Genomic DNA, 71,430 nt, shown 5'->3' on the forward strand with positions numbered 1-71,430 from the left:
ATGGAAGGAGAGCATGTTGCAGCTGGATGGCCCTCATGGCTGGCTGCAGTGGCTGGAGAGGCTATCAAAGGATGGTTGCCTCGGCGTGCAGATTCTTTTGAGAAGTTGGATAAAGTATTGCTTCTTTCCTTTATCTGGCTACCTAGCTTATTGCATATTGACCAATCTTTCTTTATATGTGGATAATGTGTTTTTACCTTGTAGACTATTGATTTGAATTTTAATGTTTTCAAATATATTTCTGAGTATTTTTCCCCTGATCTTTGTGCCCCCTATTTTGTTATTTTTGAAAATGAGAAACCAGCTTCCCCATTTCCTTATTTTTTTGAGTATGTAAAGTTGCCATGATGCTAGGTTGACTTCTCTAACATAATTGTCTAGTTTCTACTAACTTTAGATAGTGAATTGACATATTTCTGTTATTTTCATGCTCAATTTAGGTAATGTATAACTATTGGTAGAGAAACTATCTCTAGTAGGATTTAACCCTGTCTTCCAAGTTCCAACCCTCCTTGCTGTTTTCTTATGTTTTTCAAGGTTTCTTGTTAACATGATATTTGATCTCCATGATCTCATTGTACAATATTTTGCACAAAATTCTGGAATTTTATTGATGATTGACTGTGAAGCGCTAATGAAGGTATGATTGGTGTTTTACTGCTTCATGTTGGTAATGACAAGGCCAGCAATCTCGGCAGCAGATTTTGTTTCCTTTATATGCATTATTGAATTCATGTTATGGTCCATTTCAGCTGAAATTGGAGTTGGAACAAGAAAAATTTTAAGATATCAATATTACCTTCTTGATACTTTTCTGCCATGACTAACTTTTCACCCTTTTCTGTGTAGATTGGCCAAGGAACTTATAGTAATGTTTATAGAGCTCGTGATCTTGAACAAAGAAAGATTGTTGCTCTGAAAAAAGTGAGGTTTGATAATCTTGAGCCTGAGAGTGTTCGCTTCATGGCAAGGGAAATTCACATTCTGCGTAGGCTTGATCATCCAAATGTCATAAAATTGGAAGGCTTGGTTACATCTAGGATGTCATGCAGCTTATACCTTGTTTTTGAGTACATGGAACATGACTTGGCTGGGCTCGCATCACATCCAGGACTGAAGTTTACAGAAGCACAGGTAATTTTGGAAGCTTCTCTCTCTCTCTCTCTCTCTCTCTAGATTAAGATTTAGTGATTTAATAAACAACTAAAAAATATCACCAAGTTTTAACTATGTCTTTGGGTTTGGAAAAAGAACCTATTAAGACTTGGAAGAGAATTCATTGATGGTATTAGATTTCCACAAAGATAATCAAGGAGATTTAATTTTGAGTTTGAAATTGGCAGGTTAAATGTTACATGCAGCAACTTCTACGTGGACTTGATCACTGCCACAACTGTGGAGTTCTCCACCGCGACATTAAGGGTTCCAATCTTTTGATTGACAATAATGGAATCTTGAAGATTGCAGACTTTGGTTTAGCAAGCTTTTTTGATCCCAATCAAATTCAACCATTGACAAGCCGAGTTGTCACGCTTTGGTATCGGCCGCCAGAGCTTTTACTTGGAGCCACTTACTATGGCACCGCTGTAGACTTATGGAGCACGGGTTGCATACTTGCCGAGCTGTATGCCGGCAAGCCAATAATGCCTGGAAGAACTGAGGTCTGCATGCTTAAATGTTTCGGTTCAAAATTTAAATGCAGTATCTCTGTATTTTTCTGCTTTTCATCTTGTGTTTCATGTGATGTGTTTTCGAAACTTATTAAACACCAATTATAAATTTAAAGCAATGATATATTGGTAGCAAGCAGATGAAAAATACTCTCTAAGCTCAAGAAGCTTGATGGTGAAACAAGATTATTAGAAACCTCAATTTTCTGTCTTGTAGGTGGAGCAATTACATAAAATTTTTAAGCTTTGCGGTTCACCATCTGAGGATTATTGGAGAAAGTCAAAGTTACCTCATGCGACAATATTTAAGCCTCAACAGCCCTATAGGCGTTGTGTTTCTGAAACATTCAAGGACTTTCCTGCACCTGCAATACAACTGATAGAGACCCTTTTATCCATAGATCCTGCTGATCGTGGAACTGCAGCATCTGCTTTAAGGAGTGAGGTGTGAAGTTCTTGTCTCCTTTTACGTTTTCAACAATTAAATGCACTGCTGCTCTGTTAGTGCATACAAGTAGATATTGGTGTTTATTTTTCAAACTTTGGTTGAAGGTTCCCCTAAGAGTTGCAACCTTGGAGATTTTCTTCTTTCTTTTTATTACTTTTTTTTTCCAGTGTGGATACCTTATCTTCCATAAGTTTCTTTTTCTTGTCCAAAAAGTTCTAATAAAGAAATCCATGCTCATGCATTAGTTATATATTCATGCATATTATTCTAAGTACACATTAATATTTCGTCAACGACATTTATATGGCAGAATTAATTTATACACTGCAAATTAATCTACTTTATGCAGTAAACTACTGTTTTCAAACTTAAATGTTGTAGCTTATGACGCTCTCCTTTTGGTATACTTTCAATTCAGTTCTTCTCAACGAAACCTCTTCCTTGCGATCCTTCAATCTTACCAAAGTATCCGCCTAGCAAAGAGTTTGATGCTAAAGTAAGGGATGAAGAGGCTAGAAGGTATGCTTCCATTTCAGTAAATGTATGTTTTGCAGGGTGTGTTTGTGTTTGGGTGTAGATTTCAAAGATATTTTAAATCAATTAGTTAAACAAAACTATAGTTATTGTTGCATCTTTGTCACTATGTCGGTTCTTTCTTTCCAACATACCTGTCTTATGTTTTGTTCATCATAAGTGTGCTGTATATCTAATTATTAATTTAGTGTTAGAATTTCATTCATGGTTTCAATTACGGTGTTTCCAGGCAAGGAGCAGCAGGAAACAAGGGACAGAAACATGACCATGAGAGAAGAGGTGCAAGAGAATCACGAGCCGTACCTGCACCAGATGCCAATGCTGAACTTGTCTCTTCAATGCAGGTATGCTCATAACTAATGATAATTCTTAACCCAACTAAGTAATAGGGACTAGTCGATGCTGTGTGCTTAATGATATTCCATTCGCCGACATCCGTTATACTTTGCTGTAAAGGAATGTATTTTGCTGTTGTGCCATCAATTGAATGTCATCTTAGGAGTAAAACTAGGGGGAAAAACGAAAAAAGATAGATTAAGATTTTCTTGGGCGTTTATAATTTAACTCATAATGAAAGCATCTTTGAAGCAACTTGGAATACCTTAAACTTGGTAAATCCATGCAATAGTCAACAATGAACAAGGTGATACACTACTAGATGCTCTTCTACCTGTACTACCACATCTTTTGAAATTGTTATTTTTTACTCTTATGCTGAATCTTTAATCTCCGTAAATTATGTTCGATAGTCTCCTTCGTTTTGTTGACCTCTGTATTTGTTCTATCGAAATGTAAATAACTGTTTACAGAAGAGACAAAGTTATGCCAATTCTCAAAGCAGGAGTGAGAAGTTTAACCCTCACCCAGAAGAAGTTGCTTCTGGATTTCCCATTGATCCTCCTAGGCCATCACAAGCTGCAGAAGTCAGTGCGGATCCCCAGGTTCATCAGCATAAAAGAGCCTCCCATTCAGGTCCGCTGACTCACCGTGCTGCGTGGGCTAAAGCCGGGAAGAACCAGGATGATGCTCCGAAGATTTCAATGGGGGGTGGTGGCGACTTATCAACAATATCTGGCTTAGTTGCGGCTAGAAGAAGTATGTTGTCTGATGATCGGAGAGAAAGGTCTGGATCGTCGCAAGTGGAAGCTCCAAAAATAATAAGCAGGTTCCCAGGATCCTTCAAAGAGCCCTCTGAATCATTGATGCAGCAGGATCAGAAGCATCATGCACATGCTCCTCAAAAGGAAGAAGGGAGAGTCAACAACAAAGACCCAGTTCTTGTAAGTTGTTCAGAATGTTTTTTGTTTTTGTTTTAATTTCTTGTTTTTAAGTATTAATAATAAAAATGTCACCTTGTTTTCAACCACTTTGTTTCTAGGATTTGGTGAAGGAATCAGTAAAAACAAGAAAAATATTTTTTTTAATTAGTTCCTTCCAAAATCCAAAAAAAAAAGGAATAGATTGTAAACAAAGGTAACATTTGTCAAACTAAAACTGAGAACAAGAAACGGAAACAGAAAACAAACAGATCCTAGAGTGTGTTTGGTTTGCGTTTTCATTTTCAGCGTTTTCTGTTTTTAGAATTTTGTGAAGAAAAAAGAAAAAAAAAGGTGAAAATAGAAAACAAGATTTTATTATTTTCACTGTGTACTTTTTTTCTTTCACAAAATCCAGAAAGGAGAAAATACTGAAAATTAAAAGAAAAAGTAAAAATGCAAACCAAACGCACCTTGAGTTTCTCATCTTTCTGTATTTCGATGTTCTATGGACTTCGACCTAAAATGCAATTTTGGTCTATCTCCTCTTCTCTCCCCTCCTCTCCCCTTTTCGACCGCAGGTTGGTTATGGCTCCAAGGGTCCTAAAATTCATTATTCTGGTCCATTGCTAGTTCCATCAAGCAACATGGACCAGATGTTGAAAGACCACGACCGCCAAATTCAAGAGGCGGTTAGACGAGCTCGCCTAGACAAGGCGAAGATGAGGAGACTCCAAGCTGAAGGCAACCAGATAACCAATTCATTATTCGTTTCTGGGCGTTGAGAGTTGTAGAGCTTGATGCCGCAACAGCATCATTTAAGAATATTTGATTCTTTTTTTTTCTTTTTTACCCTCTCTATTTTGCCTGTACAGCGACCCCTCGCAAAATGCCACCTGTCGGCTGTCGCCGTGTTAGGTAACTGAATAGCTTAGGAATCTTATCTCCCCCCTCAACTTTATGAGATCATCATCACATGTATTTTGTTGCCACTTACAACTGTAATTTCTAATATATGTCATTCTTATGATGAAGCTTATATTATCAGCCTTAAGCTGTTAGAATACTGGGGAGAACATTTTCCTTCCTCTTCTTGTTAACTTTATGATGATACAGTAATTATCACTGGGAAGATGATGATGATGATGATGATCTCTATGTGCATTCTCTTGTCACACTATTAAGACGCTTCACTATTTCATCACTTGTGGAAATGGTTGAATTTTAGTCTTTAGGTGCATCAGCATGAAATTGTGATTTGAGTGGTATTGTTGCCAAAAATGGAGTCACATAATAAAATTCTATTTTTCTTTTTAGTCAGATGAATTAAACAGTTCTTAATTCTAGGTAATTACATCACAAATTCGCTTATCACTTGGTCTTATCGAAGTTCGAATTCGGGTGCAGCATTTTAAGAGACATGTTAATGTGCCATTTCAATTAGACTTCAGTTGCATAATAAAATTCTTTGTATGGAGTAACCATAAATTCTTTGTATGTAGTAAGCATTGCCTTAGGGCCCTAAAGGTGTATCAGTTTGTGCCTTAGGGTGTATCTGCTGGTGAAGATTTAGAGAAAGAGAGACGAAAGGAAAGGGATTCTAGAGTAAAGGTGACTCTATTTACATACTAGTTTGTTTTTTCTTTCATTTTTCTACTTTTTCTGTTTGTTTGTTTGTGTCGATTGAACTCATGATATTCGGGTTTTGTTAGTAGAAACACGACAAATCGAATTGGATTTGATTCAACTCTCAGAGAGAATAGTATTTTTCAGTATTGAACTCGTGGTTACTTGGTTTAATTGGATTAATTAAAAATCAGTCTCTTGGCTGGTCTGATATATGACCAAAAAAAAAAAAATTCTGTTATTATGAATTGGTAAAAAATTGGTGAGCCAGTTGAACTGGTAGTCTGATACGGTTTGGCAATCAAATGCCCCATTTCAAAAGGCACAAATTAATAAATTTTATATAATTTAAGCACAACCTATATCTCATGTGTGACTCTAGATTCATGTTTGTTAAGGGAAAAACTGCACCAAGAAAATAGTAAAAGTAAAAGATGTTACGTCTTGCAAATATAGAAGGATTTCATGTTGACGTAAAAGGAAATTAGTGAAATTACTGACATAAAAGGAGATTAGTCAAATTATTAACAGACACGTCAAATTAGACTAGTTTTTCTGTATTTCTTCTTGTTAAGTGTTACCAAATATGTCCCGTGATTCACATCGATCTTGATTGGTGAAAAATCTTGTCCAACTAAAGAAGAATTATTGGCATAGAGCATAGAGACCCACATAGATAGGACGACACATAAATATATTAATTTTAAATTTTTGTTAAATATACGACACAATATATATGGTTTAGATAAAATATTTTTTATATTTTAATTCTATAAATTATTTTAGATGATTTTTGTTAATAATCAATACTCAAATTATTTCTAAATTCATTTAAAATTATAAATAATAAATAAAATTTTGCACACTAATACTAATTGTATTTAGACATTAAAAAAATCTTATAATTTTTTTTTATCAAGACATAACGGTATAGAAAGAGTATCATCGCTTCTTTTCGGCTCAAGGACTTTCAGCGTGGATGAATCTGGACAAGAGTTTGACAAACATACATATAGGGTTACGTTTTTTTATTTTTGGACAGTAGCTAATAAGAAAACAAAAAGAAAAGGAAAGAAAAGAATACAAGGATGAAAAGAAATCCTCTGATCTAAATCATCCTAAAGAAGACGAAGCAGAGGAGCGTGCGACTGTAATTAATTTACTGCTTCATAATCTCCACGAACACCTTTTTTGGCCAACCAATCTGCCATTTCATTTGTACTTTTCTGGATTAGAACAAAATGCAGTTGTTAACTTTCAAGATGTTCTTAAAAATTTTTTTTCCAACAAAACTCTCTTTTCGTGACCCTTCTGGGTAGGGGTGGCAAACGGAAAAGTACGTTCCGTTCCATCAAAAGCCTGACATTTGGTAGGCGGGTTCGCTCTACTTTGCCTAGTGAGACGGTCGTGAATTCTTTTTTGGTTTTGCTTAACTGCAAGCTGGCGGGTCAAATTTGCCAAATTTTTCTTTTTTTTTATAAACTATTAAATATTAAACAATATATATAATTTCACAACTATTTCAATAAATTTATATATTAAAGATATAAAAAAGATTATAATTTTTAAATTCACAAACATTAAAGTCTTGATAATTATAAATATGTAATAAATATAATCATAAACTAAGTTTTTTGAAACAAAATAATAAAACCAATATCGTTCAAAGCAAAACAAACATTGTGCAAAACATATAATTAAACATCTTCAAGTTTATAATCAATAAAACATAATCCAAAATATAATTTAGAACATATTCAATTATCATTTTTCATTCTTTTGTAGATCAATAACATCATAAAAATTGTAAAAAAATGACCTTGACAAAAAAAAAATTCCTAGCTTGCAGGGGAAGTCCGCCCTGCCTTGCTGAAACCCGCCAAAACCCACGAATTAGATAGTGCAGGTTAGGCGGACTTTTTAAGTTTGACAGTCTCAAATTTTCAACCCAACCTACTTTTTTTAATGAGTTATGTGGGTTGGCCCGACAGATTTTGACCATTTGCCGCCCCTATTTCTGAATAATACCAATGATTAATTAGGAAAAAAATATTTGGTGGTAGTAATCTTTAATGTATTAAAGGCAAAAGAAGGGCAAAATATATAACCGTAAGAGAAAATATTTTAGAGTAATTACTCAAATTAATTTCTAAAGTTTTTAAAATCAAACACTTTAGTCCTTCAGGTTTTAAAATACACATAACGGTCTCCAACGTTTATTTTTGTTAAACAATATAGTCCCTTTCTGATAGTCAGTAATGGTGATAGCGGACATGGAACGTTAACTCGTACACATAGCCGTTAAGTGTCTACACATTCGAGTTGGACAAATATTTCCCAAGATGAAGTACGAAACAATTTTTGGAAAGTTTAAAAAATCTCAAAATAATCCTCGAAAATTTTTTAAAGATTCCAAAACAATCTATTCAAATATATTTAATATTTTTTAAAATAAACTTAGAAAATTATTCCTAAGTTAAAAAAATCTATTTTTTTTGGCAAAATTGTTAACTGTAGTAGCACAAATAATTTTAACTGCAAGCATATTTTGTGTAACATTATAATTAATGAATCTCAAAATTTTCTAAGAAACATAAACATAATACTTGCATGTGGTAGGATATTTTTTCTTCAAGTATTACAAAGTATCAGGAGTTTCACATTAAAATTTTGTAAATGATCTACATTAACCTTGCCGTTCACCAAAACTTGCAAATTTGAATTCGGAGATGTCTTGGTTTGCATTGCACCACAAGTTCCAAATTGTTATCTTCATAAACATTTGCATAAATATTCTCAATTGTTTTTGTAAAAACTTTATGTTAAAGGGAAATTTTTTCATCTCTTTGAATAATACTAACTCATTCTCTTCTTCTTCGTTAAAGAATGATCATGGAATATGATAATTATAAATTAAATTAAATTAAATTAATATTTTGTATAGTCAAAAATAAATATGAATTTATTTATTTAAATTATTTAATATTTTTTTAAAATAGTGTCTTTTAAAATTAATTTATAATTATTTTTTTGAAATACATAGAAAACTTATATATATAATTAAATTTGAGATAATTTGATCGAAAATTTTAGAAATTAAATTTATTAATTTAAAAATAATTATATATAAATAATTAGAAGGGATAGTTTTAGAATTGTTAAAAATTTTTTGAAATTATTTTGAGATTTTTAAAATTCATCAGAGACTATTTAGTAGTTTTCACACGTAAAATTTGATGACCACGTGTGCAAATTAATATTTCACGTCAGCAGTTATCGTTAGTGATTAGCAGAAAGAAACTGTTTCGTCTAATGAAAATAAATATCAAAAAATATTTTATAAATTTTAAATCTTAAAAAGACTAAAGTATTCCATTTTAAAAAATTTAGGTATCGATTTGGATAATTGTTCAATATTTTACTAGATAACAAAAATAATTTAGTGAAAATAAAATAGAGAAAGAAATACTAAAAAAAAAGTAAAAACAAACGAACCAATCTAAAAAGGAGAGTTCCAGATTATTTCATATGATATCTCAGGATAGTGTTGTAAACCATAATAAATCTGATATACAAATTATAAATACCATCTTTTTCTTGTGAAAAATACTACTATGTATACAATTTATTTTGAAAACAATACGTGAAAATTGTATAAAAATAAAAAAATATTTATTTTAACCTTGTTATACAAAAATTCATAATACATATATTTCTTTCTTTAATTTATTTGTCACGTATATTTTTAAAAAAATTATTTTTTTCTTAACATTATTTTTAGAATAAAATAATAACAATTAAATTCTCAAGATTATTTTTAGTTCGGACTAATTAGTCTTAAAAAAAAGTATCAATTAAATTTTTTACGATAGCAAATAGTAGACATGTCAATGGATGGTGTAAAATGAAATAAAATTGTCTATGTATTTTGTTATATATAGTGAGGTGTGTCTTGTTACTACCATATGAGCATGAAAATAATGTAGTTTTAAATAGTGAAAGATTTATTATCTTTTGAATTTCTATATAATCTTTATCAATTACTATCTATTTATCACAAATTCTACCAAGACAGGTGAAATTTCGTTCCAAAAGTTGTTATCTACATGACAATATTTCTTAATATACATGTCACAGTATATAAGCACCACCGTTAAGTTTTATGTAATAAATTAATAAAAGAATATCACGTGTCTATTATTTGCTATAATGGAGGACTAAATTAGTACCTTTTTTTTTCTTCAAGAGCTAATTAGTCTAAGATCAAAATCTTAAAGGACTTAATTGTTATTTTACTCTTATTTTTATTTCGTCGTTGTTGCTAAATATTTTTACTTTCGTCTCTACGTGGACCTCTAGGTGTCTAATTTCTTTAGATATTGAAAAAATTTTAGTGTATACCTAGTTATTGAGTTATATAGTGTTTCACAGAATTTTAGAACAAAACAATTTGCAGGATTTGAATTGCTGCAATAGATTTTTTTTTAATTTTTCTTGAACAATATATGGGAGACATATTGCATTTTTTAAGTATTAAAAAAGTAATACGCAAGGATGTATTCTGAATACATAGGGGGCATATTCACAATACATGAGAGTCGAATTCATAATACACAGGAGATGTATTGTACTTTTCTGATTAAAAAAATATAACTGAAGTATTATAAAAGGAAGAACAAATTATTAGGTTGAGTGTGAGCAATAGAGTATTTTTCTTTAGAGAAAAAAATATTTGAATGAGTTTAACAAGAGTATAAAAATGGATAGGGTGTTAGTTTGAAAATATAGAGTATATACCCAAATAGGTCTCTGAAAAATTTTGCATTGGACATTTTCGTCCCCAAAAAAAATTTATTACGTTGAGGTTCCTGAACTTTACAAAAATAAGACATATAAGTCCTTGCGTCACACTTTTGATGACCTATTTGTGCAAATGAAAGCAACATACCTAACTAAAGTAGGGGCCTATATGTCTTACTTTTGTACAGTTCAGGAACCTCAATGTGATAAAATTTTCTTGGGGACGAAAATATCTGATGCAAAATTTTTCAGGAACCTATTTGGCTATATACTCGAAAATATATTATAAAAGTATATATCCAAATAGGTTCCTAAAGAATTTCGGATTGGACGTTTTCGTCCCAAGAAAATTTTATTACATTGAGATTCCTGAATTTTACAAAAGTAAAACAAAAGGGTCTGCTTAAGGTAGGGACTTATATATCTTATTTTTGTAAAGTTCAAGGATCTCAACGTAATAATTTTTTTTGGGGACAAAAAAGTTTGATGTGAAATTCTTAAGGACCCTATTTGGGTACATTATAATGTCAGATTTTACTTCAAACATCTGAAGGTGTGAATTTTATATGTGAAAATTCAGGTGATGTTGTTGTTCTTTTGCAATAACATATGAGAAATTTAAGAGTGTACTTTGTCAATATATTGATAATCAAGTATTAAAGAAACTCACAAATATTCTCTATAGATAGCCTGTGTTAGTATTCGATGATTTCATTTAGTTTCAAATAATGTATGTGGCTAACAAAGTAAGCATGCAAGGGATACTTTTGATCTACCAACAAACACCGACGTAGATGTCAGTTATCGAATTATATGTTGAGTTTGAAGAATTGGTTGAGGTTGATTTACTGAAACCTAACATTGACTGGACGAGTTATAATACTAAAAGTGAAGAGAAATTTGAGGGCACTTATCATATTGTTGTTCAAACTGAAGATGGGGATAAAGATGATATAATAGTTGAGCTTAATATAGCAAATGTGGCAAATATAATAGCAAGCCAACATTCATCTAAAGAGCCTTCTTTCATGCATACTTTGGATCTAGACACTACGAATAGAATAGAATTTTCTAAGTATGTCAATGCAGGTACGTAGTCCTTTTTTTTATTATTATTGTTGTTGTTGTATAGCAATAATCAGATTTATTTTTTGTTGTTATTGGTGTAGACCCTGTTGTTGTAACAGACAGTGAGTTTGTCGTTGGTATGAAATTCAATTCTAGAGAGATTGTGATTACAGGAATTAAAGATTATACCATTCATAGGGATGTAGATTACTAGGTGTGTGAATTTGAGCCAACCACATTCTAGCCAAGTTGTACAATACGAAGTAAGTTGCGATTGACTTATTAGAGCTAGTCTTATTAAGAGAAAATTTTGTTAAGTGATAAGGTGGCACAATGGTAGTCACACATACACTAGAACTACCATTTCTCAAGATCATGTTAAGCTGAAATCAAATATGATTGTGAAAGTGATAAAGTCATTGGTTGAAGTTGATCCATCTCTTGGAAGCCTGGTTTATTAGGGAAGTCGAATAACTGCTTTGGTTGTCTAATATAGTACTGGTTAAGAAACAAAACGAGAAGTTGAGGATGTGCGTCGATTACACCAACTTGAATAAAGCATGGCTCAAAGATCCCTATCCCTTTCCAACAATGACACCCTGGTGGATGTGGCTTCGGGATGCTGATTTTTATCATTCATGGATACTTACTTAGAGTATAATCAAATACCCATGCATGTCCCAGACCAAGAAATTACCTAATTCATCACTCTAAAGGCAAATTATTACTATGTAGTAATGCCATTCAAATTAAAAATTACATGGACTATTTATCAAAGGCTAACGAACAAGGTCTTCCACAAACACCTCGGGTCTTTGATGAAAGTGTATATAGATGACATGCTTGTCAAGAGTAAGGAGGAAGTAGATTTAGTTCCCAACCTTCAGAAGGTATTCTATACGATTAGAAAGCATAACGTGAGAGTTAACCCAACCAAATGTGCATTTGCAATAGGAGGTGGGAAGTTCCTCGGGTTCATCCTCACTCAAAGAGGGATAGAGGCTAACCCAAATAAATGTTCTACTATATTAAACATATCATGTCTGACCTGCCTTAAAGAAGTATAGCAGATGAATGGAAGATTGGCGGCTCTTTCTTGATTTCTAGCAGGATCAACCCTTAGGTTGTTACCATTGTTCTCCCTTTTGACGAAAATCACCGATTTAAAATGGACTGAAGAATGCAAGAAGACAATTCAAGAATTCAAAGAATACTTCACGTAGCTTCCAATCTTAACAAAATCAAAAGACCGAGATGAGCTGAAGTATGAGCCTAAGTTGGCATAAAATTGCAATATCTTGCGGGCTTTGTCGCAGAATATGTTGGGAAAGAACCCAAAGAGGCGCCGGAAACTTAAAAAATTTACGTTGATGGATCTTCCAACAACTTCAGCAACAGGACATGAGTAAATCTAGAAAATGAAGAAGGCACCTCAATAGAGCTACCTTTGAAATTCAACATCACAACATCCAATAACTGAGCCGAATTCCAAGCAATATTAGTAGGATTACGATTTGCATGAGAAGTAGGAGCAACTAAGGTACTTGTCTTCAGTGACTCGCAGGTTGTCACTTCACAAATAAATAAAGGTTATCAAGCAAAAGATCTTAACATGAAGCAGTACTTGTAGAAGACTTTGAATTTGCTTTTTGAATTCCATGTAGCTGAAGTCTAACACGTAGCAAGGGAGAAAAATAGTCGAGCTAAGACTCTATCAAAGCTTGCAAGAATAAAGCTAGGAGGGAATAGCAAAAGCTTAATACAAGAAAACCTCCAAGTTTCCTCTACTGTCAACAAGTCGGATACAATAGTACTTACAATAAAAAAATTAGACATGGGTTGGATGGATCCTGTTTTGGAATAGCTCAAGTTTGACATCTTCCCATCTGATAAGAAAGAAGCCAAAAAACTTGTCTGAGAAGCCCAATACTACACATTGGCACGAGAAGCCTTATACAAAAGGGGAATTTCTATATCATTACTCAAGTATGTCCCAACATCCAAAACTGAGAAAGTACTAGAAAAAATTCATGTTGGAATCTGTGACAATAATCTCGGAGCTCGATCATTAGCCAAAAATAACTCCGAGCTGGGTTTTACTAGTCTACTTTGCAAAAAAGAAGCCATTAATTAAGTGTAGAAATGTCTGACTTGTCAGTTCTATGACAATTTTTTATGTAGCACAATCTGAAGAGCTTATCAACATCACCTCACCTTTGCCCTTCGTAAAATGGGGAATGGATTTACTCGAACCATTTTTCGAAGCCCCTGGGCAGGTAAAATATGTAATCGTGGTTGTGGACTACTTCACAAATTGAATAGAAGCAGAACCCTTAGCTTTTATCACCGCTCAACAGAGTAAAAGGTTCTTTGTCAAAAACATTATCACCACGTTTGGTATTCTAACCTCCATTACAATAAACAACAAAACCCAATTCATAGATGTGACTTTTAGAAAATTGGTGTTCGATCTCAAAATCAAACATCAATTCCATAGTGTGGAACATCCTTAAGCCAATGAACAAATGGAGGCAGCAAATAAAGTCATAATTGTAGGATTAACAAGAAGGTTAGATACAATAAAAGAATTTTGGGTCGAACAGCTACCACATGTTCTATGGGTATATCGCACAGCACCTCAATTAACTATTAAAGAATCATTTTTTTGACTGGCATACAGTATAGAGGTCATGCTTCCAGTAGAGGTAAATGAAGAAAGTCCATGTGTTCGATTTTATGATGAGGTCAGAAACATTAAGGCCTGTAAAGAAGAGTTCGAGTTATTACCCGAGGTGCGGGAAGGAGCTCGGATTAAAAAGGAAGCCATGAAGCAAAGAATGGCAATCAGGTAGAACAAAAAGGTTATTAAAAGAAGCTTTAATGAGAATGACTTCATCCTAATCCAAAACGATATCTGAGCACCAACTCCAAGAGAAGGGAAGCTTGCAGCTAATTGGAGAGGTCCCTACAAAGTCGTATAGGTCCTTGGGAAAGGATACTACAAATCTTCGATCTACAAGAAAACGAGTTTCTAAGATCATGGCATGATTTAAATCTTAGAAGATACTATAGCTAGATAGCAAACCTTACTCTTTGGTGTACTCTTTTTCCTGACTTTATGATTTTTTCTCATGGGTTTTACTAAAGGGTGTTTTAACGGGGCATAAAAAAAGGGCTATGAATGAAAACTTGTAAAACTCTTAGTAGCAACTACTGCATACCTTGTAAATTGCTTCATCAATAAATAAAACAAAGTTATTTAACTATTCATTCTCTTTCATTTTCCAATCACATCCACTCATACTAAAAAAACTACAAATGATGTGACCGACTTCATGTGGTCGACACAATAATGCAACGAAGCCTGAGACAGGAATGTACAAGTTGTATAAGTAATACGAGCTATAATCAAAATTACAAAAATAAATTGCGATCTACATTATATAAGCAATAAGAGAAAGTAACTTAGAATAATGAAGTAATAGAAAATAAACATGCAATTAAACAAGCTCCCAAAAAAGAGAACTAAAATTGTACTTAAAACTATTACAAATAAAAGTGTTTAAAAGTCCACAACCTAGGCATAGCTAAAAGTGCATCATTCATGAACAAATTGCCAAACAAAATATAGTTTAATGCATATGGTAGCTATAATATATGAACCAAACTCAAAGCATCACACATGCATTTAATCAAACAAGTGGTGCACAATGCACAAAATTCAGCACAATTAACCAAGTTTCAACACTAAATCAATCCAACACAGTCATTATCCAACACTTGCATCCTAACAAAATCTAAGAAACTAATCATAGCCTATCTTAACCACTTAAATCCACTAGCAACATATAAATGATATTCACTAACTAATTAACTAATTATCAAAGCAATAATAATTAAAGAAAACAGAGGAATAAACTTGAGGTGTAGAACAAAGATTGTTGAAGTAGAGAAAGAAGGGAAGGATGCAATGGCACTATGTTGTTGCCACTGCCAGAGGTGCGGCAACAATGTAAGTCACCGGAAGTTGAGAGCTGGTTGAGCTCTAATGCCCGACGCAGAAGATGAAGGAGTACTCACAGATGGTGGTTGGAGAAGAGAGAAAGAAAGAAGAGAGGAACAAATTTTAACATATATACCCTAAATCGACACTAAAAATCTACCAAACTAAGCTAACCAAGAATAACAACAATCTTAATAATTGTTAAAGAGAAGAGAAAGTTAGAAAGATGTTACCATGGTGGGGTGTCTCCCACTTAACACTTTTTTTAATGTCCTTAAGTTGGACGGACATGAATTCACTGATTATCTTTTGGGGCATCCTTATGGAGGAATACTTCCACCTCTTTGTTGAATGGTTGTGTGTGGTAAGGCTTCACCCTGTGCCCATTGACTTTGAATATTGTTTTATTAAAAGGGTGAGCCACTTCAACTACACCATACAGCCTCACATCTACCACCTTGAAGGGTCCATCCCATCTAGACTGTAGCTTTCCTAGCATCAATTGGAGTCTTGAATTGTACGCAAGCACATCATCACCAATCTTAAAGTTCTTTCTCTGAATATTCTAGTCATGGAATGCCTTAACTTTTTTCTTGTAAAACCTCACATTTTCATAGGCTTCTAGCCTAAAACATTTCAATTCCTCTAACTAAAGTTTGGGCTCAACACCCGCTCCTTTCAAATCCAAGTTGTTGTTTCACTGCCTAATACGCCTTATGCTCAATCTCCACTGGCATAATTGGAGCCATCACACATGATTTCAAACAGACGATTCTAATATGGGCCTCGCACAATAGGCGCCGTGGTCAATGCAAATTTTAGTTTATTGAAAGCTTCCTTGCAATTCTCATTAAAATTAAAATTCACATCTTTCTAGTGTAAACGGAAGAGAAGTAGAGTGATCTTGCTGAAATCCCTAATGAACCTTCGATAGAAACCTGCATGGCCAAGGAAAGAACAAATCTTCCTCACTGAGAAGGGGTAAGGCAAGCTAGAAGTAACCTCAATCTTAGTCGGATTGACGGAGATTCCGTCTCTAGAGATAATATGTCCCAATATTATGCCTTGTTTCACCATGAAATGACACTTTTCAAAATTCAACACAAGATTAATATTGACACATCTCTCTAACACCCTAGCTAAATTTTATAAGCACACATCAGAGGAATTGTCATACATGCTAAAATCATCCATAAAGACCTCCATGCAATTCTTTATAAGATCGGAGAAGATACTCGTCATGCATCTTTGAAAAGTTGTCAGTGCATTGCACAAGGCAAAAGGTATTCTCTTATAAGCATAAGTTCCAAAGGGACATGTGAATGTGGCCTTCTCTTGATCCTTGGGAGCAATGTGAATCTAAAAATATCTAGTATATCCATCAAGAAAATAGTAGTGGAATTTACCTAACAACCGATCCAGCATCTGATCAATAAAGGATAAACGGTCCTTTCTTGTGGCCAGATTGAGTCTTCGGTAATCAATACAGACCCTCCATGCATTCTAGACTCTAATTGCTACTAGCTCTCCACTATCCACCTTCACCATGGCTACCTCAAACTTCTTAGGCACTACTTGAACCGGACTTACTCATCTGCTATCAGAAATATGATAGATAATGTCTATCATCAAAAGTCTAGTAATCTCCTTTTTAACCACGTCAAGGATTGTTGAGTTCAAGCACCTCTGAGGTTGTCGGATTGGTTTGGTGCCATATTCCAAGAAAATGCGATGAAGGCATATTTGTGGGCTTATCCCCACAATGTCATTCAAGCTCCACCCTATCGATTTCTTGTACTTCCGTAATATCTCAAGAAGTCTTTGTTCCTCTTGGTTGGAGAGCTCCGTTGCAATAATTACCAGGATTTTATGATCATCATCAAGGAAGGCATACTTTAAATGAGGTGGAAGGGGTTTTAATTCCTCCTTGTTCCTCTAGTGGATGCCTGATAGCTTCCTCTAAATTGAATTCCACCATTCTATTATCCAATTCAAATGAATAGGTGTGGAAAAAATATCAAACTTGAATCGGGAAGTTTTCAAGAAAGATCTCTCAAGTAAGATATAAGTGGGTCTTCCTTAATCATTGAGGGATATTTCCAAAATATAAAAGTCATCTGAAAGACTAAGTCATTAATGCTCACTAGCACATCTTCCGCAATGCCTACCATCGATGCTTTTATCCACTAAGACAAATCTAGCGGCTGATCTTTTCAATGGTGAGAGATTCAACTTGTCAAAAACAGAGAGGGATATGATACTTACACAAGCACCAAGGTCACATATGCTATCTTCTAATAAGACTCCTCCAATTACATAAGAGACTAAACATGGCCCCGTATCACCATACTTTTTCGAGATAGCCACCATTAAAGAGAAAATAAAGCTACCCAAAGTAATGGTCTCCATTTCATTAATTCACTCCTTGTGTATGCACAAATCTTTGAGGAACTTAGCATACTTAGAAATTTTTTGAATGGCGTCAAAGAGTGGAATGGTTACCTCAACCTTCTTGAAAATATGTACCATATTAAAGTCCAATTCAACACTCTTCTTGGCCTTTTTCACCATCACTAAAAAAGGGATTGGGATTGGTTCTTCAAAGATGTTCTTCTTTTTTGGCTCCTTGGGCTTCACTTGTTCCTCCTCTTTCCTTCCAACATCTTCTTTTTCATCTTCATCTATTTCTACCACCTCATCAACTTCTTCATCATGAACATCCTCCATCACAATTGTAGTCTTGGGACCTCTCTCATCAAGTGTTGTTCTGGACCTTAGAGTGATTGCATTTAGACTACATTTAGGATTTGGTTGTGGTTGAGGGTAGGTCACTAGAGGTTGATAGTTGGGAGGTGTTTTGGTTATTGTTGGATAGTGGTAATGTCAAACGGGACAAAGCCTCGACTATGGTAGCCATGTAGGTATCTTGTTTCTTTTAGAATTTTCGTTGTTCTAGGATGAATGTATGAAGGGTGTCATATACATGGGTTTGGTTGGAGAAAGAGACTTGGTTGCTTTGAGTAGATTGTCTAGTGTGTGGTAGTTAGTACCTTGATTGAGGTTGACATTGGTATGATAGTTGATGATGTTATTGGTTTGACTGTTGGTAAGGTGGATTTTGTGATTGGTACGGTTATTGGTATAATTGTGGTGGTTGGTAGAATTGGGGTTGTTAATTTTGAGACGGTTGATGATAGTAGGATTGTTGGGATTGAAAGGGTTAGTTTTGAGAGGGTTATTGCCATCTTTGGTTTGAGTTGTCTCTCCACCCTTGACTTTGATTTTTTCCATATTAATATGGTCCTTGGTTGCTTTGATGGAAGGTTGATTTTGTGGATAGGGATTAGTTACCGCCAATGTATTATCCTCTTGGAGTTGTGGGCATTCATCAGTGTAATGACTACTACAAGCACAAATGCCACATGGTCGAGAGGGTCCTTCAATCTGAGGTGGTTGTGGTTGAGCTAGGAGCATTGGAGGTACTTGTTGACTTTGATGAATTGTCTCAACAAAACGGTCATTTCACCAAGTGTCTTAGTCAAAATAGCATCACCGAAAGGAGAAACCTCTCCAATAGACCTTGGTTGGGGATTCCTTGTCCTCAAGTGTTGCGTTGAATCCGCTAAATCTGAAATAACTTTCCATGCTTCTTTCGCAGCTTTATACTTAGTAAGAGATCCTCCACTTGAGGCATCAATAAGGAGCTTGTTTTGTGGATCTAAGCCTTGACAAAAGTAACTTATAAGTACCAAGTCATCAATGCGATGGTGAGGGCAAGACTTAAACAACTTCTTAAAAAATTTTCACTACTCGTAGAGTGTCTCTTCATCTCTTTGCATGATATAAAAAATTTTCTTCCTCAAACGATCAATTTTTTGAGGTGGAAAGAACTTCTCTAGGAATTTCTTTCTCAACAAGTCCCAGTTGGTAATAACCTCAATCGGTTGAGTATAAACCCACTCTTTTGTCTTTCCCTCTAAAGAGAAAGGGAAAGCAAACACCATCATATCTATCTCATCCGATCCATACCTCTTTGCAGTTGAGCACACTACTTGAAAGTCTTTCAAATATTTGAGTGGATCTTCATCTGAAAATCCATGATACTTAGGAAGCAAGTTGATTAACCCAGTCTTAAGTTCAAAATTTGCATCCAAATCCAAGTAACGAACTTGTAACGGTTGCAAAGTGATGCTGGGAGCTCCCGTTTCCTTAAGAGTGATCCTCCGCGGTGCCACCATGTTTCTATCACCTACGTCACTCACAGAAATTTTAAAACTTCTAACAGAAGAATATAAGGTTCCCTCGTCAAATGAAGAATGAGAATCATAGTTAGAGGGCGATGGTGAACCGGGATGCTCGTCAAGAGAATCCGATTCACTATGCGCAAATGCTAATCGGCGCTAAGCTTGCCTAATATGAGTTAAAGTTCTTTCTATCTCAGGGTCAAATGGGGCTAAGCTTGAGTTTGAAAGCGATCATGTCATTCAACTGAGGAATCATGAAAATCATGCAATTTTTAAAAGTTAAAACAAGAGTAAATAAAGAAATGAATTAACAACTAGCAACTAACAATAACTACCAAAACAAGGGTGTTAACTACCAACAAGTGTCAAATAAACAAGCTAGAAGAAACTATTCACAATATTCATATATTTACAACAAATAAAAATATGACACACAATTGTATAATTCTCGACAACAGTGTCAAAAACTTGATGTGCATCGGATGTCAGTTAGAAATTTCGCTAGTTTGAAAGGATGGATTTGTTATAAGTATAGCTCCAAACTAACAAACGACACAAACTAAAGTTTAAACAAGTATTTCACAAAGCTACAAAATAATTAACCAGGAATGTTATTCCCAAGTCGTTCTCCCTTGGATTAGCAATTAAGTGCGCATCATTGGTTGTGAGCTCGGAGGTTTTCACGCATAAAAACAAAAATTAAAGAGATTAGAAGTTAAATGAACCAAAAATAATTAGATGATCAAGATTAAACTTAATAAACAAGCAAAACAATTAACTATGCAAGCATGAATGAAAAGTAATGACTAAGCTACCACTATATTAAAAGACAATTAAATCAAACTATGGGAGATTGAAGCAATAAGCTAATGAGAAATGTAATTCAAATGCATAAAAGGGCTTTGACTAGGGATTGAGAGTTAAAGAATCTTATCTTTGTCATAACCTTAACCCCTAAACAATGAAAAAAGTCAAATAGGCATAATTGATCTTAATCCACAAATCCTAACTAACTTACTAATTAGACTTAGTAAAAAGCTAGCGCTAGTGAAAACAAGATCAACTAATAACCCAAAACTCAATACTAACAATTTAATCAAGCACATATAAACATCAAAACATCAAATTCATTAATATGAGACTCAAGAATTCACAAGTGCATATACTAACAAAGTAACCTTAATTATAAGAAAATCTAAGTAAGTATAGTGCAAAGGATGAGAAAATTAAGAACAACTTACAATTGAGACAAGCTAAATTCCAAAATTAAAGTGTAAACTGTATAAACTTAATAAATCCTAGAGATAAATGAGAGTTTCTCTCTTTAAGAAAAACTACGAAAACCTAGCCTTCAACTTCCAAAATGATGATATGATGGTGTATGGTATGTTCCCCCTTGAGTGAGCTTTTTCTTTTGGCTTCAGAACATAAAAAATGGGGCCAAAAAGGCTCCCAAAAACGTGCAACACATGATTTCTTAAATGAGACACGTGCTCGGACTCGTGCGTTCGTACCATTGTGTGTGTACGCACACTTGCCACTTTTTCTACTTGTGCGTACGCACGCTAGCTAATTCTTCACACCTGTGTGTACCATTATGTGCGTACGCACATATCCGAATGTTCTTCTACTTTGTTTCTTTATGAATATTTTCACTTTGCATGCTTTTCTTCCACTTCTTCAAAGTCATCCTTGCCTATTGGTCATGAAATCACTCAACAAACATATCAAAGCATCAAATAGAATAAAAGTAGAACTAATTTGACAATTTAGAGCACAAAAAATATGTTTTTAACAATTAGGTATAATTGAGAGAGAATTCACAAAAGCATGCTATTTAAATGAATAAATGCAAATTTATGTGATGAAATTCAATCATTTCAAACAAAAAATTATCATCAAATGTAAATTTATTACTTCACTAAGTGATTTCAGTTTGCATTTAATTAATTTATTCCTAGACTGCCTTTGCGCCTTCTTTCTCTCTAGCGTTTAGAATAAGAACACGATAAAGCAGTTTTGAGGGCCATCACTGCCGCCTTAGCCTTAGACGGCGGTGGACCTCCATTTTTTCCTCCCCTTTAAATTCTTCCTCTCTCCCCTCTTTCCTTTCTCTCTCCTCCTCTATTTTATCTCTCCTTCGCTCCTATCTTCTTTCTATAAGTTTCTCCTATTTTCCGATTTAGAACACTATCTTTTTCTTTCTCTCTTTTTTCCTCCTCTCTCTCCTTTTCCTTCCACGTTTTTTTCTCCCCTCCCTTGCTTCTATTTCTAGGTTAGATTGTTAGCTCTGTTTTTCGTTTTTTTTTCTTTCAATTTTTTAAATGTCAATAATTCTCTAATGGTTTTTCTCTCCTTTTGTATTATAATGATTCCTTTTTTATAATGTTATAATTTCTTGTTATACGTCTTTTGGATTTGGTTATATAAGTTCTCCAGATCTAGGAGAAGATGCTAAGAGAAAAGCTTTTTGTTCATGGAGATTTTTATAGACTAGTAAAGTGTTTAGATCTACTTCTTAAAGAAGAAAAAAAAATATTCATATGTATTACATCACATCTGTGTAGATTTCTAAACAAAAGAGATTCAATTTTGTCTCTTTTTTGTTTATTAAGATTTTTTGTAATCGAATATTGTAGCTCCTCTTAGTTTATAGTTCAATATAAGAGATATTTATTGTCTTTTTTAGTATGGAACTAATATTTTGCTATTATCTACAAGTGTTGTTTGACAATCTCTATGAAAGAAAGTTTTTTCTGTAATAAAAAAAAGAATACTTCAATTTGCATTTGAACTTGGTTAATTAAGTAGAGTAAAATATTATTTTAGTTCATAATGTTTGGTTTAAATCCTAATTTTGTCTCTAACATTTAAAATGTCTTATTTTTACCGCAAAAATCTTATTTCGTCCTATCTTAATCTTCTAGTCTAAACTAAAAAAGTTTTTTTTCAAATATTATTTTTTCTTTTATTATTATTTTAATCTTTTTTCTCTTATTATTCAATCACTTTTATCCTCAAATTACTAGAATTACTACTATGACTATTACAATTATTTTATCGGTGCATAGAAAAAAATCATAATAGTATTTAGATATATTTAAAAAAAAAATTAATTTTAATAAAAAAATTAAAATATGATAAATAAAATATTTAAAATTAAAAAAATATTTTAAATATTAAAAAACAAAATTAAAATTTAATCTAAATATTAAGAATTAGAGGAGTACTTTACTCAATTAAGTAAGTGTATGTAATAATAGTTTCAATGAGGAGATTAGTGACAATCGAACACTATCTACCGGGTGTCATGAACTATGAAACTATCTACTTCCATGATAATAATATTATTATCACATAATATTACGTTGTCTATCTTTTAATTGCGGCAAATATTATTATATTTTACGAAAAATAAAGAATACAACGCTTTAAATTCTAAGATATAAATTTTAAATTTTAAATCTTAAATTTTAAATTCTAATTTTAAGTTGTTAATATAAAATATAATAAATAAAAAAAATAAAAACTTTGTTTAATTAGAAAAGAATGTATATTTTTTACTTAATAAAAAGTGTTTAAAGATAAATGTTTAATTATTAGTTGTATTAAATGTGTGTTCTTTTAATTAGAAATTTAATTCGGTACATTTTAGTATTTTACTGTTATAAATGTGTCATCTATTAAAAAAAAAATAATAAATAATTACATATTAATAAATGCTTATACATAAATAAGGTATAACACTTCATATCGCCACCGTTCTAGTAACTTCTAGATCCTTGAGGATATATAGTCCCCACTAGTCTGTTTGTGATCATTCTTCTCCCAACAAAGTAGAAGCTTGCAAGGAAAAAGCACATGAAAACACAGAGAAATAGCAGCCACACTTGTGGGAAGATAATTTTGACGAGATTTTGTTATTATATAATATAATGTATATATTTATATTTAAACTGATTTATATATGTATATGAGGGAAGGGTGATTGTTTGTGTGTGTTTGAGGTCCTACCAACCGACTCTAAAGTCCTCCCAATATTTGGAGTGGGAGGAAGTGTCCACAAATGAACAAAACAAAACAAACAAACCAAACACAACAAGCAGATGCATTTATTAGAACTTACATAGATTTGTTGCCAAAATCACTATTGCAATAAAAATCATAATACTTCTCATCAATTCCAAATTTGGGGTCCAAATCACAATATGGACCTCTTTTTCTACTAATTGTAAAAATAAATAAATAAAGAAAATTCTTGGTGTGCAATTCTAAATATGAAAATTTGATATTCTAAAAGTTTATGGGTTTTTTTAATGTAGTTACTATATACTGCTCTTAATTAATAAAGAAACAAAGTAGTTGAATAATTCAATAATAAATTGTGCATAAAAAATGCGAATAATAGATAGGAAATAGATATTGTGAAACAATATGAAAAATCTAAAGTGAAGTATACTGTTACTTTTCCACTCCTATCAATAAGCTAAGAATAACCTGAATATCTGAATAAATAAAATTTCCCTTTTATATATGTCGTAATTGGCCAACAAAATTCAAATTAAGTTAATTAAATTATAATAGTAATCCTTTTTTCTTAATACTAACAATAATGAAATTTAAACCTAAAATTTTATACATACTATCTAATATTTTGTTACTTAACCTTTCCTACTGTCTTTCTAATACTTAATTTAATTTTCATCTATTATTATTATTATTAAAACTTTTCTGACATACATGTTCATACATTTTTAATTTATGTTATAATTTAAAAATAATAAATGTTTAAAATAATAATTAATATGATAGTAATAAAAAAAGAGAGCAAAACATGAGTGAGAAAAAAAAAACAGAAGAAAATCCCAAATATCCTAATCATCTTCATAGTTCATACATTGGTATAGCTATAAAAAAAAATAATAGAATAGTTTTTGTTCAACATGGTATCCAATTGATTAACAGCCACACACTCTAACTAGTAACTAATTAACCAATAATGATTGCTGCTTAAATTAAGAAGCACTTTTTCTTTGAGACGTGCATGGACGTTGCTGGATTAAGAAATTAATAATTAAAATTTTGAATCACCACATTGGACATGCCCATCATCAAAATAGAAAGTCTTAGGTTCTGATCGTATTAAAGTAATTAGACTTATATTTAAATATAGTTGTTTACCATCTCCAAAGACCAAATTTACATTAATAATCAAACAAGATCTCATTCTAGCTTTCCATAATCACATTGGCTTAGTCTTTGTCACATAAATTATAAAAATTTTCCACTTCAGGAAATGCCACGCTTTTTATCTATAATAAATTAATAATAAAGAAAGAGTCGCATTATTTTAATACATGCCTTTTTATTTTATTTTATTTAATAATCACAACATGGATGGTATTAATCTTTAAAAATGCCAAATATGGCCCCACAAGTTATTAATTTTACTATATTCTCTCTCTTCTCTTTGTTCCTCGTTGAGGCCAAGGTTGTGCCACGTCCTTGTTTAGAACAACATGAAGATAACATAACACATTAACCAAATAAGATACAGAAAGTTGAAACTTTAGAAACTATGACTAAGTATAAAAAAATGTTGAAACTGTGCTTTGTTTGAATTTTGACGTAATTTGTTTAGTTTTTAATTAAAAAGTTGTGCTTTTTTTCTTTTTAATAATTTGTTTTGGCTAATATGTGGGTGTGGTGTTATTTGTTTTGTACTTTTCTTTGAGATTTTTTTTAATTGGGTTGCTTTTTTATATTTTTCAATTTTGATATATTTCGACAAAATTAAAAATTGGTTAGAATTTATGAGGCTGTGGAGAACCAGAACCAATGTGTGTGGGTCTGTGTAGAACTAGAAACTTTTTTTGTTTGTGTGGTTCTGTTCTGAGGTTGGCCTAAGCTGAAACAGAAGATCCTCTTCCATGGTGAAAAACTGGTATACTTCTCTTTCTCTCTCTCTTCTTTCTCCTTCTTCTTTCTCTCTAGCTGCTTCCTTTTGGTAGCTGTATCTATCTGTTTGTCTTGTTACTCTAATGGGTGGTTGATAATTCTGATCAATTTGGATAAAGTTTGGTACCTTTTTGGAGGGTCCATGTTTGTTTGTTTTTAATTTTAATTTTTTTTCCATTTTGTTGGAGTTGTCTCCTGAAGTTGATATACTTCTGTAGAAGGTTTAATTTATTTTTGTTTGGTCTTCCTGAATTTTTATTATTTTCTCTACTAGAAAGAATTTGCATTAGATTTTAAGCTTTTTTTTATTGCTTTTGATTTAAATGGGATTAAACTGCATGCTGGGAAATTTTGGTAAATTCTTTGTTGCTAGCTTTGACATGAAGTTGTGATCTTGTTTGTTAAGTGCAGAAAAGCTGAGAGTTTGATCTTTCATGTTGAGTGCTGAAATGAATTTGAGTTGAGAAATGGTGGTTGTGGAGCTGCAAGAGTTTAAAACAATTTTGAGGGTTACTGTTTTTGTTGGATGTGTTGTTGTTCTTGGTCTACATGCATCTCTAACTGGATAAAGATGGAAGGTTCTTCAGGTTCTGGCTGGCAGAAATCTGATAGCTCGAGGACGTTGAATAGTTCCGGAGTCTCTGATAGGAACCAAAGGCATCGTTGTCCTGAAAGAAATCGCTTATCTGGTGAGGCTTCGCACGATTCCAGCTTTAAGAAGGAGAGGGACAGGGTTCTTTTGGCACAAGGTGATCACAATAAGAATCTGGCTGGGTTTTCGGGGTTTTGTGATGACGAATTAGGGGCGGACCCTTTTGTTTGCTCTATAGAATGGGGTGATATTAGCCTGAGGCAATGGTTAGATAAACCGGATCGATCCGTAGATGTCTTTGAATGTTTGCACATATTTAGGCAAATAGTAGAAATTGTTAACTTAGCACATTCTCAAGGAGTTGTAGTTCATAATGTCAGGCCTTCCTGCTTTGTCATGTCGTCTTTCAACCACATCTCATTTATTGAATCTGCGTCTTGTTCGGATTCTGGATCAGATTCTTTAGGAGATGGATTGAATGGCCAAGGTGTTGAGGTTAAAACTCCGACGTCTCTCTGCCCCCACGACATGCATCAGCGGAGTTTAGGAAGTGAAGATTTTGTGCCTGTCAAACCCTCAACAACTGCTTTGTCAGATTCTAGTTGCATGCTGTCGAGTGCAGTGTATGCAGCTCGTGCGTCGTTAATAGAAGAAACAGAAGAAAATAAAATGAAGGATAGGAGAAAGGCCGAAGAAGTAGAAGGAAAGAAGCAATCATTTCCAATGAAACAGATACTATTGATGGAGATGAGTTGGTATACTAGTCCCGAAGAGGCTTCGGGCAGTCCTAGTTCCTGTGCTTCAGATGTTTACCGGTTGGGGGTTCTCCTTTTTGAGGTTCATAACAAATTGTATACCTTTTTTTATTATTATTATTTTGCTAACTTTATACAACTTTATTTTTTATGTATTCTCACTTGATTTTCCGAATTTTGACCAGCTATTCTGTCCACTGAGCTCAAGAGAAGAGAAGAGTAGAACCATGTCTAGCCTTCGACACAGAGTTCTTCCTCCGCAGTTACTTCTAAAGTGGCCTAAAGAAGCCTCCTTTTGCTTATTGTTACTACATCCCGAGCCTAGTAGTCGTCCAACATTGGGGTAATTTATCTTCATTGTACGGCTCATACATTATCAATATCCAACTTGTTTGTGAAATGTCTCAATTATCTAGTACTTTAGAGGCATGTTTACTTTCAAGTATATATAATATATTATTTTACATTTTGGTTATTAGATTATTTAAGCTAGGCTTTTGGTCTACATATCCCCTGGTTTCCGAGGCTGTTATGAACTAACTGTTTGATAGACTAATCAGATTGATACAGAATTTGATATATGATATCAGTCTCAGATTCATGTAATAAATTTTGCATAGTGATGCTTTGTTGGATTATATTAGTTATGTTAAGAAACTCTGTATTTGATATTTATGTTTTTGTTCAGGGTGAAGTATAATTATTAAAACATTTGCCAAAACCTATATTGTAACATTTGATACAATAGAAATGATATTTTGACACCACAAGAAGTTGCCTACAATGGGAAAATGTTTACTTACTAAAATCATACTGTCTTCATTTTTTGCCTAGTTCTTGGTTAAGATTTATGGATCACAAGACCAAGTACTATACTTTGCTACATACTTTTGATAGCAAAGAATCGGATTCTGACTGATCATACGACTTTTTTTAGTTCTGTAATATCAACATAGTTAATTTTTAAATCATTTGTTTTCTTGTGTGACAGGGATTTGCTGCAGAGCGATTTCCTCAATGAACAGAGAGATGACATGGAAGAACGGGAAGCAGCAATAGAACTTCGACACAGAATAGAGGATCAGGAATTGTTACTAGAATTCCTTTTGTTAATTCAACAAAGAAAACGGGAAGTAGCTGAGAAGTTGCAACACACTATCTCATTTCTGTGTTCGGATATTGAAGAAGTTGCCAAGAAGCAAGGCAGACTTAAAGAGATTACCGGAGCCGAACTAAGGTGTGATGATCATTCGACATCAAGTTTCCCATCCATGACTGTTGTTGATAGTGAGGATTCTGCTTGCACGGGGACCAGAAAACGATTTAGACCAGGGATGCATGTTAGAAACATGGAGGAATATGATGATAACATAGTTGATGATCAGAAAAATCAGGGAAGTTATCTTTCGAAAAGCTCACGGCTGATGAGGAACTTTAAGAAACTAGAATCGGCATACTTCTTAACACGTTGCCGACCATCGTTGGCGAGACCAGTGGCTAGACATTTGCCTTTAGCAAACGACGGTAGAGGTTCTGTAGTTGTGTCTGAAAGAAGTTGTGTCAACAACTTAGCATCAAAAGAGCAATGCAGGGAGGGTTCGAGTGCTTGGATAAATCCTTTCCTTGAAGGTTTATGCAAGTACTTATCTTTCAGTAAGCTAAAGGTTAAGGCTGACCTTAAGCAAGGAGATCTTTTGCATTCTTCCAACCTAGTATGCTCACTCAGCTTTGATCGTGACGGAGAATTTTTCGCTACTGCTGGCGTGAATAAGAAGATCAAAGTGTTTGAATGTGATGCAATCATAAATGAGGATCGTGATATCCACTATCCGGTGGTGGAGATGGCTAGTAGGTCAAAGTTGAGCAGCATATCTTGGAATACCTACATCAAAAGTCAAATTGCTTCGAGTAACTTCGAAGGGGTTGTACAGGTAGCTCAAATGTAATTGCTTAGTTGTATAAGTTCAGAAGATCAAGTGAGGAGTAAATTTTAGTAACTTTTAATTTTAACCATCCATGTATCATGTATAATAAGGGCAGCCCGGTGCACAAGCATCCTGAGTTAACACAGGGTCCGGGGAAAGGCCGCACCCAAAGGGTGTAATGCACGCAGCCTAACTTAATAATTATGTCAGTGGTTGTTTCTCCGGTTTGAACCTGTGACCTTGAGGTTACACAGAAACATCTCGACTGTTGCCCCAAGACTTCCCTTCGTATCATGTTGTATAATGTATGATTATAATTCATTCCCCTCACTATTTCATCCCTTATGTAACGATATCTCTATTTGTTGTATTATTCAGTTATGGGATGTGACAAGAAGTCAAGTACTGTCCGAAATGCGGGAGCATGAGCGGCGGGTGTGGTCGATCGATTTCTCATCAGCAGATCCGACAATGTTGGCAAGTGGGAGCGATGACGGTTCTGTCAAGCTATGGAGTATCAATCAGGCAATTCCATTCTTGCACTTGGTGGAATGTCAGCTTTGAAAACTAAACGTACTGCAATCATCTATTGCATGTTTTATTATTTAATGCTGGGTGTATGATGAGTTGTTCCTCTCACCTTTGCTGTTACTGCAGGGAGTTAGTATCGGTACCATCAAGACGAAGGCGAATGTGTGCTGCGTTCAGTTCCCTCTCGATTCAGCCCGCTTCCTCGCATTTGGTTCGGCAGATCACCGGATATACTACTATGATCTTCGCAACTTGAAAGTGCCACTTTGTACATTGATTGGACATAGTAAGACTGTGAGCTACATCAAGTTTGTAGACAATGTGACTCTTGCCTCTGCATCCACGGATAACACACTTAAGCTTTGGGATTTGTCTACATGCGCGTCTCGAGTCATCGACTCGCCTGTTCAATCATTCACCGGTCATATGAATGTTAAGGTATGTTCATTGATAAGACTAACTGTATTCCCTCTTGAGTTCATATGTTATCTTGCTGAAGTATCTTTCCTGGTTGCAGAACTTTGTGGGGTTATCAGTTTCCGACGGTTATATAGCCACCGGTTCAGAGACAAATGAGGTATTCCATATGTCCTTTTCAATCCCTTTTCGTATTAACCAAGTCAACAGTTCTCGACTAACATTAATAAGTACACAAAACATTTCTCTTTCGTATTGGTTTATGCGGTACTACTGAAATTAAATCTTGTGTGTTGACTTAGGTGTTCATATACCACAAGGCCTTTCCCATGCCGGCGTTATCATTCAAGTTTCAGAACACCGACCCCCTTTCCGGCCATGAAGTCGAAGATGCCACACAGTTTGTCTCTTCGGTATGTTGGCGCGGCCAGTCCTCCACCTTGCTTGCGGCGAATTCGACTGGGAATGTCAAGATTCTGGAGATGGTTTGAGTTATGCATCCACTCAGCAAGAAAGATACAACACAAGACTTGTTCAACAAGTATATGCTACATATAGACGAGTATACAAATTCCTTGTAAGTTGTAACACAACAAAATTTTTGCTTTAGATCATAGCGGAACAAGTTAAAAAGTGAAGAGTGAGATGTCAAGATTGATCTCATTTTATGAAGGAAAGAAGAAAAAATGTCATGTAGATAATTATATATTGGAAAAATGAAAGGGGAAAAAAGAAAAAGGAAAAAAAAATCTATATAAGATTTTATACATTCCTGCATGGAAGCTACTCCATTTGTGTAGGGTTCAATTTGTTATATGAATATCATGTTTATAGGAAATTCAAATAAGAAGATGAACGAATTGGAGAGATCCATTTTTTAATTTTATTTCCTTTGTTTTCTTCACTTGAATTGGTCTTAAAGTCTTTGACCCAAGACTTTTTAAACTTTGAGTTTTGATATGGGGGATTTTACTCAATCAATAGTGTTGGTTGAACAAATAGTTTTTCAACTACATTTCTAATTAAATTTTCCTGTTTCAAGCTTTTCCCTCTTTCTGTATTTCATTTTCATATCATATTTTTTTCCTTTTCTTTTTTCTCTTCCAAAATTTTTGTATTATTTTTGTTCATACTCTGACCCAACGATTAAGGCCCAGGGTCCAAGTAAAAAGGCCCAACCCAAAGGGTTGACCTTACCTTTCACCAGATCAGCCACTACGAAGTCGGTACTCGTCACGACTTGCTTTAAAGAAGTCGGGAACGAGGATTAGCTGGCAGATAGGCACTCATTTGAATGAGTAACTGCCCCTAGAATCTCTCTAACCACTTCCACGAGCCATATCTTAACTTCCCTAAGATAAAGGGACGGTTAACACCCTAGAAAAGTGGCACTACTCCAACGGTGGTTATTGGTTCACCACTATAAATACACTGACACCCCTCAGGTATCTCTAAGTCCAAATACTCTCTAGACCTGCTCACACCCTTGCTGACTTAAGCATCAGAGTGTCTTTGCAGGTACCACCCTCCATTCTTTCACGCGCACGAGCCGGACGGAGGTCCCCGAGTTGCAGAACGCTTGGAATCCTCCTCATCCATACGTTTGGGCCAACTAACACCGTCCAGCCCATTAATCTCCGGTTACCCATCGTAACATTGGCGCCGTTGCCGGGGACCCGAGAGATCAACCAGTGATGGCAGATAGATCCCCTGAAGAGGGTCATGTAGAGACAGATTCTGAACAAGAGAATCTGAACACCGGAAATAATGAGGCAGACTTGACCCTTTACCAGGAAGCCAATGACCAACACAGGGAAGGCACCTCCGGAATAAAAAATCCGAAGGTGAATTCTTCAGAAGGACGCGAATCAGAGAAAGAGGGACCATCCCATGCAACTGAGCTCATGGGGTTAGTCCACAGTCGCCTCGAACAGTTAGAACAGGAACGGGAGCGACAAAAGAAAACTGAAAAGAACCTAAAAGAGGAGATGGAGCGACGAAAAGAGTTAGAAAGAAAACTCTTAAAGTTAGAATCCTCCCTCAAAGGTCGGAACTCCCGTGACGGTAGAGAAGAGTCACCCCTAGGGGGGGAAGATCCTTTTAGTGAGGACATAATGAGGGCAAAAGTTCCGAGAAACTTTAGAAGCCCCGATATGGACCTCTACGACGGAACCACTGATCCAAAGCATCATTTGAGCAATTTTAAAAGTCGGATGTATCTAGCTGACGCTTCTGATGCTACGCGATGCAAAGCTTTTCCGACAACCTTGTCGAAAGCGGCGATGAAGTGGTTCGACAGCCTCCCCCTGAGGTCGGTTACCAGCTTTGAAGACCTCTCAAGGAAGTTCTTGATGAGGTTCTCTATCCAGAAAGACAAAGTAAAGCATGCACCAAGCCTCCTGGGAATAAAACAGGAGGTCGGAGAATCCTTACGAGCCTATATGGAAAGGTTCAACAAAGCATGTTTAGAGATTCAAGACCTGCCCACCGAGGCAGTCATAATGGGGTTAGTCAATAGGCTCAGAGAAGGTCCCTTCTCACAGTCCATATCCAAAAGACACCCCATCTCTCTAAGTGATGTACAGGAAAGAGCTGAAAAGTACATCAACATGGAGGAAAATGCTAAGTTGAGAGACCTGAGCTGGCGACCTGGGCACCCTCCCTCAGCAAAAGAGAGGGAGAAGGAAACCAAGAAGAAGGAAGAACTCGGTCTCGATAGACCAAGAAAATATCACTCTTATACTCCTCTGAAAGTTTCTATAGTGGATGTATACAGAGAGATTTGTAACACCGAAAGGCTGCCACCCCCAGACCCATTAAAAATAAAAAAAGGGGGAGCCGTAGCGACTACTGTGAGTACCATAAAATATATGGTCACTCCACAAATGACTGTTACGACCTCAAAAATGTGATAGAAAAGCTGGCTAGAGAAGGTCGGCTTGACAGATATCTCATAGAAAGGTCGGACAGCCATGGGAAGAGAAAGCGAGATGATGTGGATAGAAGAGACCCACCACCACAAACCCCGGAGAGACATATCCATATGATCTCAGGAGGGTTCGCGGGAGGGGGACTCACCAAATCCTCTCGCAAAAGGCATCTCAAGAGAGTCTACCAGGTCGGAGGAGAGTCATCCGACCTCCCCACCATTTCATTCACAAAAGAAGATGGGTAAGGAATAATCCCTGGACACGATGATCCAGTGGTAATAACTATGATCCTAGCAAATGCTCATCTTCACAGAACCCTAGTAGACCAAGGAAGCTCAGCGGACATTCTTTTCAAGCCCGCTTTCGACAAACTAGGGCTGGATGAAAAAGAGTTAAGAGCCTACCCCGACACCTTGTACGGATTAGGTGACACGCCAATAAAGTCACTGGGATTTTCGCCCCTCCACACCACTTTTGGAAAAGGGGAAAAATCAAAAACTCTAAGTATAGACTTCATAGTCATCGATGTAGGGTCAGCATATAATGCTTTAATCGGCAGAGCTACCCTTAATCGACTCGGAGCGGTGGTATCCACTCCTCACCTTTGTATGAAATTTTCGACCTCAGCGGGGATAGCAACGGTAAGGGGAGACCAGAAATTGGCAAGGAAATGCTACAATGAAAGCCTAAACCTGAGAGGAAAAGGCAGAGAAGTTCACACAGTAGAGCTCGGAGGCGCAAGGGCTAAAGAGGAGCTGCGTCCACAACCGGGAGGAAAAACAGAGGAGATACAGGTCGGCGAAGAGGAGGGAAAAAATACTCACATAGGAGCCAACCTAGGGGAAACCCTAAAACAAGGGTTGACTAAGCTCCTAAGAGATAACTCCGATCTCTTCGCCTGGAAGGCCTCCGACATGCCTGGGATAGACCCCGAGCTCATGTCTCATAAGCTCTCGGTTTATCCGGGGTCCCGACCTGTACAGCAAAGAAGACGCAAGCTCGGCCCAGAACGAGTCCTAATAGTAGAAGAGCAAGTACAAGCGCTCCTAGAAGCCGGCTTCATCAGAGAAGTCAAGTACCCAACATGGCTAGCCAATGTAGTGCTAGTCAAAAAATAAAATGATAAATGGAGAATGTGTGTCGACTACACTGACTTAAATAAGGCCTGTCCCAAGGACCCTTATCCACTGCCAAGCATTGATACCCTAGTAGACTCCAGCTCGGGGTATCAATACTTATCATTCATGGACGCCTACTCGAGATATAACCAAATCCCGATGTATGTGCCAGACCAGGAGAAGACATCATTCATCACACCCAGAGCTAATTTCTGCTACGTGGTCATGTCGTTTGGATTGAAAAATGCAGGGGCCACATACCAGAGGTTGATGAATAAGGTGTTCGCCTCTCACCTGGAAAACCTAATGGAAGTATACGTCGACGACATGTTGGTGAAAACCGAAAAAGAAGTCGACCTCTTGTCAGATCTCTCATGAGTCTTTGACACCATAAGGTTACACAGGATGAGACTAAACCCCGTAAAGTGTGCCTTCGCGGTAGAGGCAGAAAAATTTCTAGGGTTTATGCTGACACAAAGAGGGATCGAAGCAAATCCCGATAAGTGTAGAGCCATCCTAGAAATGAAAAGCCCGACTTGTTTAAGAGAGGTCCAACAACTGAATGGCCGACTTGCAGCCCTCTCCAGATTCTTGGCAGGATCAGCACTAAAATCCCTTCCACTGTTCTCCCTATTGAGAAAGGAATGTCAGTTCGAATGGACTCCGGAATGTGAGGAGGCGTTCCAGGAGTTCAAAAGATTCTTGAGCCAACCTCCTATCCTGACCCGACCTACAGCTGGGGAAGACCTCGTCCTATACTTATCTGTAGCAGACAGGGCCGTCTCGTCGGCCCTGATAAGAGAAGACGAGGTCGGATAGCACCCAGTATATTTCATCAGTAAAGTTCTACAAGGCCCTGAGCTAAGGTACCACAAACTAGAGAAGTTTGCCTACTCCTTAGTGGTAGCCTCACGAAGGCTACGACCTTACTTTCAAGCTCACACAATAAGAGTCCGCACGAACCAACCCATGAAGCAAATCCTCCAAAAGACGGATGTTGCAGGGAGAATGGTTCAATGGGCAATAGAGCTCTCCGAGTTCGACTTGAAGTATGAAACTCGGACGGCGATTAAAGCCCAGTGCCTCACCGACTTCATCGCGGAATACGCAGGAGACCAAGAGAAAAAACCAACTACATGGGAACTCTACGTAGATGGATCCTCAAACAAAACAGGAAGCGGTGCAGGCATAATATTTGTGGATGATAGAGGAACCCAGATAGAAGTTTCCCTCAAATTTGAATTCCTAGCTTCAAATAATCAGACAGAATATGAAGCCTTGATTGCTGGATTGAAGCTGGCAGAAGAAGTCGGCGCTACAAAAGTGATGATATACAGCGACTCGCAAGTGGTGACCTCCCAGATAAGTGGAGAGTATCAGGCAAAAGTCCCAAATATGAAAAGGTACTTGGAAAAAACTCTGGAACATCTTGGGTGCTTTGCAGAAATCGAGGTCAAACACATAACTCGGGATCTAAATAGCAGAGCAGACGCCCTATCCAAGTTAGCAAGTACCAAGCCAGGAGGGAATAACAGAAGCCTGATCCAAGAAACTCTCCAGGAACCCTCCGTGATAAAAGTAGAAGACAAACAAGAGGTCCTTGAGGTAGTCGGACTAAACCTCGGATGGATGAATTCCTTGGTCGAATACATGAAATTTGACATCCTCCCGAAGGAGGAGAAAGAGGCCAAGAAAATCCGGAGGGAAGCACAACACTACACCTTGGTGAAAAATATTCTCTACAGAAGGGGGATATCAACACCATTGTTAAAGTGCGTACCGACCTCAAAAACCACCGAGGTGTTAGAAGAAGTCCATAGTGGGATCTGCGGAAACCATCTCGGAGCAAGGTCATTAGCCAGGAAAGTGATCCGAGCTGGATTCTACTGGCCGACCTTGCAGAAAGATGCGACCGAATTTGTGAAGAAGTGCCAACCGTGCCAGATGCACGCAAATTTCCACGTAGCTCCCCCGGAGGAACTCATCAGCATCACTTCTCCATGGCCCTTTGCGAAATGGGGAATGGATTTGTTAGGTCCCTTTCCCCAAGCGCCAGGACAAGTCAAATACCTGATAGTGGGGATAGACTACTTCACAAAATGGATAGAAGCAGAACCATTGGTCACCATCACCGCCCAAAGAAGTCGGAGGTTCCTCTACAAAAATATCATCACAAGGTATGTGATACCCCATTCCATTACTACAGATAATGGAACCCAATTCACCGACTCTACCTTTAGAAGCCTAGTAGCCAGTATGAAAATCAAGCACCAGTTCACCTCGGTAGAACACCCGCAAGCCAATGGGCAAGCCGAGGCAGCCAACAAAGTCATACTGGCAGGGCTAAAGAAAAGGCTACAAGATGCAAAAGGAGCTTGGGCTGAAGAGCTCCCATAAGTGCTATGGGCTTACAGGACGACCCCCCAATCCGCCACTGGAGAAACACCATTCCGACTAGTTTATGGCGTAGAAGCCATGATCCCAATAGAAGTCAACGAGCAAAGCCCAAGAGTGATTCTCCATGACGAGATCGGAAATATACAGGGGCACAAAGAAGAGCTCGACTTGCTCCCCGAAATCCGAGAGAAAGCCCAGATAAGAGAAGCAGCGTTGAAGCAAAGGATGACTACAAGGTACAACAAAAAAGTCATCCGAAGAGCATTCGCCCCGAACGACTTGGTCTTGATCAGAAACGACATTGGAGTCAACAAATCAGGGGAAGGAAAGCTCGCTGCAAACTGGAAGGGACCTTACAAAATTAATGAGGTCTTAGGAAAAGGTTATTATAAGGTGACCGACTTAAACGGCACCGAGTTACCAAGGTCGTGGCATGCCTGTAACATGAAAAGGTACTATAGCTAAAAGCGAACTCTACTCCCTGATGTACTCTTTTCCCAACTTCATGATTTTTTTTTTCCCAAAACTAAAGGGTTTTTTCTGGAGAAGGGTTTTTAACGAGGCATCATAGTAGGGCTAAGGGAAATAGATTGTCAAAAACCCTTAGTAGCAATGAAGTACCTCCCCAATTAATAAAGATCTTTTCATCTTACAAATATCTCTTATAAATTCCTTTTTTGTTGTTTTCTCTTCCTTTCGACGAAACGCGCCGACTTAAGCTCGACAAAACGTGAAAATTCCATGAACCGACCTAGATGGTCGTCAGGATAAAATGACGAGGTACAAGTCGGTGTAAAGAGGTTATAGAAGTTGATCATAATAAACTCGGAAACATCCCGACTCATAAGCCGGAACGGGAAACCGAGTAACACAAATGAATCACGAAAGTAGCCTAAGTCAGAAAAGCTCAATGAAACGAAATTGAGTACTAGGAATAACAAAAGAGAGATAGGAAAAAACCCAAGAAAAGACTAAAAGGCTGTCCTAAAGATCCTTAAAACAAAAAGGTTCAGAAAGGCAGACAAGCCAAAGAAAAGGTTTTTTCAAAAAAGATCAAGGAGAATTCGAAAAAATCGCAAATCAGAAAAGCATGCACGCATAAGGTAACTTAAACCCTTATCCAAAAAAGGGGTACTTATTTTTTAACTTAACACCTATTAAAAAGGGTATTATAAAGTGTTTTGTTTACGGCCTTAAAAGGCAAAAAAATTGTTCAAACACTACCAAAAATAAATAGTGTTTAAAAAAGAGGGGACCCACAGGTCGGGCCCCAAATAGCCAACAAATTACTTTTTTGTAAGAGAAGTAGACAGATCACCACCACCAGAGGCAGAAGGAGCGCCGCCAGGACCGGGAAGAGAGGCATCCATAGGAGACGAAGAGGAAGTCGTAGGAACTGTAGAAGAACTCGGAGCGTCCTTAGTGCGAGGAGGGGACTCTATAATTCTCTGCCCCCGAGTCTTCAATTCTGACTCGGAAATAATCTCGGGGACAGGGGGATCCACAATGGCACCATCAATGACAACTTTATCAGGATCTAAAGGGGAAAGGTCCAGGCCAGGAGCAATGACTCCGACCTGCTCCCTAAAGATCCTCCAAGCCTCCTCAGCCCCATCAGCAATAGAGTCCAACTCGGTATAGGCCCTCTGAGAATTCAGCAGCTCATTTTTCACAGACACAAGATCGTTAAATAAACTTTGGTAGCTGTCTTGTGCTGTCTTCCTCAAGCCCACCTCCATGTTGCATTGGGCTTGCAATTTCCTCTCCTTCTCCCGAAGGCTATCCCTCTCCTCCTTCAACTTGGCGACTTCCTCCTTCAACTCCCTCTCCTGCTCTTGATATAAAAGAAGCCTCCCTTCCAGCTCCTCGACCCTCGAGGTCATCCCTAAAGAGCTGAGAGGAGCCTTCTCAAAAATATCTAAGAGTTTGCCACAAACCCCCGCCTCCTTGAGGCTCTCCTCAACCAGAGTGGTAAGGTGGCGCCGAACAGAAACATCATCCATGCTTATACGAGCATGGGGATAGATGTTCTTTCGGACGAATGCAAGAGCATCCGCCTTAACCTCACCAGAAGAGCCATACTCTAAAGCCTTGCGCTTCTTCTTCTCTGGCTCAGGAGAAGATCGGGCGGAGGGGGCGGCTGAGAGAAAGCTGAAGAAGAAATCACAATGGGCTGAGAGGGAGTCCCAACGTTCCGAGGAGGAGGAGGAGGAGGGATAACCGCCCTGACGCCACCAGTCCTGGCGCGAGACCTCGCTTTAGCCTCCTGAACTCTCTGGTAAGACTCCTGAGCGTTTGTCTTCACCATCTCTGAAAAGACAATAACTAATAGATTAGACAAGTCGAAAAGGTCAGTCAGACAAGTCAAAAATCTAACAAACAAATAAAAGCTACCTAGCTGTGCCTGGACAAAGGTCGGAGACCCCTGGAAAAACTTTTTTGTGTCCAAGTATGGGGCCCTCCCCCACACTTCTCGGAGGAACCCCACAATGGCTGCTTCCACCTCATCCAGGTCATCCAGACCATATTTCTCGCAGGGGGAGGCCTCCAGCCAGTACAAAGAAAAGCGGGGAGAAGAATTATCATCCAGAAAAAAGGGGTGGTGACCCTCTACAGCTTGAACTTTGAAAAAATAATTTTTAAAGTCATGGAAGGATTCGTCAAAAAGGGTAAAAACTCTCTGACCCTGTATGGCTCGGAAAGACACCCACTATTGCTTATTGTTTAGCCCACTGAAGGGTTTGGTCATATGGAAGAGATAGAAAAAAATCTTCAAAGAAGTCGGGAACTCCAAAGCCTGACTAATAAATTGATAAATTTTCAAAAAACCCCAAGAGTTGGGGTGAAGCTGGGTAGGAGCAACTCGACAGTGATGCAAAACAGACATCTCAAAGTCTGAAAAAGGAAGAAAAACACCCAAACGGGTGATCATACACTCATACATAAAGAAAAAATGAGGGGCCGCCTCATTGGCCCTCCCGAAGCAGACCCGGTCTTCTGGACCCGGGACTACCAATTCATACTTCGGCTCATCTTCCTCAGTAGTACAAATTCTGTGATGAGTGCGAAGATGGGTAATAAACTCAGTATCGACCGAGGGTTCCTCCCCTAGGACCGTGACATCAACCCACTGAGAAAGAACGTCTACGGAAGCCATTTCTTTTTCTTAAAAAGATGACAAAAACCTACAAGGGAAAAAGAAAAGGAAAATTAAAAACACGGTCTCTAAAGGGAGGGAACACGGAACCAAAGTCTACAAACCAACCTATCTACAAAATAAAGACATGTAAATAGAAAGGCATGTTACAGAAAGAACTAACCTTTATCTGAAAATGGAGGTTGGAGGAAGCAAAAGCCTTCGAAAACACGAGGGTGCAGCACGAACAAATGAGGAAGAAGTTTAAAAATCGCAGAAACGAAACAACGAAAGAGAGGGAAAGCATTTATAAACATGCTAGGGGCACTATGGTAAAAGCGGGGCAGTCATTAATGAAAATGCACCGTTACCAAGACCATCAATCCCTACGCACATCCTTAACGGACACGACGCTTGATTAGACGTAACTGTTAGAACCAAAAGGTCACGAAAAATCACGTCGGTTTCAGAACATCACGTCGGTCCTCCAACAAGTCGGTTACAACCCCGAGTAGTATACTCGAACCCAAATCTTAAAGAGAAATTGGGCTCGAGTAGGGGCACTGTTCATACTCTAGCCCAACGATTAAGGCTCAGGGTCCAAGTAAAAAGGCCCAACCCAAAGGGTTGACCTCACCTTTCACCAGATCAGCTACTACGAAGTCGGTACTCGTCACGACTTGCTTTAAAGAAGTCGGGAACGAGGGTTAGCTGGCAGATAAGCACTCATTTGAATGAGTAACTGCCCCTAGAATCTCTCTAACCACTTCCACGAGCCATATCTTAACTTCTCTAAGATAAAGGGACGGTTAACACCCTAGAAAAGTGGCACTACTCCAACGGTGGTTATTGGTTTACCACTATAAATACACTGACACCCCTCAGGTATCTCTAAGTCCCAATATTCTCTAGACCTGCTCACACCCTTGCTGACTTAGGCATCGGAGTGTTTTTGCAGGTACCACCCCCCATTCTTTCATGCGCACGAGCCGGACGGAGGTTCCCGAGTTGCAGAACGCTTGGAATCCTCCTCATCCATACGTTTGGGCCAACCAACACCGTCCAGTCCATTAATCTCCGGTTACCCATCGTAACAATTTTGTTATAATTTTTTTTTCAAAAGAAAATTGTTTTAAAATTAAAAATAGATCAAAAACAGTAATTTCTTGTGAACTTGATTAGGGAGTTAGTTATAAAATACTTTTTAATTAGGATTATCTTTTCAAATCATAATTAAGTTCATTGATATTTCTATTCTCTTTTAATTTAGGTGCAGAACAGATAATGTAATTTTTTAAAGATAATTAAGTGAAGCATAGTCTTTACTATTTTCCCTCCTATATTTAATATGAATTCTTAGCGAATTTTACTAACTAATATTAGTCTAACATTATTCAGGTAAGTTCTATGGGGCCTAAATTGCCTAAATTACTTTTTAAAGTAAAAGATAAAATGTTTAAAATAAAAAGTAAATCATATAAAATTTATATTATTTATTTACCTTTTTAGTAACTTAGGTACAATGTGATAGACACCATATCATTCACCCATTATTCAATTGTAAACCACATTGTCCATATACGACGAAAGTGATGTCAAGGATAGCTCTACAGAAAATATAAAATAAATAGCTAGCCACGTAGTATTGATGCTAGACAAGTAGACATATAATAAATTATCGCCAATATTAGAAAAATAATATCTAAAATTATTTTATATAGACATCTGTAATTTTATATACACAATATTTATAACTACATATTTATTATATCTAAAATTTTATTGTCTCTTAAACATTATTATAAATTAGTAACTAAACCATATTCTAGTTTAGGATTTTACAGTGCTGCTGATGAGGATTCTAAACTTAAAAGCAAAAACAGAATAGAATTCCATATATGACACCAAGTTATTACGGTAGAGTGAATTGGGCTATAGAAGGTTGCAACAAAGTGAAGATTGCGTTCCAACCATTTTGTGACGGGTGAACGATGTCCCAGAAGAATGCAAGATTAGGATTTTGACACCCTTTATATTGTTTTGCTCCTTTGTCCTCCACATCAACACATTCATGTCCCATGTTTGCCACACAGCACTCCTCCAATGGATTCATTAGGCTTGAGTTTCCTGTACATAATAATGGGGAGAGGTAAAAATAAAAAAAAGGCATATAATTATTCATTAACATATTTAAGTTTTCGATAATATTATATGACTAATTCATTTTGATAATCAAATTCAACCAAATTCTAGCATGAAATTATTACCGTTTCAAAATTCTGCTATTCACAAACAACAATTATTACACGAGTCACATGCATATTTGTTTAATCAATATCAATAATTCAACCCTAAAATACAGCAAAGCATAAAACAGTCATGATCTCATGTCATGTACTCTCCCCACCAAAAAGAAATCAGAGAATGCCTGAGAAAATCGGAACATTTCCTGGCCGTTGGTAGGCTCAACAATACATGGCTATTGCTTCTTCTCCTCTGCTTTCCTTGGCTGAAAAGAAGGGGCACATGAAAGAAAATAAAAATTAATGGAATAGGTATAGATCACATACTCAAATGGAAGGAATGGTATTGAAACATAATTGTAAGACCGTGCAGAAAAATTAGTTGCATTTTCCAAAAGCATATGTATCACTAGTGCATCAATGAGTAACCACATAAAGCCAGCATGCAGAAGAGCGATATCGGACAACTAATATGGATTATTATATAGCATTATTATATATATCAGGGGAAGAAATTATGTCCATCTTATAGCGAAACTCTGGAACATATAGTTAATCAATACGGACGGTTTCTTCTTTGCTGTTTCCTGCAACATATGACATGTACCATGGCTGTAAAATCAATGGATCCATAGTGCATACTTAGGAGCTTCAATTTATCTCAGAATTGTAATGTATCTTCCTTGTTCTATATAACAATACAAGCAAAAAATACCCTTCAAACACCCCAATAAAAATGTGCAATTTTGCCTTAAAATTTATTACAGCCAAGATCAAATTAAAGTAGGATATCAGGCATGAAGAACAGAAAACCACCAAACTCATTATTGCTCCTATGAGAAAAGCTATACTCATCATGAACAGATTAAATGCAAAATGCTTTCTAGAGATGTTTAAGTTTGAAAATCAAAATTACTATCTCAGGTAGATGTAAGAGCAGTTTCGTTTCCATACAATTCTAAACTCCTAAAGTAAAAGCAATAATGCAGCACCAATGACCAATCACCATCGAGAAAGTAATAGAAAACGATCCGCAATGGAATAAAAAGCAGAGAATTAACATTGAAAGAACGCACCGAGCATAATCGCAAGTAAACAAAATCGATAAAGCTAGAAAAAAACAAACCTTGATGCCAGATGCGGGATGAGATAGCTCTTCTTTGGGGATGATGACAGGCCATGACTCACCAGCTTCTCGGAACATCTGCTCGGTCTCTAGGGTTTGGCCTTTTTCAAGAATCATGGTCCTTATGCTCTGTGCAGGGGTTGAGGTCGCATCGAAGGCTTGCTCGACGCCGTTGACAAAGGTCACAGTGATCTGCGGTGGGTGTTCGTCAGTTCGGCGCTTCACCTCCACCTGGAACGCAGGGTTTGATTCCCTCGCCTTGCGTGAGTTGCACTGTGCCATGAACTCCATACACGATGCTATTCGCGGGTCCAGTGCGTTGTACTCGATCTTCACTTTTGATAGGAACTTCAACATTTTCCCACTTGGAGGTGACGGAGAGCAAGATGCCACAACCGCACCGGAGAGGTTTTCCGATGTGACGGAAACAACACAAATTGCACGACGAAATTTTTTGCTGACAATGGTTTAGGGTTCCATCTTTAAACATGGCCCATTACTGACAAAAAAAACAAAACATACTTAGCCTGAGTTTCTTTTATAATTTTTTTTATAAAGAAATAAATAAAGTAAACAAGAGAGTACACCGTTTTTTAATGTACTCAACTTATCAAAATTAAATTCTCTATTTGTTACCCTTTAAAATATATCTTTTTTTTTGGATTGAGCCAGCTCACATCATCAACAATTAGATTATATTATCGTCTGTATGCCACGTTTTTTTTTTCTCACTACCAAAAATTATCTTTTTAATTATTATAATTTAAAAATCATACTTATAAAATTCGTATAAACTTATCTTTACTCAACAAAATTATATAATTATATATATAAAAAATTTTAAAATAATAATAATTATTAGTTAAAAATCAAATACAAAAAAAATAAATTTTTAAAGTATTTTTTATAATTTAAAATTAATATTAAATTTTAAAATTTTAAATTAATTATGTTACGTCTATATACATAAAAAATTTATTAACAAATTATTTATTTATATATTAAAATATATTAAAAATAAGTAAAACATCACATATATTTATAAAATACATTAGGATTAATTTAATGTTTTTTATGTATATATAATAGTTTTATTTAAAATAAAAAATAATTTATATTAATTAAAAAATCCTAAATTTAATTCTTAATTAAATAAAATTCTGATACATCAATATTACATATGCCTAGAAAAATTATGGTTCAGCTTTTTTATAAATTGAATTAAAACTACACCAAATCATTTTAAATGATTTAAAATTTTCTTACATGGTAAGTTAGTTTATCAATTTATAATATGCGTATTAGTTTAAATTTATTTATATAAAAAAATCAAATTTTAATATATAAAATACAGTTTACTTACAATTAATAATAGTCAAATCTTAAAAGGTAATCCAAAATCTATAAAATTAAATAAATAAAATAAACTAAAGAGTACATTTTTTTAATATATTGATTCTCTCTTTACAACAAATAACTCAAATTATAAATATTTGTTCTATCTCTCAAGCATACTACGTCTATTGTTCTTTTTCTCTGATGCAATAGTTAGTATAAGATAAATTTTCAAAAATTAAAAAGTTTATTTTTATGTATGGTATTTTGTATATACACGAGCGATTTTGAAAAAAAAAAAATAGACACTTTTTTATTTTAAACCAAACTAAAACTACAAAACATGGATTTTAATAAATTACTTTTTATATTAAAAAAAAGACAATATATCTGTATAAAATGAAATATAGAAACCTTTACCTGATTATAACAAATGGAAGTACTTTATCTGCATGTTTTGTTTCACTCTCTATGTAAACTGTGGTGGGTAATCACGATTTTAACTTTAAACGTAAACTGTTCTAGGTAGCTACGGTTTATATGCAATGAAATTTCAACGTAAACCGTGGGAGGTAGCCACGGTTTATCTTTGGAAAATGCCAGTCAGAAACCGTTGGTGGTAGCCACGGTTTATGAGTAAAAAATTGTGTGCATAAAACATGGTGGACTACCACGGTTTATGCAGGATATAGTATAAATATAGAAGCCGCTGTGGTCATGGCGGATCACATTTAAGCTATAGCAAATTTTGTGAAGTTGGGTGGCTGAGAAAGAATCGGGAGCTTTGATGTTTAGGGGCCGGTTTGAGGTTTTGAACCAGTTGGATGGTGGATCGATGGAAGACGAAGGTCGCATGTACCGGTTAAATGGCGTTGCGCATGTGGCTGGATACATCGAACAAGAGGTTAGTTAAAGAAGTTTATTGTTATCATTATTCATATTATTATTATTATTAATGTTAGTATTGTTATTTTATTATTATTATTATTATTATTATTATTATTATTATTATTGTTATTATTATTATTGTTATTATTGGGAGTTGGTAGTATTCTAATTATTGTTGTTGTCAGTATTGTTATTCTTGGTATTGTTAATTTTGTTATTGTGGTTATTATTAGAACTATTGTTATTATTAGAGAAAATATAAAACCAATGTGGGTGTATAACTACTTTTTTAAATTATATTTACTGTTATTAGTATTGATCGTATGTTGAGGGTTTCCTTATCCATATTTTGCAGCCTAGTAGGGTTATTAGCGGTGTGAGGAGACAGCAGAATATGCCTTTACACGACCAGATTATACCGTATTTGGAGACCGCGGGCTTGTATCACTTGGCTAGGCTGAACAGTCAGTGGTTCTGGGTTGATGAGCCTCTACTTAGCGCATTCATTGAGAGGTGGCGTCCTGAGACCCACACCTTCCACATGCCGTTTGGGGAGTGTACTATCACTTTGCAAGATGTGGCCTATCAGCTGGGTTTGCCCATCGATGGGGAGCCCGTTAGTGGGTGCCTGACTGAGTTTGAGAATCTGATGGAAAACGGAAGACCCGCATGGGTGTGGTTTCGCCAGTTGTTTGGGGAGTTACCTCCGCAGAATAAAATCAAGCAGATGACAGTGTGCTACACATGGTTCCATGAAAGGTTTCGGGTTCTCCCAGTAGATGCTAGTGAAGAGACCGTGCGTATATACGCGCGTGCTTACATTCTGATGTTGTTGTCCTCTCAGCTATTTGCGGACAAGAACGCAAACCGGGTTCACCTTCGGTGGTTGCCTTATTTGGCATCGATGGACGACTTGGGCCGATATAGCTGGGGGTCGGCTGCACTGGCCTGGTTGTATAGATGTCTTTGTCGTGGGACAAACAGAAATGTTGTTAACTTGGCCAGTCCACTACAGCTTTTACAGTCTTGGATTTTTTGGAGGTTTCCCAGTTTGAGGCCTAGTGGTTTTGATGTGTTCGGGTTTCCGCTTGCATCCAGGTACAGTTTATTATTTTTCGTGCATAACTAGTTCAATTACCTGTGTTGTTGTTCGTTATGACATTCCTTCAATGAAACTTGTAGGTGGGCTACATATCTACCGAGAAACGATGCAGTGGATCAGAGAGTGGTGGCTGCACGCCTTTCTTTGGATAGATTGCGTTTTCATGATGTGAGTCGTTTAGTTATTGCTCTTACAAGTAGTCGTTCGTATTTACTCTTATGGTCTTAACTAACGTTACCTTCTCCGATGCAGTTTGTGTGGGAGCCTTATTCATCTCCCGAGGTAGCTGCTGTTGTTCATCCGGAGATACTAGTTGATGAGCACCGTAGGCTATGGACGGCGGTCACTAGCCTGATATATTTTGCTGCGATTGAGTGGCATCAGGTGGATAGGGTGGTACCGCAGTTCGGTGGTGTTCAGCATCTCCCTCAGTTTGCTCTAAACATAGATTGGCTCCATGCGAAGGATGGAAGGGGTGGAGATCGATGGTTCCCCAGATATTATCAGGAGTGGCATTTGCATTGGGAGAACCGGGTTGATTCAGTCATACCGGTCGAGCAAGTAGCTGACCCCGGTCCATCAGCTGAGTACTTGGACTGGTGGTGCCGTGTGGGTCACAGATTCCTATCCCCAGATGTTGCATTTCATGATCTGAGGCCGATTGTTTTGACCGAGGAGGCTCGTCACAGAGGGTCGTCGCAGGCACCTCCCAGGGTGCAGGTTCCCGACAGGCCGGACAACAGGCAAGTGGATCGGCGTCGCCGTATAGGCACACGTACCACCGATCGAGAGTGGCGATGGCTCGACGACCGTTTGGATGAGGACCTAGTAGGTGCTGATGATAGAGGTGTTGTGGATCATCGTGTTCCTCGACGTAGAGCCAGACGACAGGGTGGACGGGATGGTCGTGGACGGGCTCGAGCCACAGGTATTCGCTGACTTTACTACCGCGGTCGTTGGCATGGACATCGATAATCCTATTAGTCAGTCAGAGTTCTTAGGGATATAGCAGACATGCTGAGGAACGATGATGCGACTCATTATAGGCCACAGATGCCTGGGGTTCATTCCCAGTTTGCCGAGTACCAGCCACTAACTCAGGATGTTCAGCCTCAGTTGCCAGTTGACCTCAATGAGCCTGCAGCTTCCCCATCTGACCCATGGTTCGCATTAGGAGGGACCCCAGCATCAGGTGCCAATCCACATACACCGCATAGGCCTTCAAGTTCTGGCACACAGCAATACCCTCCACACTTCTCCACTCTAAACTTGGAGGCTCTGGGTCAACAGGCAGATCAGCGACCGAGGAGGGTGAGGCGTCCTCCTTTGTGTGGCACCGGATGTCATCTGCTTGGTCATTTCGACGATGATGATAGTGACACCATCGAGTATTCTTATTAGTATGTTATTTGATATGTATGTGATAATTATATAGGTTTTAGGATCTATGGCTAAGAACTATCTTGTCACAACTATTACGCGCATTCATAAGAATACCTAAGTGTGGCAATTAAACAAGTAAAGTTAAAGGAGTCAAACAGACGAACTTAATACACTAAACAACGGAACGACATTGATTGACTCAACCAACCTTACATTACTGAAATTAAGACTTCCTAATACAACTTAGACAACAACCTTACATTACTAAAATTAAAATTTTCTAATACAACATAGACAACAACCTTACATTACTAAAATTAAAATTTCCTAATACAACTTAAACAACAACAACAACAGCATATACGTCATAACATCTAACCATCCCCGCCAGCTGTATTTCTTTGCTGGTCACAGTTCCTCCGCGTATGACCAGGCTGCCGGCAGCGGCCACATCGCTTCGGCTGGTTCACATCAGACTGATCCATGCTTTCGCGGATCCTGGTTGCCTTCGGACGACCTTCCCTTGTACGCCTCATGTTGGGATCAGGAATGACAGTTGGTCCAGAATATGGGGGCCATAGGCCTTCTGGGATAGGCGGAACAAACCCGTGCTTGTAAACGTTAAACAACTCACTCATACGATACACCTCGTGAACATATGACGCCCAATTCAGGCGCGAGTGGGCGCAACACGCAATGGCGTGATAACATGGATAATGGATTGCCTAAAAGTGGCCACAATCGCATGAGTGATCCCTAAGGGAAACTCGATAGCTACCTAGCGAGAAGTTCCTGGTCGGTATTGTCTCAGCCACTGTGTACTCTGATTGGTGCCTGTCATATAACGTGATGGTGAAGCACCTTGAGTCTCTTATGTTCCGATCAATAGCCTTCACCAACGCCTGACAAAATTCATGCCCAGATCCAAGTTGTGCCTCTGATGTCTGTCCGCGGACCACAAATAGCTCAGCAAGCCTCCCGTAAGTGGACTTAACCAACGAAGTGACCGGTAGGTTGCGAGTTTCCTTTAACATAGAATTCACACATTCACTAATATTGGTTGTCATGTGCCTGAAGCGCCTACCGCTATCCTCGTATTGGGTCCACTTGTCATACTCCATCCGGTTGGCCAAGTCACACATGGTTGGATTCTCAATCCGCATGATGCCAAACCAGTAATAAAACTCTGTTTCAGTTTTTGTATATGCAGCATTCACCAGCATCCTCCTTGCATCTTTACCCTTGAAGCTAAGGCTAAAATTCGCTGCCACATGACGAATACAGTACGCTCGAAAAGCACGTGGAGGCAGCCAACCATTCTCGGGGGCTTCAAGGGCAGCCTTGATGCCATTATGCCTGTCAGAGATAACAAGTACACCCTCTTGTGGCGTCACATGCGTTCGTAGGTTGGACAAAAAGAATGACCATAACTTTGCATTTTCTCCCTCCACAAGGGCGAAGGCTATCGGGAGGATGTTCGAGTTCCCATCCTGCGCTATCGCCAACAGTAGTCTGCCTCCGTACTTGCCATACAAGTGGGTTCCGTCAATACTCACAAGGGGCTTGCAATGCCGGAAGGCCTCGATGCAGGGCGGAAATGTCTAGAAAAGTTGATGAAAGTGCACCGTTGACTCATCGACCTCATCCCCAACTCGAACAGGAGAGGTCTTTAGCACAGTAACTGTCCCAGCCATGGTCGACTGTACCTCTAGCATCCAACGAGGCAACTCGGCATACGACTCCTTCCAATCTCCATATATTTGTGCTACAGCCTTCTGTTTTTCCATCCAAACCTTCCTGTAACTAGGCCTGAACCCGTAATCGGCTTCTGTTGCTTGTTGCAAGACCTTTATCGTAACCGCAGCATCCGCCCTAACAAACGGCAAAATCCTCGCACAGATAACATGGTAATCCAGCTGACGGTGATCACTGGAAATAGAGGTCGCCAAGCAAGTGTGCGAACCGATGTACCTCCTAACCTCCCAAGTGCTCTTTCGTGCACGCAGCGATATGCGAATCAACCAAGTACAATCCTTGCCGAACTCCTTGCATTTTCCATGATACTTCAGATGATCCGATTCCAAGACTTTGTACTCAACACCCCGACGAATGCTATAGTCCTTCACACTCAGCATAGCTTCATCTTTATTCTGGAATGATTGTCCAATCTGAAATTCTGTAGAAGAACCCCCAATTGTAGCACCACTGTCTGCCTGTTGACCCAGAGCCTCCAAGTTTAGAGTGGAGAAGTGTGGAGGGTACTGCTGTGTGCCAGAACTTGAAGGCCCATGCGGTGTATGTGGATTGGCACCTGTGTCATCATTGCTGTCCCCAATGATATCTACAGGCTCCTGGTCAGAGTCATCGTCCCGCATTGCATTCTCTACTCGATCAGGTTCTCCGAAGCCTTGAGCATCATGAATCATGCCACCACCGGTGCCCACCTCAAATGGCTGCTGCCAGACCCCAGGATTCTCCAACGGTACAGATCCAACTGTCTCCGTTCGATCTAAATCAGCCGCGAATGAAGGGAATGCGACCTGCGGAACAGATGGTCTTACCACAGGCATCGAACTAGACACACCGCCCACGGCAGTCGAGCTATGAACTGGAGCTGATGCCCCAGAACTATCGACACCAACCTCCAACTTCGCGAACAACTCGTGTATTCTGACCTCCGGAAAACTCCTAACACAATGAAACAGAACCCTAATATCTTCATCAGCCGCTAGCACAAACGTATCATACTTAACACCGGTCGAGACAACTGCGATGGGAATCTTGTAGAATAGCTTCTTCACCCACTTGTTCCTAAATACCCCAAGCTTCTGCGGGATGCTGTTCTTCACATCTGACAAAGTGCTTGATGAACTGATGAATACACTCAATGGTTCTCTGTCAGTGAACTTCACACCATATTTTTTGTTTCTTTTGATTTTTCCAGAGCAATGCACTAAGACAAGAAAACTCTCTTCCTCACTTGCCATTGTGATAATGATCTCTTCAGCAGCTTGAATCTCACTCACATATATATATAATTCCTCTCCTCATAAACCGTGGCAATTAACAAGGGTTTATGCCTATTCAAAGTCCTTCATAAACCGTTGCTGCTTACAAGGTTTTATGCACATTTATCTCCCTTCATAAATCGTGGTTGCCTCCAACGGTTTATGATCAACGTTCCTCACACGTAAACCCGTGCCAAGTAGCAACGGTTTACATACACTTACTCCCACGGATTACATAGTAATAAAAAAAAGACATGCATGTAACCAATTTTAAAATGTTGTAATCAGGTAACTGTGTTTCATTTTATTTACGTATATTGCCCTTAAAAAATATAGTTTTAATTCAGCAGTTTTAAATACAATTCCATACATTAATAATTTATTTAAATGGACTTCATAGATTGTGTTAATTAATATCTTTATTTTTATTTTATCTTTTTGTTTGTTACCCTTTAAAATTTCTTTTTTTTTTATTATGGGATGTCAACATATCGCAATATATTATCTTTTTAAAATAAAAAATAAAAAATAAATTATATTTACATCAATTATGGAGTGTAATACTTATATCTATAGATGAAAGTTTGATGAGCTTACAGTGTGGCAAAATTTGATTCCTTTAATGTTTTTACATTACAGTGCAATTGCATAGTTAGAAGAGTTGTATAAAGTTATTCAATTTGAGTGGGTGGGCCTTTATGAAAAAAAGAAAAAAAAAAGAAAAAAGAAAGAATATTCTACCTAAAAAAAATACTGAAATATTCTAAGAAATAAGAATATGTAAATAAAAAATATTTAAAAAATAATGAAAAATTAGTCTAAAATAGTTCAAAGTTACTATCCTTATATTTTTTTAATTGTTGTTTATCTTATTTTGTATTTTTTAATTATTATTAAAATAATTAAATAATATTATATGTAATAAGTGGTTAATTATAGATATTATATACATAAAATTATAAATATCAAATTAAATAAAATAATTTTGAATTATGTTTTTATAACATTGTTGATGTAAATATAAGCAACTTTTAATATTAACTAGGGATCTAAAAGTTTTTATAAACTTTTAAATTGTAAAGATTTAATTAAAAATTTAGTAAAATTATATAAAATTTTGGAGTAATTAAACCTAAAAATTAAAATTGAAAATTGAAAATTGAATTTAGACCCTTGGTTTTTGTTTTCATTTTAGATAATTTAGTTCACTAATATTAGCCGACTCCTGTGAAATCTAACTATGTTAGCCACTATTTGTCAAATGATATTGGCCTTTTCATAGTTTATGGAAGATTAGAGTATTAAATCTTACAACCCAAATGCCTTTGTGCATGCTAACCAAAATGACTAAAAATAAAGTAAAACAACAAAAAATCATTAGAAGTCTATTTATGAATTTCAATATGAAAAAACTATCATTTTTGCATATGAATATTTAAAACACTTGTAAAATTACCTATGGAAAAAAATTAACTTTATACATATAAAAAATGAGTTTCGTACGGACAAAATTTTTCAAACACTAAAAAATTATTATAAATTCGCAAACTATCCTCATCATCACCACTCTAACCACCATCATATCATCACTACTCTCACCACCATCATCATACTGTTTAACACTTGCATCCTCTTTGTTGGCAATTGATCCTCATATTTAGTTACTGGGTTAGCTTTAATATGAAATTTAACTTGTGCTTGATACTGGGCTAGTTTTTTCTACTATTATATAATCCTTTGTCCCTCCTACGATACAAGTCAATAACAAAATATAGATTAATTATGAATATCCAACTGTCACATACTACATTTTTTTTATGAACCCATACTATGTCAGTTTGTTATAGCAAAACATTAACCATTTCAATTAAAATAAAGGAAGCTAGAACAAGGCTGGATGAACTTACACTTTCATGTTTTAGGAAAAATAAAACACTGTCGCTTGGAGGAAGAAAAATATGTTTTGCAAAAAAGAACACTGATGAATCTTGTTTCTCTCCTCCTCTTTCTTCATATTCTCTTTATCCCCTTTTTCTTCTTACAATTTTCCTTCACACTTGAGGTTATAGTTTTCTCATAAAATTCTTTTTCTCCCTTCTTCATTTACTCATTTCACTCTTTTATTGCAATTTTTCAATTTGAGTTCCAATTTTGTATCTTTTTTAGTGAGATGTTTTCTTCTTCGAAATCAGGCAGAGCTTTCCAAGCTCAGATCCTCTCTCCTCTTTAATGGCATTGACGGCGAGATTTCTGGCAAAATCCTACCATTATGGTCTAAAGATTTAAGGAAGTTAAGGTTCTGAAGTTAGAGTTCAATAGAAATATTGAAAAAATACCAGGTTCAATTGCATTACTAGAAAGCTTGGTGAGTTTTGAATTTGGCTGTTAAGTGATAATAGTTTGAAGGTTCTGTTCTTGGTTTCTTAGAAGAGGTAGAAAGAATTGGAATGGTCAGAGAAGGTGTAAATGATGACAGCGGTGGTGAAAAAGATAAGGATAATTTTAAAATTTAGAATAATCTTTTGATATTTGAAAATTTTTGTCATACGAAATTCATCTTTTATGAGTATAAAAGTAATTATTTTCTTATTAATAATTTTGTCAACATTCTAGATATTTATAGGTATAAATGGTAATATTTGCTTTCAATGATAATGATGCTTATAAAAGAATTTTGAAACCTTTATAACAATAATAAGGACCTACAAAAAGAAAGATGGCAATATCATGATGCCAATCTTTTTGTTATGCATAAAATGTTCACAATGTGGGATTGAAATGTTTCCCAACTATCTTATGAATAATGTACACCTTAACTCCAATCTCATGAGTTATGTCCCTAATTTGGTGGCATTCTATCCATTCCATATTGATAGTCGATTTAACCTTTGTTAATACGTTCATAAATTAATGTAACGTGTCAAAAAAAGATTAAATCGACTATTATGACTCACGAATATGTAATTTGTATATAAAAAAAACGCCTTCATTGTCTGTTCTTCCATCTCAAGCAATATGAAAGCTCCCAATAGGATCTAGATACACTGAAACTTACTGGATTTAGCATTCAAAACCACCTGCGAAACAAGGCGATTAAGCCTTTCAGCTCCCGGACCGGGTTTGAGGTTATATATGTCCCCAAGCTCAGTACATTCTGGTTTTCCTGAGCACCAACCTCCCATTGTGAATAGTCCAGGGCTCCTATGTAGTAATGTGTTGTCTATCAAATCAAGAACAGGATCATCTCTAACGAATTTCCTTGCAAAGGCGGCGCCACTAGCGATCATTTTGTCTGTGTCCTTGATGGTTAGGATGTGGGGATGCTGCTTCGGAGGAATGTCCCAAGAAATATAATGCAAGTCACTGTTGACAACAGTTTTAGCCATCTCCGGCGAGTTGCACGCAACAGTATGGAAATAGCCTTCCGGGGAAGAAACGTAATTAGTGTAGTACATGAGAAGGGTCCTTGGTAGATTATCCCATCCCCAGATAACATATTCAACAAATTCGCGCGATAAAATCACCCATGCTGAACCTAAAATGTAGCAACAATAATTCATAAAAAAAATGGAAAGTGAAATAGAAAAAGAGTCCTACTTACTAGGTGACCAACAGTTATTTGGCCAACATGTTGCTAACACTCATAGAACTTCTCAAACATGTGTGCATGTATTCTGCGTCATGTGAGCGCAAATTATATTGATTCATGTGTGCATGTGTGCGTGTAAAGCCTAATAGAATGTCAAAAACATAGTGCATTGGTTAAGTGTTTGAAAATTAGTTTCTCATGGACCGAAAGAAGAAACTATAATGCCATATTTGTACACTAAGGTAGAAGTTGTTTGGAGAAAGAGAAACATATCTCTTTCTTGAGATAAAATTTGCCTGATTTTCTATCGTCTCAAAAATTGGGACAGCGAGGATAGGAATAGGGACACAATTTCTTTTGTTTTGTTTCTGTCTCAATGTCTTTGTATTTTCTTTCTGTCTTGAAATAGTTAACATTACCGAATACAAGCTATAAGAGAACAAGTTTTTGAAGTTGATCATGCATACATTGTAATTGTGCCTTAAGAAGCTATCTCTTATAGATAACTTATTGAAGTACAAGAGCAACCAACATCTCATCAACAAAAAATAAAAAGTTTACACAATTTATTTCTGGTTTCATTCTCTTAATTGACTATTCTTCTCCAAATTAGCATAAATGAACCTTTAGAAAAGTGTGATCAAACTCAATCATCACAAGATGAAAAAAGAAAACTAACCAGTGAATAGTCTAAATGATGTTGGCAAATTTCTATTAGGAGTGACCCAAAATACTTCAGATTTGTTTGGCTGGTAAAGCCCTGGATCAACAATCAAAGGCATCGCTCGTTTTTTCCTGCACAATGTGGTCCAATTCGGGATCATGTATAAAAGCAGGTTCAATCAAGATAATCAAACTTGAGAATTCACCTAACTAGTGGAACTCTGGTAAACTAGAATCGTAAAACTCAATGCTTGAACTCATAGGAGTATACATGTAAATCCATAAATTAGATAGGAGACCCAATTAAGTAGGGACTTCAATAACCTTGGATTGTAACGTTGTTTATGTCAGGGGGAAGGAGGGAGAAGGAAAACTTACTCCTTCCATCGTAACCGACTTGTGTGCTCAATGAAGTTAAGATTTCTATCTACCTCCAAGAAAGTATATAGAAGATCTGCAGAATCATACACCTGTATATTAGTCTAATAATCATTGAGCAAAAGAAGCTTAAAAATGGCAACAGAAACATTTCTTCTATAAGCCAAACAACTAACCATCTTGAGTCACAAGAGGGTAATCTGAAGCACTGAGATTAATAAACCAGTCCCAATCTTTGCTTCTCTTTAGAAGAATGGCACAAGCATGAAGGGTAGCAGCAACCATGGTTGGTCCTGTGTAAGTAATAATGTTCGCCTTTTGAATCACAAAAACATTTCCCCTCTCATTGAAGATATGCTGCTTCTCAACTCTCAAAGTAAGCTCATTCCTTTCCTGTACCGGGGACTCGAGGTCCAAATGAAGAACATAGTGGTTTAGCGGATGGTAAACAGCATGAAGAGTCCTCCAAATCTTCTCCAAATCGCCTTTCGAGCCGGCAATCAAATAGGCAAACCGGGGAATCACAGGACCAGATGGAGCTGGAGCAGGGGCAACCTTTTTTTCCATGACATCCGTGGTTTCGTTTGCTTGATGAGACGGGAGAAAGAAAAAGAGTGAATTCAGGGAGTGAATTGAAGATGCAACACCAAAGCTTGAGGTCACAACAAGAAACAATATGCAAACAGCTGAAGTTATTAGGAGAGGGAACAACCACTTCTTCTCTAAGTACAAGGACCCCATCATCTCTTTAATTAGAGCTTCAGGGATTCTTAAACAATTTTCATGAATCACTGAAACATATAATGTTTTTCCAATTCACCATCCATCATCATCAGCCACTAGAACATACATAGTTGAAATCCTCTTAAGGCTCCTCAATACTCTCTTCCTTTGAATAGTGTCTGTTCAATGAATGAATGAATCGATCAATAGCAAAGTAACAAACATGAACTAAAGAAATTCAATCTATACCTACTCTTTGATCATCCAGTAAGGGAACCGAATCATTAAAATATATTACAGAAATGAACAACTAAAGTAATTGTTCTTATCAAACCAGCTAAAAAGAAAAAGAAGATTTTTCTAAATCTGTTATTGAAATGAAAACATCATATCTAGAAGAACACAAGGATCCAAAAACGTTTCTTTGATAAACTGATGATAAATTCATCTCGAAAGAAAGAGGGAAAAGAAAAACTGAAATGGAGAAAAACCCGGATCAAAAGTTCAAATTTTGACGAGCATTAACATTGAGAGAGTAGAAAAGAACACGAGGAAAGGAACAAGAGCTGAAGGTTTAGCTCATAATGATGATCATGGTCATTATTATATAAAGAATACATGCAGCTGGAAAATAACATCAATTAATAATAATATAAAGTGGTTATAAGTTTTAACGAGAAACAGATCAACGTGAGTGGAGGAAGAGGGTGAACCTGCGTTGTGTTGTGATTGTGATGGAGATGGAGATGTTAAGAAGCATCCACGTCTAGGAAGAGAATAAAGATTATGAGTGATGATTTCAGATTTATTTTTTGTTAAAAAGGAAAACAGAAACCGATGAGAAACCAGTTTCTTATTCTGTTGGTGTAATGTAATCTTGTAACTTTGCTTCTCAGTGTTTCATTGAACGTGTCAGCCAAATTGGTGTTTTTTTTTTGAAAAAAAATTAATTTATTATTATTTTATTTATGTTTAATATCCAAGTATGCACTTATATTTCTTTGCGTCAATTTAATAAGAATGTAAGTAATGTGTATCCTAAAAGCATATTAAGATTATTGTAAATGAAAAAATGTTTATATTTGAGCTTACAAAATATGTCTAATTTATGTTTTTATTAGTGGACAAATTATATTTGAAATAAGACGGTACACAGCCGATCTAATAGTAACAAATTAAGTATATGTGTCTTCTTTTTATATGGGTTAGACAGACTTAAATACAGATCTTTATAATTTATATCTAGCTCGATTCAGAGAGTAAGGTAAATACTCTCTAACTACTTCAATTATCACTATTTAGATGATAACTAACTTAAATATGGAATAGATAATAATTACTCATTATCATTTAAAGTCATCCTCAAATAATGACTAGATTACATTTATATCTCTATAAATATTCTAACACTCAAGTATTTTTTTTTTAATCAAATCTCATTTAAAAATTACTTAAACTCTTGTTGATTTAGACATTAAAATTCTTTGTAGATATATCTTTTATTATTGTCTAGACAAAACCGTTGATAAACTACTATTTCGCTGAACAAATTGAAACCCTTATCCTAAATATTTAAATTTTATGTTTAGACTCAAATTTAATTTAGTTTCATGTAATATCTTAGAATATAAAATTTTAAATTTTTATTTTAATAAATATAAAATAAAATATTAAATATTTAAATTTTTATATTTTTTATTAATAAATTTAGTATATATTTTTAAGATATATATTAGTTAAACTAACCGTACTATATTTACAATAAAAATTAATTATTACATTAATTATTTATATATAAATATATGATTATAAATTTTTAATATGCAGGTAATTTTTTTTAGATAAACCCTTTAAAGTAATATAATGGATGATAAAATTAAGGATAAAGCATATTTTTTATCTTTGAAATTTGTTAAAATTTTAAAAACATTTTTAAATTTTATTTTATTTTAATTTTGTCTTAAAAATTTTTTATTTGCATCAAATATACTCCTAACAGCTAATTTTTCAAAAAACTTAGGTTCAATTCAGCAACAATTTTACAAAAATAACCATCAATACAAATAAACTAGAGATAATTGGCATGTATTATTACTGGATTAATCATAAATTTTTGGACAATTCACTTAAATAAATTGTTTAGAGAAGAATTTTACTCAAATACAACTTTCTAAACAGCAAGACGCAAATGCAATTTTTCATATAATTATAGAAACTGCTACTGGCAGTAATAGTTCAGAGGAGCATGTAAACCGCTACTGGCAGCCATGGTTTACATGGAATGTTGCGCAAACAGAAACCGCTATAGGCAACAGCGGTTTCTATACAAGTTGGCTTGGTTAGCGGTTTATGTGTTGTGCTGCGTGAACGTAAACTGTTGGAGACAGCCGCGGTATACGTTGGAAGTGTGTATAAAACTGCGGAAGCCAGCCGCAGATTCTTTGCTTGGTGTGGAGTTAGAAATTTGTTAGAGAGAATAAATTCTAGAGAGAGGGAGGAGCACTCTGGGAGCGGATTCGAGTTTTCTCAGTGATGCACCACTATTTTATGATATAGTTTGGACTGAATTGAGTGGGTTTGTGTCAACTAATCTCACACTTATTCATTGAAATTGCATGTTTTTTATTTCCTTCTTGATTTTGTGTTATGATTGAAAACTTGCTTCCTAGGCCTTTAAATTTGCTATATTTAATCCTCCTTTATTATAATTCGGTTGGCAGTTTTGATTCTGATTTTCGTAAATAGTCTCTGTTTGACGAACCGGACTCGATTCATGAGAGGAGAGAGATAATAGTATACTATTATCATTATATTAGTATTAGAAAATGCTTGAATGACATTATAAGGTTACCTGGTCTGTTTTTGTTAAAAACAGAAAATCGGTTTAACCGGGTTCACAATTTACTGGCGCAGCTTAGCACCAGCACTCTCTGATGACTTTAGCAATGCTAAGGCCTCATTATACATGTTTTATTCTCATAATAAATATGTTACTAGTGTCATTTATGCTAGTAGATCAGAAATTAATTTTTAGAGATGTTTTTACAAGTGTTCCGATACACCTAGTTTTAGTAGTTATACACCAGAGATATTTTAATATTATTTTAACCCACCTCCAAGCCAACCAATCACAACTCACCTTACACCCCCAAGACACTCCAAGGCTGGTCATTTATTCCCTTTGGCCGAAATTGAAAGGAGAGAAAAGAGAGAAAAGTTCATGAACACTTAATCTTCAAAGCTTGATTTCTTCTGAACCAAAACTCAAATCAAAACTCTGATTTCACCAGAATGATCCTCTCTTCTTCCTCTACATAACCATGTAACTTATCAAGGCTGAAAATAAGGTGAGATGGCTGTTCCTTTCCCCTTTCAATTTGGTTTTTAAGGAAACATGCTTAAACATGTGTTTTCTTGATGTTCTTCCTTAGGAATCATGCTTAACTTGACTTGAGGGCCAAGAAACGTGAATTTCCAGAAAGTCTAAGGTGAGATATCTCTTCCTAACATACTGAGTGAGATTTGGTCAGTTGAGAGTTTTTGGATTTAAAGTTGTTCTTGATGTGATTTAGGAGGAAAAAGTGCTTAAGGACCACCTGAAAGTATAACCGAATTAGGAGCAGCAAAACCAGGTAGGGTGTGACAAATTTAATCTTGATTGATTGTGTTTGAGATGTGTGATTATGATATGGTTTGGTTATGCTTGAAATTGATTGCTTATATGAGTTATTCTTGGTGAAAGTTTGTTGAATTTTTGATGAAATTTGATGATATTCAAGCTATGAATGTTGTTCTTGAGGGCAGCTGGAAAAACGAAACCCTAGAGCTTAAATTGAGGTTCAATTTGTGTTAAAATCATGTAGAAAAGATGGGGTTTTAGTGGCTGGAAATTTATTTTGAATTTTGGTAAAAATCGGTTGCTGAAAAGACTGAAAAACGGGTAAAAACAGAGAAAGAATCTGAAGAATTTACGAAGAACAAGAAGAACACTTTGAGTGTGATGAAGAATATTGAAGAACAGATTTTAGATCTTAGAAAGGGCAAGGAAGTAAATATTTTGGTGTTTGAGGGGTTATTTTGTAATTTCTAAAAGTTAGGGAGGTTAAAGTAGAAATATTAAAAGTTACGGGTGGTAAAAAGTGAATTTTAAAGGTTAAAAGTAAAAGGTAAGTTAATTTTCGAAAATTTAGTATTAAAATAATAAATAATAATAAAATATTAAATAATAATATTTAATTAAAAATAATATTTTAATAAAAATAATAAAATAATGCAGAAAAGGCAGTTTTCTGTAAAAGCTTTAGAAAGACAACTTTAAGCGCAGAATCTCATAATTACCTTCATAAAATACTTAGGGAGTGGTAATAACATGTTAGTGAGGCAAAGATAAATGAAAGATAAAAATTTAAAGAAAAGATAAACAACAAAGAAAAAGTCTGTAAAGTTTTAATGACAGAAAAACAGACAGAGATTAGTGAACGAACTAGGGCAACATAGTTAGTCCTTGAGTTACGACTAGGGTTAGGTATTATATGAAAAGTTAAACTGTTTCAGTATAGACTTAATGAACCTATACTTGGGACAGACTAACTATTCATACCGAAATTTACATAAGCTTTAAATACATACGTTAAATAGAGAAATCAGAGCAGAGTAGAGAGAGACAGAGAACAGAGTAATCAGAGCAGAGTAAAGAAACACAGAGCACAGAGTAACCAGAGTAAAGTAAAGAGATAAAGAGAAAAAGAGTGATATAGATACAGAAGAAAGAGTAATCAGAGAAAAGTAAAGAGATATAAAGAGAAAGGAGTAATATGATAAAAAGAAATGGTTTGAGCCAAGCTTTTGTAAAAGTGAAAGATGTAAAGTTTGTATAGTATGATTGAATTCGTATAGTATAATTGAACAGAGAAAGAAAGAGGTACTGCATAAGAATGTGAAAGTGATAATGAATGATGATAATGAGAATGATTATGTGATGATCTGCTGCGTGAAAGCAGTCAGATAGATGGTGGTACGACCACTAAGAGTGCTTCCCTGGGATACTTAGCTATAATGCTATTCTGTAAGTCAAAGGACTCTTACAAAGGTATCGAGAAAACACAACTACAATATATCATGTAAGTCAAAGGACTCTTACAGTGAGAGTGTGTGTGTGTGTGCTCCTGTAAGTCAAAGGAATCTTACAGTGAGTGTGGTAGGCAAATATAAGTTAACTAGCTCCGCCATGCAAGTCAAAGGACTCTTGCGAGGAACATTGCCAACAGGGAAGCCTTACCTGGTCAAAGGACTCCGGGTAACGTCGGGAGCAGGTATGTAACCGACAAATGAGCTCATTACCTGCACTAGGGCTAGACATGCATCATTCTTGTCTGCGCATTATTCTCTGCTGCATTCTTTTCTGTGTGTGGTCTATTTCTTTATGTTTGTCTGCTTGCATGCTATTTCTGTGTTTTATTTTCTTGTATTCTTTTGTTTGTGTTCTACTTTCTGTTGTCTCTACTTTCTCTTTCTATCTTTATCTTCTGTTTACTGCTTCGCTATATTATGTTATTTGTCTGCTAATCGATCCCAAATAAATGAACGTAACTAATAACCCCGACCATACTAAGAACTCCCCAGTTCTTACCTCTTCTCTCTCCCTTCCCCCTTCAGATGGAAGCATGAGTACCCTTCCGTAGTTCACTGACGACCGTTCGCAAAAAGGATTCCATTTTAGGTAGTCATCTGAGTCTAGGGTGAATCTCATTTTCTGTTTATATGTATATACTGAGAGACCAGCCAACGTCTGCACCCCGTTCGTATGTGCACTTTAGCCTAAATCCTGTGTACGAGACTCCTGTTGTGTGGCTACTTGATGGCGTACCAGTGGGACGTCATATGGCAATGTATGATCGTGCGAAAGAGTAGTATACGCCCTTCCACCTTTTGATGACATTCGACCTGACTTGATTTTTGAAGACTTAGAACGTACTTTCTCTCGCTTTAGTAGTTTAGAGGGACTAGGTGAGTATAGAGCCTAGGCTAGCCTAGGTGCCAGCTTAGGGACCTCTTGAACAGGTTAGGACCTGGGATGTTGTATATATATATATATATATATATATATATATATATATATATATATATATATATATATATATATATATATATATATGTTTGTATATAGATATTATTTAGCTATATCTATGGGTGTTCTAACTAACAGTCTATATTCTAATAAAGGCTGAATCACCGAATGTTGTCAACTACTTGTGATGTATTTATGTGTGGTTGTTTATAACTATTTTATCTGTTATTATTTGTGAATTGATTATAAATGATTCTGTTTATTAATCCAAATGTTTTTTTAAAAAAAAGTACCTCTCTAACTAACTACGCTTCTAACAACGAATCAGGCTCATATAATAAATAATAGATAATAATTAGGATGACAAATTGGTAGCACTCAGTTACTGGTATGTTCTAGGCGTACTGAAAATTGGGTCGTTACAATTTGGTATCAGAGCAGTTCGTTCCCAGTAGAGCCTGGGGAGTGGACTGACTATGCTTCATTGCATACTCTGCTTGTGTGTCTCATGCTGTTAGGGAATCTTCCAGACACATTTGGCATGAATGTCTATGAGTACTCATTTTGGGAATGTTCGTGCTTAACTTGAGATATTAAGACTGATCACCTTAATATTGATTGTTTGGTGCGGATAAGACCTCAATGACTGTGAATAGGCATGGTTTAATCGAGTTCCGAACGACGAATTCGTACGAGGCACAACTATTCTTATAGTTGTTATGATCTCCATGGCTATGGCTATGTGATATTTAGATGCTGTAAGGAATGAACTGATATCTTCGTTAGGATGGTTTGAAGGAAATAGATCTCTTGAAAATGGATTCTTGCACACGGCTAAAATTTTGAGGGCAAAATTTTCTTTTAGGAGGGTAGAATGTAACAACCCTAATTTTCGAGTACGCGAGATCTTTTCTGAAAGTACGGATTTCTTTGGAAGATCAGTAAAGGGAACACCTCTTCTGTATCATCAAGCATCTCAATCCTCATTTTCATTATATTATCTTTAACTCAGGACCTTAGTTGAGACAAGCCCGATAATGCAATCGCGAAGAACCTTGTTTTTGAACCGTATCGGTTGGCAGCTTTGATTCTGATTTTCGTAAATAGTCTCTGTTTGACGAACCGGACTTGATTCATGAGAGGAGAGAGATAATAGTATAATATTATTATTATATTAGTATTATAAAATGCTTGAATGACATTATAAGGTTACCTGGTCTGTTTTTGTTAAAAATAGAAAATCGGTTTAACCGGGTTCACAATTTATTGGCGCAGCTTAGCACCAGCACTCTCTGATGACTTTAGCAATGCTAAGGCCTCATTATACATGTTTTATTCTCATAATAAATATGTTACTAGTTTCATTTAAGCTAGTAGCTCAGAAAATAATTTTTAGAGATGTTTTTATAAGTGTTCCGATACACCTAGTTTTAGTAGTTATACACCAGAGATATTTTAATATTATTTTAACCCACCTCCAAGCCAACCAATCACAAATCACCTTACACCCCCAAGACACTCCAAGTCTGGTCATTTACTCCCTTTGGCCGAAATTGAAAGGAGAGAAAAGAGAGAAAAGTTCATGAACACTTAATCTTCAAAGCTTGATTTCTTCTGAACCAAAACTCAAATCAAAACTCCGATTTCACCAAAATGATCCTCTCTTCTTCCTCTACATAACCATGTAACTTATCAAGGCTGTAAATAAGGTGATATGGATGTTCCTTTCCCCTTTCAATTCGATTTTCAAGGAAACATGCTTAAACATGTGTTTTCTTGATGTTCTTCCTTAGGAATCATTCTTAACTTGACTTGAGGGCCAAGAAAAGTGAATTTACAGAAAGTCTAAGGTGAGATATCTCTTCCTAACATACTGAGTGAGATTTGGTCAGTTGAGAGTTTTTGGATTTAAAGTTGTTCTTGATGTGATTTAGGAGGAAAAAGTGCTTAAGGACCACCTGAAAGTACAACCGAATTAGGAGCAGCAAAACCAGGTAGGGTGTGACGAATTTAATCTTGATTGATTGTGTTTGAGATGTGTGATTATGATATGGTTTGGTTATGCTTGAAATTGATTGCTTATATGAGTTATTCTTGGTGAAAGTTTGTTGAATTTTTGATGAAATTTGATGATATTCAAGCTATGAATGTTGTTCTTGAGGGCAGCTGGAAAAACGAAACCCTAGAGCTTAAATTGAGGTTCAATTTGTGTTAAAATCATGTAGAAAATATGGGGTTTTAGTGGCTGAAAATTTATTTTGAATTTTGGTAAAAATCGGTTGCTGAAAAGACTGAAAAACGGGTAAAAACAGAGAAAGAATCTGAAGAATTTACGAAGAACACGAAGAACACTTTGAGTGTGATGAAGAATAGTGAAGAAAAGATTTTAGATCTTAGAAAGGGCAAGGAAGTAAATATTTTGGTGTTTGAGGGGTTATTTTGTAATTTCTGAAAGTTAGGGTGGTTAAAGTAGAAATATTAAAAGTTACGGGTGGTAAAAAGTGAATTTTAAAGGTTAAAAGTAAAAGGTAAGTTAATTTTCGAAAATTTAGTATTAAAATAATAAATAATAATAAAATATTAAATAATAATATTTAATTAAAAATAATATTTTAATAAAATAATAAAATAATGCGAAAAAGGCAGTTTTCTGTAAAAGCTTTTGAAAGACAACTTTAAGCGCAGAATCTCATAATTACCTTCATAAAACACTTAGGGAGTGGTAATAACATGTTAGTGAGGCAAAGATAAATGAAAGATAAAAAGTTAAAAAAAAGATAAACAACAAAGAAAAAGTCTGTAAAGTTTTAATGACAGAAAAACAGACAGAGATTAGTGAACGAACTAGGGCAACATAGTTAGTCCTTGACTTACGACTAGGGTTAGGTATTATATGAAAAGTTAAACTATTTCAGTATAGACTTAATGAACCTATACTTGGGACAGACTAACTATTCATACCGAAATTTACATAAGCTTTAAATACATACGTTAAACAGAGAAATCAGAGCAGAGTAGAGAGAGACAGAGAACAGAGTAATCAGAGCAGAGTAAAGAAACACAGAGCATAGAGTAACCAGAGTAAAATAAAGAGATAAAGAGAAAAAGAGTGATATAGATACAGAAGAAAGAGTAATCAGAGAAAAGTAAAGAGATATAAAGAGAAAGGAGTAATATGATAAAAAGAAATGGTTTGAGCCAAGCTTTTGTAAAAGTGAAAGATGTAAAGTTTGTATAGTATGATTGAATTCGTATTGTATAATTGAACAGAGAAAGAAAGAGGTACTGCATAAGAATGTGAAAGTGATAATGAATGATGATAATGAGACTGATTATGTGATGATCTGCTGCGTGAAAGCAGTCAGATAGATGGTGGTACGACCACTAAGAGTGCTTCCCTGGGATACTTAGCTATAATGCTATTCTGTAAGTCAGAGTTCTCTTACAGAGGTATCGAGAAAACACAACTACAATATATAATGTAAGTCAAAGGACTCTTACAGTGAGAGTGTGTGTGTGTGTGCTCCTGTATGTCAAAGGACTCTTACAGTGAGTGTGGTAGGCAAATATAAGTTAACTAGCTCCGCCATGCAAGTCAAAGGACTCTTGCAGTGGTTTGCCTCGCAAGTCAAAAGACTCTTGCGAGGAAAATTGCCAACAGGGAAGCCTTACCTGGTCAACGGACTCCGGGTAACGTCGGAAGCGGGTATGTAACCGACAAATGAGCTCATTACCTGCACTAGGGCTAAACATGTATCATTCTTGTCTGCACATCATTCTTTGCTGCATTCCTTTCTGTGTGTGGTCTATTTCTTTATGTTTGTCTGCTTGCATGCTATTTCTGTGTTTTATTTTCTTGTATTCTTTTGTTTGTGTTCTGCTTTCTGTTGTCTCTACTTTCTCTTTCTATCTTTATCTCATGTTTACTGCTTCGCTATATTATGTTATTTGTCTGCTAATCGATCCCAAATAAACGAACTTAACTAATAACCCCGACCCTACTAAGAACTCCCCAGTTCTTACCCCTTCTCTCTCCCTTCCCCCTTCAGATGGAAGCATGAGTACCCTTCCGTAGTTCACTGACGACTGTTCGCAAAAAGGATTCCACTCTAGGTAGTCTTCTGAGTCTAGGGTGAATCTCGTTTTCTGTTTATATGTATATACTGAGAGACCAGCCAACGTCTGCACCCCGTTTATATGTGCACTTTAGCCTAAATCCTGTGTACGAGACTCCTGTTGTGTGGCTACTTGATGGCGTACCAGTGGGACGTCATATGGCAATGTATGATCGTGCGGAAGAGAAGTATAAGCCATTCCACCTTTTGATGACATTCGACCTGACTTGATTTTTGAAGACTTAGAACGTACTTTCCCTCGCTTTAGTAGTTTAGAGGGACTAGGTGAGTATAGAGTCTAGGCTAGCCTAGGTGCCAGCTTAGGGACCTCTTGAACAGGTCAGGACCTGGGATGTTGTATGTATATATATGTATATAGATATTATTTAGCTATTTCTATGGGTGTTCTAACTAACAGTCTATATTCAAAAAAAGGCTGAATCACCGAATGTTGTCAACTACTTGTGATGTATTTATGTGTGGTTTTTTATAACTGTTTTATCTGTTATTATTTGCGAATTGATTATAAATGATTCTGTTTATTAATCCAAATGTTTTTTTAAAAAAAAAGTACCTCGCTAACTAAATATGCTTCTAATAACGAATCAGGCTCATATAATAAATAATAGATAATGATTAGGATGAAAAATTGGTAGCACTCAGTTACTGGTATGTCCTAGGCGTACTGAAAATTGGGTCGTTACAATTTGGTATCAGAGCAATTCGTTCCCAGTAGAGCCTGGGGAGTGGACTGACTATGCTTCATTGCATACTCTGCTTGTGTGTCTCATGATGTTAGGGAATCTTCCAGACACATTTGGCATGAATGTCTATGAGTGCTCATTTTGGGAATGTTCGTGCTTAACTTGAGATATTAAGACTGATCACCTTAATATTGATTGTTTGGTGCGGATAAGACCTCAATGACTGTGAATAGGCATGGTTTAATCGAGTTCCGAACGACGAATTCGTGCGAGGCACAACTATTCTTATAGTTGTTATGATCTCCATGGCTATGGCTATGTGATATTTAGATGCTGTAAGGAATGAACTGATATCTTCGTTAGGATGGCTTGAAGGAAATAGATCTCTTGAAAATGGATTCTTGCACACGGCTGAAATTTTGAGGGAAAAATTTTCTTTTAGGAGGGTAGAATGTAACAACCCTAATTTTCGAGTACGCGAGATCTTTTCTTAAAGTACGGATTTCTCCGGAAGATCAGTAAAGGGAACACCTCATCTGTATCATCAAGCATCTCAATCCTCATTGTCATTATATTATCTTTAACTCAAGACCTTAGTTGAGACAAGCCCGATAATGCAATCGCGAAGAACCTTGTTTTTGAATCGTATCGGTTGGCAGTTTTGATTCTGATTTTCGTAAATAGTCTCTGTTTGATGAACCGGACTCGATTCATGAGAGGAGAGAGATAATAGTATAATATTATCATTATATTAGTATTAGAAAATGCTTGAATGACGTTATAAGGTTATCTGGTCTGTTTTTGTTAAAAACAGAAAATCGGTTTAACCGGGTTCACAATTTATTGGCGCAGCTTAGCACCAGCACTCTCTGATGACTTTAGCAATGCTAAGGCCTCATTATACATATTTTATTCTCATAATAAATATGTTACTAGTTTCATTTATGCTAGTAGCTCAGAAAATAATTTTTAAAGATGTTTTTATAAGTGTTCCAATACACCTAGTTTTAGTAGTTATACACCAGAGATATTTTAATATTATTTTAACCCACCTCCAAGCCAACCAATCACAAATCACCTTACACCCCCAAGACACTCCAAGTCTGGTCATTTACTCCCTTTGGCCGAAATTGAAAGGAGAGAAAAGAGAGAAAAGTTCATGAACACTTAATCTTCAAAGCTTGATTTCTTCTGAACCAAAACTCAAATCAAAACTCCGATTTCACCAAAATGATCCTCTCTTATTCCTCTACATAACCATGTAACTTATCAAGGCTGTAAATAAGGTGAGATGGCTGTTCCTTTCCCCTTTCAATTCGATTTTCAAGGAAACATGCTTAAACATGTGTTTTCTTGATGTTCTTCCTTAGGAATCATTCTTAACTTGACTTGAGGGCCAAGAAAAGTGAATTTACAGAAAGTCTAAGGTGAGATATCTCTTCCTAACATACTGAGTGAGATTTGGTCAGTTGAGAGTTTTTGGATTTAAAGTTGTTCTTGATGTGATTTAGGAGGAAAAAGTGCTTAAGGACCACCTGAAAGTACAACCGAATTAGGAGCAGCAAAACCAGGTAGGGTGTGACGAATTTAATCTTGATTGATTGTGTTTGAGATGTGTGATTATGATATGGTTTGGTTATGCTTGAAATTGATTGCTTATATGAGTTATTCTTGGTGAAAGTTTGTTGAATTTTTGATGAAATTTGATGATATTCAAGCTATGAATGTTGTTCTTGAGGGCAGCTGGAAAAACGAAACCCTAGAGCTTAAATTGAGGTTCAATTTGTGTTAAAATCATGTAGAAAAGATGGGGTTTTAGTGGCTAGAAATTTATTTTGAATTTTGGTAAAAATCGGTTGCTGAAGAGACTGAAAAACGGGTAAAAAGAGAGAAAGAATCTGAAGAATTTACGAAGAACACGAAGAACACTTTGAGTGTGATGAAGAACATTGAAGAAAATATTTTAGATCTTAGAAAGGGCAAGGAAGTAAATATTTTGGTGTTTGAGGGGTTATTTTGTAATTTCTGAAAGTTAGGGTGGTTAAAGTAGAAATATTAAAAGTTACGGGTGGTAAAAAGTGAATTTTAAAGGTTAAAAGTAAAAGGTAAGTTAATTTTCAAAAATTTATTATTAAAATAATAAATAATAATAAAATATTAAATAATAATATTTAATTAAAAATAATATTTTAATAAAAATAATAAAATAATGTGGAAAAGGCAGTTTTCTGTAAAAGCTTTCGAAAGACAACTTTAAGTGCAGAATCTCATAATTACCTTCATAAAACACTTAGGGAGTGGTAATAACATGTTAGTGAGGCAAAGATAAATGAAAGATAAAAAGTTAAAGAAAAGATAAACAACAAAGAAAAAGTCTGTAAAGTTTTAATGACAGAAAAACAGACAGAGATTAGTGAACGAACTAGGGCAACATAGTTAGTCCTTGACTTACGACTAGGGTTAGGTATTATATGAAAAGTTAAACTGTTTCAGTATAGACTTAATGAACCTATAATTGGGACAGACTAACTATTCATACCAAAATTTACATAAGCTTTAAATACATACGTTAAATAGAGAAATCAGAGCAGAGTAGAGAGAGACAGAGAATAGAGTAATCAGAGCAGAATAAAGAAACACAGAGCACAGAGTAACCAGAGTAAAGTAAAGAGATAAAGAGAAAAAGAGTGATATAGATACAGAAGAAAGAGTAATCAGAGAAAAGTAAAGAGATATAAAGAGAAAGGAGTAATATGATAAAAAGAAATGGTTTGAGCCAAGCTTTTGTAAAAGTGAAAGATGTAAAGTTTGTATAGTATGATTGAATTCGTATTGTATAATTGAACAGAGAAAGAAAGAGGTAATGCATAAGAATGTGAAAGTGATAATGAATGATGATAATGAGACTGATTATGTGATGATCTGCTGCGTGAAAGCAGTCAGATAGATGGTGGTACGACCACTAAGAGTGCTTCCCTGGGATACTTAGCTATAATGCTATTCTGTAAGTCAGAGGACTCTTACAGAGGTATCGAGAAAACACAACTACAATATATCATGTAAGTCAAAGGATTCTTACAGTGAGTGTGTTAGGCAAATATAAGTTAACTAGCTCCGCCATGCAAGTCAAAGGACTCTTGCGAGGAACATTGCCAACAGGGAAGCCTTACCTGGTCAAAGGACTCCGGGTAACGTCGGGAGCGGGTATGTAACCGACAAATGAGCTCATTACCTGCACTAGGGCTAGACATGCATCATTCTTGTCTGCGCATCATTCTCTGCTGCATTCCTTTCTGTGTGTGGTCTATTTCTTTATGTTTGTCTGCTTGCATGCTATTTCTGTGTTTTATTTTCTTGTATTCTTTTGTTTGTGTTCTGCTTTCTGTTGTCTCTACTTTCTCTTTCTATCTTTATCTCCTGTTTACTGCTTCGCTATATTATGTTATTTGTCTGCTAATCGATCCCAAATAAACGAACGTAACTAATAACCCCGACCCTACTAAGAACTCCCCAGTTCTTACCCCTTCTCTCTCCCTTCCCCCTTCAGATGGAAGCATGAGTACCCTTCCGTAGTTCACTGACGACTGTTCGCAAAAAGGATTCCGCTCTAGGTAGTCTTCTGAGTCTATGGTGAATCTCATTTTCTGTTTATATGTATATACTGAGAGACCAGCCAACGTCTGCACCCCGTTCGTATGTGCACTTTAGCCTAAATCCTGTGTACGAGACTCCTGTTGTGTGGCTACTTGATGGCGTACCAGTGGGACGCCATATGGCAATGTATGATCGTGCGGAAGAGTAGTATACGCCCTTCCACCTTTTGATGACATTCAATCTGATTTGATTTTTGAAGACTTAGAACGTACTTTCCCTCGCTTTAGTAGTTTAGAGGGACTAGGTGAGTATAGAGTCTAGGCTAGCCTAGGTGCTAGCTTAGGGACCTCTTGAACAGGTCAGGACCTGGGATGTTGTATGTATATATATGTATATAGATATTATTTAGCTATATCTATGGGTGTTCTAACTAACAGTCTATATTCTAATAAAGGCTGAATCACCGAATGTTGTCAACTACTTGTGATGTATTTATGTGTGGTTGTTTATAACTGTTTTATCTGTTATTATTTGTAAATTGATTATAAATGATTCTGTTTATTAATCCAAATATTTTTTTTAAAAAAAAGTACCTCGCTAACTAACTACGCTTCTAACAACGAATCAGGCTCATATAATAAATAATAGATAATAATTTGGATGACAAATTGGTAGCACTCAGTTACTGGTATGCCCTAGGCGTACTGAAAATTGGGTCGTACATAGAGGATGGAAAGAAAGCATGCAAAAGTGGAAGGAACACAAGAAACTAAGGAGCTGAGCAGCGAGGATCGACGCGCACGCATGGCTGACGCGTGCGCGTGAATTGACGCATCTAACAGTGACGCATACGCGTGACTGACGCGTACGCGTGACAAGCGCAGAAGACCAGCGACGCGTACGTGTGGCCTACGTGTACGCGTGACAGAGCGTCACGTGCTGCATTTATCAAAACTCGCTGGGGGCGATTTCTGGGCTGATTTGGACCCAGTTTTCAGCTCAAAAACATAGACTAGAGGTAGGGGGCAAGCTGAGACTGGACATATATTCACTTTCACTTAGGTTTAGTTTTTAGTTTTGAATTTTAGAGAGAAAACACTACTT

The 71,430-nt window shown here is 36.2% G+C and overlaps 5 protein-coding genes across 12 annotated transcripts in view; 3 read left to right on the plus strand and 2 right to left on the minus strand.

Annotated features, from left to right (window-relative positions):
* The window catches only part of LOC112772335 (probable serine/threonine-protein kinase At1g54610), a 6,487-nt gene extending 1,263 nt beyond the window's left edge, over nucleotides 1–5,224 (plus strand). For both annotated transcript variants that reach the window (XM_025817256.3, XM_025817257.3), the window contains 8 exons: nucleotides 1–114; nucleotides 850–1,134; nucleotides 1,344–1,661; nucleotides 1,888–2,115; nucleotides 2,537–2,637; nucleotides 2,882–2,996; nucleotides 3,462–3,932; nucleotides 4,490–5,224. The exon at nucleotides 1–114 is cut by the window's left edge. In XM_025817256.3, the coding sequence (XP_025673041.1) occupies nucleotides 1–114; nucleotides 850–1,134; nucleotides 1,344–1,661; nucleotides 1,888–2,115; nucleotides 2,537–2,637; nucleotides 2,882–2,996; nucleotides 3,462–3,932; nucleotides 4,490–4,693 (1,836 nt within the window). In that variant the 3' untranslated portion in view covers nucleotides 4,694–5,224. The remainder of the gene's footprint in view (nucleotides 115–849; nucleotides 1,135–1,343; nucleotides 1,662–1,887; nucleotides 2,116–2,536; nucleotides 2,638–2,881; nucleotides 2,997–3,461; nucleotides 3,933–4,489) is intronic.
* Nucleotides 5,225–25,131: 19,907 nt separating this feature from the next.
* LOC112770735 (protein SPA1-RELATED 3) lies at nucleotides 25,132–30,713 on the plus strand. Of its 5 annotated transcripts, none has more exons than XR_003186700.3 (8): nucleotides 25,132–25,593; nucleotides 26,019–27,036; nucleotides 27,140–27,297; nucleotides 27,946–28,885; nucleotides 29,258–29,452; nucleotides 29,537–29,848; nucleotides 29,928–29,987; nucleotides 30,130–30,713. XR_003186700.3 is itself a non-coding variant. In XM_025815125.3 (8 exons), the coding sequence occupies exons 2-8, from the start codon at nucleotides 26,134–26,136 to the stop codon at nucleotides 30,316–30,318; spliced, it is 2,709 nt and encodes a 902-aa protein (XP_025670910.1). In that variant the 5' UTR covers nucleotides 25,132–25,593; nucleotides 26,019–26,133; the 3' UTR covers nucleotides 30,319–30,713. The 5 variants fall into 5 exon arrangements, 3 of the variants coding, with proteins under 3 accessions (XP_025670910.1, XP_025670911.1, XP_072081636.1); XM_025815125.3 differs by having other exon boundaries at nucleotides 29,258–29,404; XR_011876392.1 differs by having other exon boundaries at nucleotides 25,190–25,593; nucleotides 26,014–27,036.
* Nucleotides 30,714–41,095: 10,382 nt separating this feature from the next.
* On the minus strand, nucleotides 41,096–43,395 carry LOC112771977 (uncharacterized). Of its 3 annotated transcripts, none has more exons than XR_003815658.2 (3): nucleotides 42,778–43,387; nucleotides 41,837–41,917; nucleotides 41,096–41,535 (listed from the first exon to the last, which is right to left on the minus strand). XR_003815658.2 is itself a non-coding variant. In XM_025816844.3 (2 exons), exons 1-2 carry the CDS (start codon nucleotides 43,132–43,134, stop codon nucleotides 41,888–41,890), a joined length of 387 nt encoding a protein of 128 aa, XP_025672629.1. In that variant the 5' UTR covers nucleotides 43,135–43,395; the 3' UTR covers nucleotides 41,096–41,887. The 3 variants fall into 3 exon arrangements, 1 of the variants encoding a protein (XP_025672629.1); XR_003815657.2 differs by having other exon boundaries at nucleotides 41,816–41,917; XM_025816844.3 differs by having other exon boundaries at nucleotides 41,096–41,917; nucleotides 42,778–43,395.
* A 1,504-nt stretch (nucleotides 43,396–44,899) lies between these two features.
* LOC112772185 (serine/threonine-protein phosphatase 7 long form homolog) lies at nucleotides 44,900–47,685 on the plus strand. Its single transcript, XM_072224852.1, has 4 exons — nucleotides 44,900–45,016; nucleotides 45,356–46,098; nucleotides 46,183–46,270; nucleotides 46,355–47,685. Exons 1-4 carry the CDS (start codon nucleotides 44,900–44,902, stop codon nucleotides 47,039–47,041), a joined length of 1,635 nt encoding a protein of 544 aa, XP_072080953.1. The 3' UTR covers nucleotides 47,042–47,685.
* A 5,511-nt stretch (nucleotides 47,686–53,196) lies between these two features.
* On the minus strand, nucleotides 53,197–56,701 carry LOC112772800 (beta-glucuronosyltransferase GlcAT14A). The gene is made up of 5 exons (XM_025817807.3): nucleotides 56,560–56,701; nucleotides 55,300–56,025; nucleotides 55,124–55,199; nucleotides 54,762–54,877; nucleotides 53,197–54,028 (listed from the first exon to the last, which is right to left on the minus strand). The coding sequence occupies exons 2-5, from the start codon at nucleotides 55,865–55,867 to the stop codon at nucleotides 53,529–53,531; spliced, it is 1,260 nt and encodes a 419-aa protein (XP_025673592.1). The 5' UTR covers nucleotides 55,868–56,025; nucleotides 56,560–56,701; the 3' UTR covers nucleotides 53,197–53,528.
* Nucleotides 56,702–71,430: the final 14,729 nt, after the last annotated feature.

This window comes from Arachis hypogaea, chromosome 18 (assembly GCF_003086295.3).
Source record: "Arachis hypogaea cultivar Tifrunner chromosome 18, arahy.Tifrunner.gnm2.J5K5, whole genome shotgun sequence".
Classification (NCBI taxonomy): Eukaryota; Viridiplantae; Streptophyta; class Magnoliopsida; order Fabales; family Fabaceae; genus Arachis; species Arachis hypogaea.

Coding starts and splice junctions, on each gene's coding strand:
- LOC112770735 (XM_025815125.3), top strand. CDS start 26,134: ATGTGTTGTTGTTCTTGGTCTACATGCATCTCTAACTGGATAAAGATG. Junction 27,298..27,945: donor AGTAGTCGTCCAACATTGGG/GTAATTTATCTT, acceptor CTTGTGTGACAG/GGATTTGCTGCAGAGCGATT. Junction 29,988..30,129: donor CCGGTTCAGAGACAAATGAG/GTATTCCATATG, acceptor GTGTTGACTTAG/GTGTTCATATACCACAAGGC.
- LOC112771977 (XM_025816844.3), bottom strand. CDS start 43,134: ATGTTGAAGTTCCTATCAAAAGTGAAGATCGAGTACAACGCACTGGAC. Junction 41,918..42,777: donor ATCCCGCATCTGGCATCAAG/GTTTGTTTTTTT, acceptor CCTTCTTTTCAG/CCAAGGAAAGCAGAGGAGAA.
- LOC112772185 (XM_072224852.1), top strand. CDS start 44,900: ATGTTTAGGGGCCGGTTTGAGGTTTTGAACCAGTTGGATGGTGGATCG. Junction 45,017..45,355: donor CTGGATACATCGAACAAGAG/GTTAGTTAAAGA, acceptor CATATTTTGCAG/CCTAGTAGGGTTATTAGCGG. Junction 46,099..46,182: donor GGGTTTCCGCTTGCATCCAG/GTACAGTTTATT, acceptor TGAAACTTGTAG/GTGGGCTACATATCTACCGA.
- LOC112772800 (XM_025817807.3), bottom strand. CDS start 55,867: ATGATGGGGTCCTTGTACTTAGAGAAGAAGTGGTTGTTCCCTCTCCTA. Junction 55,200..55,299: donor CCCTCTTGTGACTCAAGATG/GTTAGTTGTTTG, acceptor ATGATTCTGCAG/ATCTTCTATATACTTTCTTG. Junction 54,878..55,123: donor AGTCGGTTACGATGGAAGGA/GTAAGTTTTCCT, acceptor CACATTGTGCAG/GAAAAAACGAGCGATGCCTT.